The 69993-nt window shown below is 42.3% G+C and overlaps 6 protein-coding genes across 13 annotated transcripts in view; 2 read left to right on the plus strand and 4 right to left on the minus strand.

Annotated features, from left to right (window-relative positions):
* The window catches only part of shisal1b (shisa like 1b), a 23771-nt gene extending 18496 nt beyond the window's left edge, over positions 1 to 5275 (plus strand). Inside the window, exon 5 of the mRNA XM_012842419.2 lies at positions 4299 to 5275. Coding sequence (XP_012697873.2) covers position 4299 — 1 coding nt within the window. The 3' untranslated portion in view covers positions 4300 to 5275. The remainder of the gene's footprint in view (positions 1 to 4298) is intronic.
* Positions 5276 to 11852: 6577 nt separating this feature from the next.
* On the minus strand, positions 11853 to 18830 carry parvg (parvin, gamma). 2 transcript variants are annotated; one of them, XM_031564971.2, is made up of 13 exons: positions 18625 to 18830; positions 18184 to 18233; positions 17702 to 17766; positions 16927 to 17029; positions 16567 to 16707; positions 16193 to 16308; positions 15752 to 15810; positions 15606 to 15646; positions 15368 to 15429; positions 15182 to 15250; positions 14737 to 14838; positions 14398 to 14470; positions 11853 to 13026 (listed from the first exon to the last, which is right to left on the minus strand). In XM_031564971.2, the coding sequence occupies exons 2-13, from the start codon at positions 18224 to 18226 to the stop codon at positions 12953 to 12955; spliced, it is 948 nt and encodes a 315-aa protein (XP_031420831.1). In that variant the 5' UTR covers positions 18227 to 18233; positions 18625 to 18830; the 3' UTR covers positions 11853 to 12952. The 2 variants fall into 2 exon arrangements, with proteins under 2 accessions (XP_031420831.1, XP_031420832.1); XM_031564972.2 differs by having other exon boundaries at positions 18184 to 18261.
* Positions 18831 to 19627: 797 nt separating this feature from the next.
* parvb (parvin, beta) lies at positions 19628 to 31209 on the minus strand. 4 transcript variants are annotated; one of them, XM_031564968.2, is made up of 14 exons: positions 31153 to 31209; positions 30472 to 30622; positions 25183 to 25272; positions 24478 to 24548; positions 24219 to 24321; positions 23667 to 23807; positions 23216 to 23331; positions 22903 to 22961; positions 22706 to 22725; positions 22502 to 22563; positions 22258 to 22326; positions 21740 to 21841; positions 20905 to 20977; positions 19628 to 20546 (listed from the first exon to the last, which is right to left on the minus strand). In XM_031564968.2, exons 1-14 carry the CDS (start codon positions 31192 to 31194, stop codon positions 20470 to 20472), a joined length of 1176 nt encoding a protein of 391 aa, XP_031420828.1. In that variant the 5' UTR covers positions 31195 to 31209; the 3' UTR covers positions 19628 to 20469. The 4 variants fall into 4 exon arrangements, with proteins under 4 accessions (XP_031420828.1, XP_012669684.2, XP_031420830.1 ...); XM_012814230.3 differs by lacking the exon at positions 31153 to 31209 and adding an exon at positions 30811 to 30931; XM_031564970.2 differs by lacking the exons at positions 30472 to 30622; positions 31153 to 31209 and adding an exon at positions 29164 to 29278.
* Positions 31210 to 31365: 156 nt separating this feature from the next.
* Positions 31366 to 37168, minus strand: hdac10 (histone deacetylase 10). Of its 2 annotated transcripts, none has more exons than XM_031564967.2 (20): positions 36729 to 37168; positions 36485 to 36619; positions 36304 to 36400; positions 36113 to 36210; positions 35893 to 35997; positions 35730 to 35798; positions 35450 to 35576; positions 35228 to 35293; positions 35016 to 35075; positions 34835 to 34924; positions 34587 to 34693; positions 34412 to 34479; positions 34024 to 34288; positions 33844 to 33937; positions 33336 to 33418; positions 33085 to 33138; positions 32769 to 32850; positions 32190 to 32378; positions 31591 to 31750; positions 31366 to 31497 (listed from the first exon to the last, which is right to left on the minus strand). In XM_031564967.2, exons 1-20 carry the CDS (start codon positions 36791 to 36793, stop codon positions 31463 to 31465), a joined length of 2049 nt encoding a protein of 682 aa, XP_031420827.1. In that variant the 5' UTR covers positions 36794 to 37168; the 3' UTR covers positions 31366 to 31462. The 2 variants fall into 2 exon arrangements, with proteins under 2 accessions (XP_031420827.1, XP_031420826.1); XM_031564966.2 differs by having other exon boundaries at positions 34024 to 34291; positions 36729 to 37167.
* A 934-nt stretch (positions 37169 to 38102) lies between these two features.
* pus7 (pseudouridine synthase 7) lies at positions 38103 to 49107 on the minus strand. 2 transcript variants are annotated; one of them, XM_031564965.2, is made up of 18 exons: positions 48998 to 49107; positions 48449 to 48583; positions 48032 to 48343; positions 47851 to 47935; positions 47533 to 47646; positions 47279 to 47423; positions 45991 to 46008; positions 45197 to 45308; positions 44887 to 44964; positions 42526 to 42654; positions 41982 to 42107; positions 41750 to 41811; positions 41505 to 41665; positions 39580 to 39706; positions 39255 to 39356; positions 39044 to 39173; positions 38662 to 38753; positions 38103 to 38580 (listed from the first exon to the last, which is right to left on the minus strand). In XM_031564965.2, the coding sequence occupies exons 1-18, from the start codon at positions 49048 to 49050 to the stop codon at positions 38444 to 38446; spliced, it is 2118 nt and encodes a 705-aa protein (XP_031420825.1). In that variant the 5' UTR covers positions 49051 to 49107; the 3' UTR covers positions 38103 to 38443. The 2 variants fall into 2 exon arrangements, with proteins under 2 accessions (XP_031420825.1, XP_012697979.2); XM_012842525.3 differs by lacking the exon at positions 45991 to 46008.
* A 269-nt stretch (positions 49108 to 49376) lies between these two features.
* Positions 49377 to 58897, plus strand: gxylt1a (glucoside xylosyltransferase 1a). Of its 2 annotated transcripts, XM_012842447.3 has the most exons (8): positions 49377 to 49882; positions 50577 to 50672; positions 53030 to 53222; positions 53731 to 53862; positions 54430 to 54681; positions 55263 to 55386; positions 55665 to 55837; positions 58182 to 58897. In XM_012842447.3, the coding sequence occupies exons 1-8, from the start codon at positions 49668 to 49670 to the stop codon at positions 58341 to 58343; spliced, it is 1347 nt and encodes a 448-aa protein (XP_012697901.1). In that variant the 5' UTR covers positions 49377 to 49667; the 3' UTR covers positions 58344 to 58897. The 2 variants fall into 2 exon arrangements, with proteins under 2 accessions (XP_012697901.1, XP_012697902.1); XM_012842448.3 differs by lacking the exon at positions 50577 to 50672 and having other exon boundaries at positions 49381 to 49882.
* Positions 58898 to 69993: the final 11096 nt, after the last annotated feature.

The following is a 69993-nucleotide window of genomic DNA, read 5'->3' on the forward strand; positions in this document are numbered from 1 at the left end:
TCTCCTCACCTGTTCAACTCTGCTGCAAACGTGACACTGTTGCTAAGTTATAGTTGCCACAGAGCTACAACAGCCCAACGCCCACTGGCAAGATGAACAATCTTAGCATCATTAGCTTAGGCTTCAACCTTCATGTCTGCCCTTCTTATCAATAATGCCATTTGTTTAATTTGTGTCGTCATACAGAGACCTAATCTAAAAGACAGGGTGAGTTGTTGAAAACACATGCATACACACATCTTACATGTGCATATGAATATAAACATATACCATTCATAAACATGCACTCTGTGCCTCTCTATGCCTACACATACACGTTCTTTACTCTACTTCACTCTCACAGACACCTGCACCATTCACACATTCACAAAGAACAGTAGTGTTTGTCCACAAGTAGTAGCAATGAGCTGTCATTTCCTCAAATTCCACAATAATCATTAAATCTTTCCAGCCCGGACCAAAATCACCTAAAATTGCCACATAAAAAAAACATTTATTGGAAACATTCATAAAATGTTTATTATCATGAGCATGGCAACATATTCAATTTACAATTTAAAGGTTATCAACCATATTTTGTTCGCACATCCTAATTTTGTGCCCTACATCTTAATTTAATTACATACATTTGCATTACTTTGCATCTGATTAACAACTACAATAATAAAAAACTCTTCGCATATTTTATATTTTAGTAAAAATTAAATGTATATGATATGAAAACTCAGATCAATACAAGAGTGTACACCATTTGGAATCACAAGAATAGTCAGATTTGTATCTCTGGCATATAAAGAATATATCAGATATGCCTTCTGAATGCAAAGACAGTGTGTGACCGAACATCTGTCAGCCTTGTCAGTCTCCCACCATAATATGAGAGCCCTCAAGTGAGATATGCCAAAAAAGTATCATCATTTCAAGCATAATATACTTATTTCTGATTCTCTAACACGACACAGAGTGCTGTATATTTCCATCTCAGACACTCGCTCGGTAGGGGTTGCCCAGCTGGCCACTGTGGAGAACTACGGGCTGTTCCTTGCTGCCAGACAGCTCGACTGGAGGTCTATGATATATTAATGAGAATAGAGAGTTGACAAATGGGCCTGAGACCCTGGCTGGACAGAGGAAGTGGGGAGAGTCCCAGCGCGGATGAGAGGGCTCAGGTTGTACTGCTGACTCCTGAAGGCCTCCTCCCACTCACTGGATGTGCCTAATTAAGCTGGCCTGTGCCCTGCGGAGGAGCCTCGTTAGCTGTCCACAGAGTGCTGTCAGGCTTCCTGTCAATCCCCACAGGTCAAACAGCTGACGTAACAAAGGCACTTTCTTCCGCGAGGGTAGCAACATAGTGAGAGGCAACAATGTGACGTTGGCATCAAATGTATATTTAAAGATACGCAACCTTGATGGAAACCCAAACTGCCATAATCAGTAGTCGTTTGGGCAGACATGTCCGTAAGGTCAGCTAAAAAAGCGAGTTAGCTTAATACTATACCTCCGAGACAAATGCACATTTTATGGGCATCTGCCCTTAAGGAGAATCTGAGCTACTTCAGACAAACAATGCGTCACCAGATGGCCCTGTGTCAAATTGTCTGGTGAAAGTTATTTAAGAAGCACGGACGCCTGTCCCCTGAGAGCAGTGCACTGAGAATAGAGCTCACTCTCGGCGAGAAACATCTGCTTAAATGCAAAGAGATAGAAGCAGAGGCAGAGCCCATAAAGAAGGGGCAGTTTGTGAAAAAGCATTCAAGCTTAGGCTATTGTCCTTGGAGTGTTATCTGCAGAGAAGGGGACAGGATGGGAGGATAACTTTTTACAGATCTAATTTTTTGCATGGCCAGTGATATGTCAACTTTGCAATCATCCTACCTTAAATTCAGGTTCTCCGTTTTCTCATTTGTAGGGTGGACTTCAAACACATTTATCTAGCGCTGGGTTGAACTGCCATGAGGTTTGTCCTGGCATACTAAAAAGGAACATTTTTGGACTGAATTCAATTTGCTTTGGCCGCCCACATTTCACTTTGGAATCAGAGCTGTGTATTTCAATTGAGCCCCCATTTCAAGTAAGTGGGGATATACGCAGATAGGCATTTTTCTGTAAATCCACTGTCAGTGCGTGCTCTCTGAAGGCAGGTATTTTGACAACATGTGTTTAATTTCTAATACCCAATACATTTGAATGCATAGCTGAGAGGAGGGGGGGGGACTTTTTTTCTAGAAATTATCATACACAGGGGACTATTCAGCAGCCCTTTCCACAACAGTAAACACAGCTGTTCCTGGAATCCCACAACATATTGCTTTAAAGCATTTTCCTTTGAATTATTTAACAGTCTGTCCTTTCCAGAGACAGGCCCAGTCATAACTTGTGAGAGTGGGTGAGGGGGTGGGGGGGTTCGGGGATACAGGCTAACTCATGCCACATTCTCTTCTTCCTCTTACTAGCCCAGGGCTAAAACTTCCATCACTCCCATGGCAAGGGGTTGCACATGTCAGACAGACACTTGGGGGATGACCTGGATACAGCGCGGGCTTTGCTAGGGAACACTCCGCTATTCTTAGAGCGGCTCGCTGACCCACTGAGGGTTCCTGTTGAACTCTCCCCCACCAAAGCAGAGCAGTGTGAGAACAGAAGTACAACTCCAGTGAGGCATTGTTTTTGCAGAGAGGACGGGCCCATCACTTTGTTTTACAGTCTCCAAGTGAAGTGTGTTAAATAAAATGAATACCTCCCAAAGCAGTTTCAGCGTGGTGATGGACATGTTGATGGCGAGAGTTGCGAGTCGAATGCAATCTCGTTTGTAATTGGCAGAGGGCCCGGCCCACTTTGGACGCAAGCCCAGCCCAGTGCAGCATCACCCGTTGGGTGGCACTTCATCACAACTCAGCCAAGGACTCCTGTTAGCCGAGAGATTGCAGATGACACGGCATCTGTCACAATACTCATCTAGCCCTGTCGAGATGTGGCTAATGGTTTGGCCATTACCTGGTCAAACAGCAGTTTGTGTTCATCTGGCCACTCCAATGCTACGCTAGCCCTGTATGCCAGCATCACGCCAATGGGTCTGCTCTATCATTTAGGACACGCCACAAATGTCAGCGTCTCCTGACATTTACAGAGACCGCTGTTTGACTGCCCCTGATGAACTGCCATCCCCAGCTCTGCGTTGAATTGACCCCGTCACACTGTACGTCGTGTTTTTATTAAGAGATATAACATTTTACCTGTACACATCTGTGCTGGAAAAGCTAAGCTGCTCTCACAACAAAATGTTCCTGCTGTTAATTGACAGTAATTTGGCGGCTGAGAGCCCAGGTGGTCAGTGACTCAGTCGGGCATTGGCTAAAATGTGTGTGACCGGGTTTTGGAATGGGGTGACATTTATGATGTCCTTTACACCAGAGTGGCTGCCAGAATAACTCGGAGACGCAATCTAATGCTCTCAAAGGAAAGGTCAGAGCTCCAGGTGTCCACGCTGAAAAACCCTCTGGGCTCTTATTTCGTTGATGGGCAACTGGCAACGAGCAGAGCCATGAGCAGAGTCTGCTGTGCATGAATTAAAGTTAATTTAATAATTTGGCAAAGTCATTTTGCTTATTTAATACCATCGGCAAGATCCTAAGCGCAAACATGGGTCCTTCATTTCCCTCTAATCAAATTAGGGCCCTCTGTGTTACATGTCATAGGGGGAATAAAGGCTTGTTCCTGCGGCTATTATTTCTACCCTTGAACTTTACAAATAATTGCTCTGATTAGTGCATATTTTAAAGAATATTATGACAACACAGTCAAATTGTTGATCAGGTTTTCATCAGTTGAATTCTACTTGAGTGGAATTGTACTTGAGGCTAGTACATTATGTACATTAATATAATGTACTCATGTGCTCATTATTCATGCTAGTTATTTGTGCAAACTAATGTGTGCTTGTTATATCATACATAAGCCTATATGATGTAGATGTTCACGCTGAATCGGAGCTGCTGAAACCGTCACGGTTGACGGCATATCTTGTAGTAACCAAATTGTGAAATTAGTGTGGTCTATCTTGTCTGTGGCCAATTTAGGGAGTAACACAATCCACATTTTCAGCTCATTACGAGCAGTGATCTGCTAAAAGGTTGGTCAATGGAGGAAGAATACTGTGCCTGATCTGAATCTGCATTAAACGAGTGAAGAATGCCCAAAATATCTGTGAACATGATGTTGTCTGTTTGGTTTGTACCCTGTATCACTCAGTTCTTGCAGTACGCTCCTCCTCACCACCTTCATGTTCTATCTTATCACAGACTGAAGCCATGACGGGGTACCATCTATTGCTCAGCAACAGAGAGCAGTATGGGAAAAATAAAGGTCAGGTGGACCCTGGACTCCTTTTCTCCATTCCACAAGACCTCTGAAAATCAGAAGAAAGTACGAAGAGACGGTGGCAATATGGACATGAAGAAGGACAGCTCTCCGGTGGAAAAAAGAGGACAGTAAAAGCTGTCCCTCCCACCATCACAGGCCCACTGATCTACTTCTCATGTCTCACAACCCCTCGATGACTGCTGTTTGTGTCCCCAGAGATGGAGTTGGCCGGGTTCCTGAACCACTGACGATGTGTTTGTATTGTTTGCACTGCTGTATGACCTACTAAGGTTTAGAGTCAATAGCTATGTAGCTGTAGGGGTAACCATGGCTTCTTTGTATTATTGTCGACTAGTCAGGGAATTGTATGAAAGGCAAATACCTACGATGTGTGTGGAGTTTTGTTTAGTTTTGTTTAGTTTTGTTTTGAACCACTGTTGATAACCTTTTGAGACATGTAGTCTTTCTTGGGTAGAAGAACCATACTTTATTCATGGTGTACCCATGTGTTTGAGAGCACTTTTCGTTACTGAAATTAGGTCTGTTCTGCAATGCTGCAGCTTTGAGGGGAAACATAGTCATGAAACACACAGACAGGTCAGTTTCAGAATTGTCATAAAACACACGATCGTCAAAAAATACATTTTACTACTGAACATTTGTATCATGCATTGTTAAGTGTCAAGAAGTTTGTAGACATAATACTACTCCATGTCACACTGCCACCAAAGCAAGGAATTTAAGCACATTCACTTTAATCAGAACATAGGTAATTATACTGCTGAGAATGTGTATCCTTTGTTTGCACAGACAGAATTAGTTGATTTGGCAAAACGTGTTGGTAAACAACTGAGAGCACAACCAAGAAGTGTTTGTGACCTGTTGCTATGGAAATAAATTATTGAGTTAATCAGAACCATTTTGATTTGACATACTGAATGATTGCACTATTGCCTCACAAGTGTCTAGGTGTTGTTTAGTATTCACTTCTAACATTGAAACATGTATGGTACATTTCTCATCATTCCATCACCAGATCACAAGAGATTATCACCAGTGATTTGTCGCAGAGTTCACGGAAAGCAGGCTCATACAATTGTTTTAGTTCAATACGAACAGGAAATACAAAATAGTAAACACTGACAGATGATGTATCATTCAGGTGAAGAGGCCTGGGAAAATAAATGTAGCTTTGTTTTGATTTGACACAAACATCCAAAACTACAAATCATGTGGCCGAATAGGAAAATCTGTCAGAGCTATAATACTAATTCACCATGCAATCACTCCTGCTTACTCGCCATCTGTGTGCTTGTTACAGGCTTAGAGATAGCACTGAGTGTAAAGCTGAGCTCGAGAACAAAGACAGAGCATCTCTCGTCAGTGATGGCTTATGCAGGGGCAACTCTGCGAAAGAGAAGACTACTGTGGCATCAGAGAGCGCTCCTGGGTGATGGGGCTGAAGAGAGTGCTAGAGGGATCCTTCCATAGAGGGGGTCAAGAAGCATTTCACCACTGTTTTTGTGTGTGTGTGTGCGTGTGTTTGTGTGTGGTGTGTGTGTGTGTGTGTGTGTGTGTGTGTGTGTGTGTGGTGTGTGTGTGTGTGTGTATGTGTGGTGTGTGTGGTGGTGTGTGTGTGTGTGTGTGTGTGTGTGTGTGTGTGTGTGTGTGTGTGTGTGTGTGTGTTTGTGTGTGTGTGTAAGGACTAGATTCCGCTGCTCCTCGAAAGCAGAGCTTGAAGGCAGCATCCCCCAGCTGAGATGAGGTTTTCCCATCCTGGAAATAATTGGCCAGGAACAGTGTGGTGTGTGTGGTGGTGTGTGTGTGTGTGTGTGTGTGTGTGTGTGTGTGTGTGTGTGTGTGTGTGTGTGTGTGTGTGTGTGTGTGTTTGTGTGTGTGTGTGTAAGGACACCTGAGAAGAAGAGGAAGTGGCGGGTAGAAGACACAGGAAAAGGAAAGAAGAACATGTGATTTTAAGTCGATGCTTAAGAATTGTAGTTTTTAACATCTGAATGTAATGCAGGATTACCGCATACGTGTGTGCGTCTGTGTGTATTACGGTGAAGTAAACTGTTGTTGTGGTGGTGACGTGGATGTGGTGCCACTGCAATTATAACAAGGTGAAACCATGTCCAATATTTCCAATGTGCCCCAGTGAGTGTGTGTGTGTTTTCGTATGTGTTTGTGTTTTATCATGGGAAGTCGTTAGTAATTTTGTACAACCTGTAATTTGGGATGGCAAAAGAATAGTGTCTTATCATCTACCAGATTATGTGAAACAGGGCATTTCAGTGTTACGTTCACTCAGGCCTCAGGCTCGCAAGTGTGATGATTTGTAGTGATTAGAATTCTCCCATCAAAATTTGTGTCATGGTCCAACAGGACTAGCAATAACCTTCACCACAGCAAATTAAGTTAGATCCACTTACAATAGATAGGTTGTTAAAAAATACAGCTAGATTCCGCTGCTCCTCGAAAGCAGAGCTTGAAGGCAGCATCCCCCAGCTGAGATGAGGTTTTCCCATCCTGGAAATAATTGGCCAGGAACAGTGTGGTGTGTGTGTGGTGTGTGTGTGTGTGTGTGTGTGTGTGTGTGTGTGTGTGTGTGTGTGTGTGTGTGTGTGTGTGTGTGTGTGTGTGTGTGTGTGTGTGTGTGTGTGTGTTTGTGTGTGTGTGTGTAAGGACACCTGAGAAGAAGAGGAAGTGGCGGGTAGAAGACACAGGAAAAGGAAAGAAGGACATGTGATTTTAAGTCGATGCTTAAGAATTGTAGTTTTTAACATCTGAATGTAATGCAGGATTACCGCATACGTGTGTGCGTCTGTGTGTATTACGGTGAAGTAAACTGTTGTTGTGGTGGTGACGTGGATGTTTTGTAATCGTTTAGGAAGTTTCATAATTTCCCTATTCTCACTAGCAATACGATACAAACATTTTCTCTGGAGATTGACCAGTTGATTGATCGTTGAGTATAAATTAACAAATGGCAATTAGACGAGTAGTGTAAGTCAGGTCAGTGTCACATTGTAAGACATGGTCTGTGTCCTCACTGTCTCACACCATATGGCTGAAATGAGCACTGGCAAAATGTCAAATGCAAAGTGGATTGATATACACATAGTATATCGACCCATCCTCCCTCTGTGGCGGTGCAGAGACATGGTTAATGTTGCATTAGCTGCAGTGAGCAGGAGCACAGTGACATTGTTTGGTGCCACTGCAATTATAACAAGGTGAAACCATGTCCAATATTTCCAATGTGCCCCAGTGAGTGTGTGTGTGTTTTCGTATGTGTTTGTGTTTTATCATGGGAAGTCGTTAGTAATTTTGTACAACCTGTAATTTGGGATGGCAAAAGAATAGTGTCTTATCATCTACCAGATTATGTGAAACAGGGCATTTCAGTGTTACGTTCACTCAGGCCTCAGGCTCGCAAGTGTGATGATTTGTAGTGATTAGAATTCTCCCATCAAAATTTGTGTCATGGTCCAACAGGACTAGCAATAACCTTCACCACAGCAAATTAAGTTAGATCCACTTACAATAGATAGGTTGTTAAAAAATACAGCTAGATTCCGCTGCTCCTCGAAAGCAGAGCTTGAAGGCAGCATCCCCCAGCTGAGATGAGGTTTTCCCATCCTGGAAATAATTGGCCAGGAACAGGGGGAGAGGCGCTAAATAACCCTTTCTCCTCCTTGACCGTCGACAGAAATGGAAGATTTGTTTTAAGTGGCAGAGTAAAGGGGAGTTAATTGGAACCTTGGAACAAAACAGAGATGGGGCACGCTGCCCTCGGGGGGGTCGGCTGTGACGGACATCGGGGGAAATGACACAGTAATCTCTCAAGAGTGCACTCTGTGTGATTACTACCGGTAGGTTCCATTTTTACACAACAGAAAACACAAGGAGCTGGGTAGCTACCAGAGATGTCATTGACTGGCATATTCCCTTCCATCAAACGCTTCCATGACTCTTGAGGTAGTTATGAACACTGTATCAACTCTTCAGATTGACTTCACCAATTATATGAGTTTGATGTGTGTATGACTCACTGAATGAACGGCTATTGATTGAATGAGTCATGTGAGCTTTAAAAATCCATTAATTCACTACCCACTGTGATGAACACATTGCTTTGACCATATCTGCGTCAACGCCATCATAAAGTAACGTATACAGAGTCAGGTATAAGATTCAGAATGGCTTATTTAATGAATGAAAAGTCAGAAGCTTGATGAATTTGTACAATTTTACTGATGCTAATAAATTATAACATTTTTGTCAAGGTCACAATTACACTTCGCTCAAAAGATGGTTGTAGTTGCCTTACTATGTGAAACTATCTGCCAGTCTGAAGGCATGACGTTTGGTCGTTTGTACACTTGAAGGTACAGTGGTCAAACTGCAAAAGTGGCACACTTGCACACAAACATATTTGCATACACATACTAACACTGTAGCACAGTGTTAAAAATGATACAGTTTCAAATGTAACTGTCATTTCACATGTCAAGTGTGTATAATGAGGAGAAATAAAGACATACATTTCTCAGTTCTGTTCACAAGGTTGTGTGCTGTGATTTTTCCTCCTTGCTTACACACCCTTTGTGCTCACTGCAGCATTCTGAACAACAGATGAGTGATGATCCTCCATACGATCTGTTCTTTGCGTCTGGGCACCTCTAGGCTGCTGGGATAACACTGCAGACTGTCACTGGGCCCTTCAGATTATAATCAAAACAAAATATACATCCCTATGTGTTTCACTGCCTGCCAGAGAAATACAGCAGAGGATTCATGGTACACCTCAGTTGAGCCGACGTAGCCAAACAAGACACTATGCAAGCTGTTCACCCTGCTTTTTGTTGGCCGTTGAAATGGCCCAATCCTGAGGGGTTTGACTAGGCCTTTATTCCCACTGCTGTCGTGTTCACATCCCTGCCTCTTGCTCTTGAACTGGAAAGCCTTTGACTCACCACACTCAAGGAAGGGCTACAAAGCACAGGGCCGTCCTGATGTACGTTACCAGTTTTGCCATTTATTTCTCTGTGATTAATTGGAAATGAGTTAAGTTATCATACATTTCGTCTATTTTATCTGGTCTATTTGGCGCTTCCTCCAGTGATACGGAAACTCTAGGTACAAGGTATACAGTGCAATACACAAAGCTCCATAGACTATGCCCACTTGTAGTGCAACACAACTTACATGGCCACATATGAGCGTTTTTTCTTCTTCTTGTAAACAGATGGAAATATACTTGAAAAGTGTTTCCTTCACTTTATTTATTCTATATCGTAATTTTAGGTTTGCCTTAATCTTAACAAACCCACCAGTTTTGATGACTTAAAATAAAGGTACATTTAAAATGGCTTGCAAATTACAAATATTAACAAATCATACTCTCCCGGATTTGCTGATGAACCACAGTAACCAGCACTATGATAGTCTATGCCCAAGCAGCAACTTCTAAAATGGGTCACAGATCCTGTCCTGGGCTTTGTCACGGCGTCCCTTCATCAACAGCAGCAGATGAGACCCTGTTCTCTCTCTCCCGCCCAGCCTCAAAGGCAGACAGGTCGACAGAAGTTTCCCCTCAGATGTTTGTCTCGTCGGGCCGGAGCAGAGCAGAGCAGAGCAGAGCAGAGCAGAGCGTAGCAGCCTGATGCGTTGGTGCTCCGTGACTCACATCTCTCCGCCGACAGCCGGAGTCACCGGGGCTGCGATGCATCATTAAGGCTCGCGACTGACAAAGGAGCAGCCGGCCCAATCTCTGACGGCCCCCTGACAGGGTTAGCCATGTCACACCCAAGGTCCCGCTACCAAATTAGAAACAGACACTAACCAGGGTCTTGTCAGAGGCCCACAGGGTGCAGGATTTAGTTTGGACCTCCCCCCTCCCCCCATGACAACTTTGAACATTTTAATGACTTTTTTTTCTCCGAGGGGCCTGACACCCCCGTTCACCTCCAGCCATTTGCCAGCTTGTTTACCTGCCTTGTCTGTTCCTGGCTTTCATTGTGTTTATCTCAATGTAGGCATGCTTTTTGTGGAGAAGGTTTTCTAGTGCTCCCTCTCTGATGTTTTTGACCCTTTTGTGGCGGCTCAGCCTCTGTTGTCTCACACTTCTGTTGTCTCCCCGCCATCAGCCCACTGCTAACTCTCCATTATTCTCCTCAGTCTCTGATATCCTCTTGCCGACAACGGCGTGAACTGGAGTAGAGAGAGGAGGCGTGAGAGATGGGGAAAGATTTGCACAATCGCTTATACTCTAATTACACACATTCATCTTGACGGCAAAACCTAAGCCTATTTTCTGCCTCCTGGTATTCTTTTATGGGGACAGGATAGGAATAACCCATCCAGACTCTGTACAGCCATCGTCACCTCCATCATAATCTAAATATACATCTCTGCATGCGCATTCATGACAAGACATCCATTTTGGGGATGGATGTGAGTAAGTGATCCCCTCCAAAAAAGACAGAACTTTCTTTTTACTCTGCCCTAAGGTAGAGACAAATTGTTCTAGGCTATTTGCTGTGCCATAGCACCTTGGAATGTTTTTGGTTTGATTAAATGTCACAATTTCCAAAAACGACACAATGAATTATGCCCACTTCCATTCCATTTAATCATCCGAAGAATCACTCGAAAGGTTGTGCGCTATTCCTTAACAAAGCCGCAATCAAGGAATCTCCTGTAGATTTGTATCACATTAATGAAGCTCACATTAGCATAATGGTATTAGTAATTACTCTGCATCCTCTTTGCAGTGCTCTCAGGGATTTAGTTAATTGGCCTGCAAATTAATTCCTGTGCTGTGGGAGCATCTTTTTCACCGTTGAGAGCACAGTCTGTCACATCTACTCAAAGTTTAAGCTGCCTCCTAACGGTATGAGAATTACTTGTGTCTGGTGGAAATGGTGGTCATAGTCATTTTGGTCAGACGGTAATAATATACGGTGGACCTTTGAATTGCTGAATTCTGTTGTCTGACACCCGTTTGTAAATACCAGTTTTCTTTTTTGCCTAAAGCGATGTGCTTGTGTTGAAGGGCGTAGGGACCTCATATGCCCTTCCTGCTACAGACACTTCCTCCCTGTTCTGGTTTTTGACACTCAGTGCACATCAGCAGCAGTTTCTGTCACTTCCACACCTTCAGCTTGGCTTTTGTAACTCAAGCAATACTTTCCAGAGAGGCTAGCACTGACAAATGATTAGTTCAGACATATATCAGTACTGTGGTGATGGCATGTGATGTACAGTCTGAGGGTGACACAAGGTCACTCGAGTTTAATCTGTTGACTGACTGGTACACTGTGCCGGCGGGGACAAGCTACTATGGGAGATGCAACTGCCTGACCATTAAAAAATAAGCAACAGAGTCTCCCTCTCGAAGTGGGGAGTTGTGTCTACAGTGCATATAAAAGTGAAGCAGCCCATCTGAAAGTTGTCTGAAACAGGGATAACACAGGGTTTAGAACTGATGCTTCATTTGAAAAAAGACTGTATTTGAAACTCTATTTCATGTTTGAAAACCAGGTTAAACCCCAGGATAAAGCAGTACGTTGTGTAATATTTTAGGAATGAGTATCATAAACACACACACTGTTTCTGGTATTTTTTATTTAGCTGACTTTTAATATCTTGGTATTTTGCTCGTACTGGTTATGTGTTGAATCAGCCAAATGTAATTTACTTAAATACCCTACGTACAGACAAATCACCACACAGTAAGAAGTACAGACCATAAAGGTTTACAAATTACAAATAAGACAAGTGGCTATACACGTTTTCAAAGGGGGAAACCAAGATCCTTAAACACCCCACAGCCTTTAGAACTGTTGAAAGTGAATTCCATTCTGAAAAAAATAAGTGGTTGTGGTAGAGATGCAAAAACCACAGAAGGTCAAGCACATTTATTTCATCGTGACCTTTCCACTTATCAGTTCCACTCAGCAAAGCTCTGGGCTTTTCAAAGCCATCAAAGGCTGTTACAACTGTGCTCCATCCTCTATATGGACACATGGAAGGACAAAGGGAAAACATATTGTGTGGCACACATCTTACAGCCAGTTGCCAAAGGCACTCGCAATGGTTCAAAGGTAGCAAATAGGAGAATGAAGAGGGATGATCCAGATGAGTTACAACGAGGACAGTAATACTGTTATCCAGGAAAGTGTGATTCAGGCTGAGGCCGCCTGCTGTCTTGTTAATGTCAGAGTGAGTGACAGAGCCCCCTCTGAACAAGCCGCCTAGCTCTCCCTCGCTCTTCCCTCCACGGGCAGAGTAGATGTTATGCACGGAGCTCAAACTTGTTATTATTATCGAATCATACTGGTTACACCATGCTACGGATGTGCTTGTGTGTGACTGACGGTAATGATGATAGGATGAGAGATTGGTGTGTCAGATGGGCGTGAGGAAACAAAGAGCAAGGGAAAAACTAGCACATAATCCAAGTAAGTCACCCACACATGTTTGGTAATGCTGTTTTGACTTGGCACGACTGAACAGTCAGTGATCCAGCTGCAAGATGGAGTCCTGGTAGTTCCCTCTGCTGACCTTCGACCTCTGACCTCTTTCCAGTTCATTTGCTCTTGTGCTTCTTGAACAGGGCATAAAGGACCCTCAATGTTGCCTTGACATCATGGGAGACGATGTCTACCAAAATAGAAAGATAAACATCGTGTCATTCTGAGGCAGCTGGTTCACATAAGAATGAGAACAAAAAAGAACGTTACAACAACATCACAGCTTGGGGCCGTCTTCAGCTTCAGTGGGCTTCCCCTAAAATGGCAGAGTCCCTCACTGTTGCCCAATCACCATCAGCCCCTTCGACAAAACCACTGGTTAACTTAATTCCTGCCCATTGATTGTGCCCCACAAAACACAAGCAATAGTTTGGAAAGAAATTGCTCCTTTCTTGCCGTCCTACCAGCAGTAGGGGCTATCTCAATTTGAAACAGCTTAGACGAAGAGCCAAAGCACTTACTCAATGAAAGAAAGCTCAGGAAGAGGCTCTTTTTGTTATGTGTTAATTTAATGAGTCTGCTGTTAGGATTTATCATTCCCTGTGGCTGAACTAATTACTTCACCCCATGAAGGTCTCACCCAAATGTCCTGTTCACATTCAGTATTTTAGAGCATGAAGTTATTTGATAATTGAAGTATGCTTGATGGGGTAATTTAATTTATGGTTTGCTTGTGGGTGAGATTGCATAATTTTGCTAAAAGGCACAAATTAAGTTTCAACAGTAAACATTAACATTAAAAAGAAGGCAGGGAGCCACTGCAAGTGACGCAACATAAACAAAAACTAACATATACTGTATCACATATGCATACACACATCCATGCACAGATGCACGCGCACATGCCCACACACACACACACACACACACACACACACACACACACACACACACACACACACAAGGTATCCTTCCACATAGAGATAAGCGTTTCATTCCTTCATCCCTTAGATCAACTTGACCCCACACAGAGCCAAACCACACATTCTGCCAAATGTAATCTTTATTCATATTCATCATTTAGCCTGTCGGCTGTCCACAGAATGTCATCCTCCTTCCTCTGGGGGCTCTGTCTGACTGAGAAAACTCCCAGTGAATGATTATGACCTCTGCTGAGCGTGGCCATTTAGACCTGTCTGCTCTCAGATTCCCGCTACACATGGTGCTAACGCTAACGCTACTTTTTTCCCTCAGTACATTTGTATTCAGAGCCACTGATGGGCCTCGGCACAACCGGTGGGTGCAAATCAGTGCTGGCTTATGAGTGGGTTCACACAGTGGTTCCTCACAGCCTGTAGGCCTCGGCACGACAAACATGTTTACTGCTTAGCATAAGTTCACCTGAGAGGAATAACATTCAGGTGCCAGACTCACTGCGACTGCTGAAAGGATGGGATACTACTTGCTATTACTCGTGTGCTTGAAGCCCCTTGAGCTGCATGTGAGCTGGAACACGCAAACACAAATGTCAGAGCTTACATAGAGGAGGTGCTTGTCTCACCTTGGGGATCAACATCATCCACTTCTATATCTCTGTCACTGAGCATTTCCAAGGCCAGGGTGACATTGTGCAGCTGACAATCACAGAAGGTCGCATAAATCAAACTAATATATATATATATATATATACTCATTACAGTAAATGGAATCAGACATTAAATACAGACATTAAATGAATACATGATACAGTATTGTTAATTCCAGATGACAATGACATAGGTGGAAGAACATGGAATTAATGCTAAAGCATTTGGTCATCATCATCAAGAAAGGGGGGGACTGATTGAGATATGCTATAACATTGCGATATTGCAACGTTATGTTAAAAAAAAAAACTCACCATTTCAGGGTCACATGATGGACTGAGGGTGAACTCAGACAGGGGGAGGAAAAACCCCTCCAGCTGTCCAATCAGCAGAAGCAAGATGACACCATCTGCAAACTGAAGAAACAATGTTGACATGTAGTCTTAAGCCATGTAATGTCATTTCCCAAAACATGTGTTTTTGTTTGTTTGAATGTGTAGTTTGGCTCATCTCTGACAGATTGTGGTGCCAGGTTGATCTAAGGGATGAATTAAATGCTAATCTCATATGGGATAATATCTGTGTGTACATGTGTGAGTGAGTCTGTGTGTGTTTGCATGTGTATTTGTGCCTGTGTGTGTGTGTGTGTGTGTGTGTGTTTGTGTGTGTGTGTGTGTGTGTGTGTGTGTGTGTGTGTGTGTGTGTGTGTGTGTGTGTGTGTGTGTGTGCGTGTGCGTGTGCGTGTGTGTGTCTTAATACCTGTTTCTCCATCTCCGTTACTTGCAGACCCAGGGGTAACATATTCTTGTTAACAAAGTGGAGGATTGCCTTTTTCAGAGTGCGAGAAACATAGAGAGTTAACTAATATAATGTGTTTCTATGGGACGTTTGAATGTATAACAAAGTAGCAGAATTGCTAAAAAGATTACTAAAATTCCCCAGCACCTGTTTGAACGCAGAGATCTTATGTGGTTCAAGCAGCATGAGCTGATCAATGAGGTCTTCCTCTACAGAGACAGGGAGAGAGAGAGACCGAGACCGAGACAGAGAGACAGAGAGGGGAGAGAGAGAGAGAGGGGAGAGAAAAAAGACCTGATCTTATCACAGCAGCGTTAATGCTAACTCACATCCCCCGATATAACAGAACAAAGAGAAGCAGTCTGGATTTTTTTTTTTCACTCACTTTCAGAATCTTTTCCTCCCACTGAATCTTTATCTGAACCACTGTTGAGATGATGGGGAAGCAATGAGAGGTTTGGTTTCTTTGATACTGTGACCGACGCGACTGTGACCGAACCAAATTGAAATGTTGAAAATGAAATGGCCTACCTCTGACCCTCTGTGATGTGCTCAAAGAGTTTATCTGATTTGATTCCAGCTCTGTTGACCTGCAAACGTGAAGAGCATGTTTGTGTGATTATGATATATAAACGCAGTATTTGCACACATAATAGCACCTTCAGTGTGTACCATAAGTCCCTGAGTATATGGATCCTATCGCTCTGTGGGTAGACTATGCGAACAGAAAGTACAGAAAAGGTGCCTTTTGCAGATAGCACAAATGCTAATGGGAGTCATACTTCCCCTGTACTGGAGGTTGTTTGGGACATTGTTATAAGCTAAATGTGAATGTACATGTAAACATACTAACACACCGCTCATGATGTAAGGGAATATTCATTCATGGTTCATTCATTGTGGGACATCTGGGTGATTGTGGGGACACCCTGTAGCAGCAGACCTCACAGGTGTGGGGATGCGGAAACATACCTCAACGCTGATGACTTCCACACTGACATTTGGGGGCAGCGCCATGTCAGGCTGGAAGCACTTCACCATGGAAACCAGCAGATGAAGAGTGGCCAGTAGGTCCTTGCTGTGGATGACTGATGGAAAAGAGGCACTGAGTGAGCGCTGTTACCACCAACAACGTGTCTCTACAGACAAACAGTCCTCACAAAGAAGACATAGTCCCAAATAAATGGAGAACAGTTGGTAAAGAAAACATGGTCGCTGAATATCTTTTTTTTTTTTTGTATGGGTAATATAGTGGCTTTGAAGAGCCATTTACTATCAGTGTTAGCAAAATGCATCTTTTACAGCTAGTTCACAGCTATTATGACTGATTTGTAGACGTGACTCACGCGCAACACTCCATTTTGCAGTCTCGTCACTGACACCCAGCTTGCTGTTCAGGGCCACCAGAATGACCCCCAATTTCCGGATCTGAGCCACTGTCGTCACGGCAATCTCCTCCACTGGCAAAAACTCACTGGCCAAAGTGCCTAAGATTTGTAAACATTCTCATAAGCTGCACTGCTATATAGGAACACACAGGAATATTAAACACTCATACATATAAACACAAACACACACATACACACACATACACACACACAAGCAAAACAAATACACAGTACATATTTGGGACATAAACATAAACGGAGCATACACATAATATATATATAATACAAATATATTCACACAGACAGCCCCAGGTTTACCTAAGAGATGATGCAACACCAGCCCATCAAAGAGGTCCTCCTCTAGGCTCTTCACCACGATGTGTTCCGCCTTCAGAGTGGCATTAATCCAATCTAACAGCACCTGTAGCAGAGAGAAACGACTCTGTGATCCCCCTCCGGTGATCAGGCAAACACTCGCTAATTCTCCATAGGTGATGTTTTTAATCTTTTAAGCATGTTAGTCTGACCTTTATAATTCTACCTGAAGGGCTTCTGGCTGGTTTAAATATTGTATGGTATTGCACAAAACTGTGATACTATTCATATCTACCTGAAGAAAATGTCAAAGTGATTGTGTTGCTAAGCAGGTGAGGTTACTGATGATTAGCAACCATAAAATCTTCTCAGAGACTGACTAAAGATGGCAAAGTCTTTGTATAAATGAGTTAGAAATAATACAGTAAGTACTACGAGTGGTTGCCTTATAACAGCTGTCCATATGAAGGAACATATTGCCCACAGTTGATGAGGCAATGACAATAGCAATTAATTGTGTTTATTGTGGCACTTTGGCTCATTAGCAGCACTTTGTGATGGTCGAGGAGATATATGAGTATTTGTATTACTTCTCTGAAAATACTTTAATGAGAGGACAGGTGGAGACAAAGCTGCTCACTTTTATGCAAACATTGTTCTTTTTAAGGCAGAGGTAATAAAGTGAAAGACAGAACTTCCTTATTCCTTTTTTTTCGGCTTTGTAGAATCACCGTTGGGCTTTGTGGTGAATTTTCACCCCAAAAAAGGTTGGCCTTACCTCTTTGAGGTTGTTCAGTTTGGGGTCATTCAGGCACGTGGGTTGAATGATCTTTCTCTTATCACCTGTGTTCATAGATAATAAAGACCACCCACAGAGAAAGTTCATATTATAAGCTGTGTGTGTCAACAAACTAGTAAAGCTTCAAGCATCAATATCAGGAAGTATCCACAGCTAGTGTGTATCAACAACCACTACCGACCAATGTCTACCAACATCTACTAAAACAGAAAAACATGTTTCCAATGACATTTCTTTGCTTTCTTACAATTTTAGCTCTAGCAGTAAAGGACTGTAGACGATCTTTGTCAAAACATTTGTTTTTGCAGTTGCATTTAAAGCATTATAAATCAGTGGATGTTTCATTGGATAGATCTATCACTTACTGATCAAAAAGTACAAAAATAGGAAAAAAAGTAATTCTGAGGTGGATGATGACTTTCTGACTATCAAAGGAGCCAGTCAGCCAGTCACACACTCACCCGGCACAGCCTCATCAGCAGGAAGATCAAAGGCCTCTTCCATCTCTCCCCTACAGAGCCACAGAGAAGAGTCTGACACTATCACAGTCATACTGATATAAATGTGAGGCCTATACAAGAGGCCTATGTGGGTCAAATGTTTCTTTAAGCATGAATGTCTGGATATTGAAATGTTTTTTACGTAAACAACACATTTTCAGCACACTACCTAAGGGGTTAGTGCAACATCAGGGGTTACATGTCATTGTTAGTTGCCTCAATCTGTTGTCAAAATGTTTTTTTTTCATCTCCCAAAACTGCCTCGTTCGAAATTGCATTTTGCTTACTTGACGATCTATGTTGAACGTGTCTGTGTTCATATTTGCATGTTGTCAAAAATGTCAAGGGCATTCTGTTCGATTCAGCCCTATTTGCTGTAGCTGTCTAAACGAATGTGCCTACCTTCAGTGAAGCAAGGACATGCAGACAGTGTAGACGAAAGACTTCCCTCCTCAGTGTTTCTTCGGAATTGAACAAAATGTTTGTTCAGAAGAGTATAGACCCTGTTTTGACAGTAGACTACTCTGAAATGTACAGCGGAGTTGTACTCTTTGAAATCTACAGTCAAGAGCACCAAAAGTGTCTGTTAACATGTGATCATTTGACTACAAGAGGGGAAGTTGTGGTTGTGTAAAACACACTTCCTCTTTCAGTTTAGTCAGTCATCGTATTTAGCATGCTGGGATTCACCATTTATACATACAAATATGTAAGTCATTTTGACAGGCTACTATTCACCAGACCTTTGAATGTGCAGATAAATAGCACTTTTTCACAGACGGGTGGATGGACACATTAGAGCAGAGAAGGAAGAATTCTAGTAATTAGTTACAAAAGTAGAAATATGACAGAAAGGCTAACACATACTACTGGCTTTGTATGTTTCCTGAGTTTCAGTGCTTCCTGTTATACATACTGCATAGGTTGGCCCTTAATGGGGATCTGCCATGTTAAATGGTGATAAAGAAGACAATTGTAGAGAAAGCATCTCTGGTATTCACTAGGGTCTGTAATCATTCTAGTACATGGAAAGGTCTGGAATTTTTGTTATTAACATGTATGCTGTAATTATATCCACTTTAACCCCATGAGATCTTCTTTTAACCCTAAGACCCCATTATGGTTCCCCAAATCTCTCCTTTCCCTCTGTCTATAGGTGAGGTACTGCAGTGCCTTCACCCCCCCTCTCATCTCCTCCTCCAGTCATATGAAGGGATGGGGGTAACCATGGTAACTAGGGAAATAAGCATGCACTAATACAAAAGCAAGTGAAAGCCTGGAAATAACTGCAAGTTAAATCTTTAAATCTAAACTTAAGCCATGGGAATTACATTTGGCGAGCAGACTCAGACTATCTCAAAATAGGCTTCATTGTTCGGTGCAAATAAATCACAGTTGTTATGTGGCGGGTTGATGCGTTTTATTTCAGGACAAAAACCACTGTCAGAGCAGACTTTATCAGGAATTCAGCTCCCTTGCAAATCTCCGCTCCACAGAAACCAGACTGAATAATTAACACAGAGTTTGAAAAAGATTTCTTTTTTTGGTTGTTAACTGCAGTGGGGTGAGATCCTGCCTGTCCATTCTGCACAATCAATAATCATTCCAACCAGCCAGTCAACTGACACATCCTGAGGGAAAGGCAACATGGCAATTTGAAGCTTTTGGTTACTACATTGACAATGTAACGTCATGGCACTTGTTCGCTGCAAGGCAAAATGAGTGAATCATAAATAAAAAAACACACACACACAGACACATACAAACATTCATAGTAATGACAATGGTTGTGATTCTTCAGTGCATAAGAATTGCGTGTTCAGGTCAAAAAAATATTCAGGGCAGGCGGTGCATTCTCCAAGGCATCCTAAGCAGGGGGCTCATATGCATAACAGCATTAGTAGTAAATATATGTCCATATGGTCTGGCAGTCAGGTAGCAGTGGTGCCCCTCCAGCCTCCATACGACTCAGTTCAGCACATGTCGGAGAGGTGGACACGCTGCATATGATTTCCCACCCAAATGAAGAATAATAGATTGGCTCCCACAGTCAACTTGTCAGCACCACACAAAAATATCAGGCATCTGTGTGTGATGTGTGTGTAAGTGTGTGTGTGTGACATGTGTATTTGAGTGTGGGCAGAAATCCAGGAGCCCAGGCCACAGCATGAAGATCCATCTAAGCTCCATCTGGTGAAGGCACCAAGCAGCCTCCTGCCACCTCCCCCCCGTGCTGAGGGGCGGCCGTCACTCGGAGTTCTTGTAGTTGGTGAAGAGGTTGTAGAGGACCCTCAGGGTGGACTTCAGGTTCAAGTTCACAACATCTGGGACAGAAAAAAAAAGAGTAATGTGAGAAGTGGCATGAACTATAAATTTGGTCGAAGTCATATTATTGCCCCACCACACCTGGAAATATAAAAGACCACAAATTATACAGAAACTAAAGAAATCAGTAATTGTGGCCCACCAGTAAAGGACTATGTAGGGAACTATAGCTTTTGCTACTAATCTTAAGAAAAGAAAATATTATTTGGTTACTGTCATTTTGTCAAGCTCTGTTTGTTTCATAAATGAAAGGCTAGGGTTCCCCCTGCTGGGCAGCAATGGCATTACATTCAGAACAGCTGTGTCACACAAAGCGGCACAGTTGCGATACTACGTGAGAGAGTAAAGCTGTAATACCCTCTGGTCGGGCTTTGGGTTTCTTCAGACCTCCGTCCTGCATCAGCTCAAAGGAGAAGGCCACATTGTGTACCTGAGGATAACAGAAGTGAGGATGTATTCAGCCCATTGGCTTGGAATGAGCAGAGACAATCCGATCCTGTCTTAGTCTGTCCAGTATTTCTACTTTCCTCTTAGTTCAGTAAACACAGTAGAGTGAAAGAGTATCATGCTTGGAATTTCATACCAGCGGTTTGATTCAAGGGGTCAAAACTTCAACTATAAATGGCAACTTTCTGAAGTGAAGTGGGAATTGTGTTCATGCAACCCCCTCCCCCCAGATTTAGCTGCAAACACAGACTCAATTGAATGAGCGGTCGGTGTGATGCCAAACACAGACTCAATAGAATGAGCAGTCGGTGCGATGCCAAACGGGCGGGGGGAAGTGCGATGCCAAATGGGCAGGGGAAGACTCTCCTTCACCTCCATAAACAGAAACCAAAAAACTTCAGAACCCTTTAAAGATTGTAAATTCAAGTTTTTGCCCAGAAGCAAGTGTCTTTTAGTTTATATATATACTTCGTATACTAAACTTGGTGTACACATCTACACTGGGCACATGTGGTGAAGCGGACATCAATTCAATAACAGGATGCCACTAGATAACAATATCATAATTTAAAAATACATCAGAGTACATGCCACATCTTCACAAATACCAACAAGAATATATATAGAATATGCCATGCACTCAAATAAATAATGCATAAATGACTCCAGCATAGATAGCATGACAAGCAAAAACATAACAAAGAGGGAGCAAGCTCCTTGTCAGACGTCACACATTCACACTTACCTTCTGCTCAAAGCTCTCTGGTGTGAGGTAAAAGTTATACAGCGGAACAAAGTAGTCTTCCAGAAGCCCCATCAACAACACCAGGTAGACACCGTCTGCGAACTAGACACAAGGCGGACGTTAAACTGTGCAATTAGACACGGAAGTGAAAACTCTTATCCCAGTAGTCTAAAATCTAAAGCTGAGAAAAGTACTATGGGTATTATATTACTATTATTAAATTACATTTAACAGTAGTCAATGTTTGAGCAGCATAATTACATAATTACACATTGTGGTAGTACATCAGAGTCTACCAGCTGAGAATGGGTATAATAACAAGGCATAGTCCATTCAGAATCTTTAAAAAAGACTTTCCGTTTTCAGTATTTTCACAGAGCAGCTGGAAATGACTGGCAGCCAGAGAACAGTGGGATTTTGTACAGAGTAAATTGACTGTAACCTTTAGCGTGCAATTTCATACAAAACAAGAAGCAGTGTGCATTTGCCAAGCAGTGGGTTCACTGTTACAAATTTACCTGTGAATCAAGTTCTGTCACCTCCAGGTTCAGCTTGTTAAGGTGCTTATTCACAAAGGTAATAAGAGACTACAGAAGAGAGCAGAGCAGAGCACAGAGAGAGTGTTAAAGCACTGCAAGTCCACAGAATATATGATCCCTCCTTTCTTAATTTATGTGGCATTTAAGGGGGTTCATTGAGCTCCATAAAAAAAGTATATTTAAACATACTGTACATGTCACTGTGAAATCTAATGTACTTTACCGTCTTCACAACATTGAGCTTGTCAGGGGCATGATCCAACAATGTGTCAAAAGCATCCCTCTCTGAAATCATAAATAGACATTTCACAGAAGTATTAGGACTCAATCCTTCTGAGTGAAATTAACTAGAATTATCAAGGTGATTCTACTGGATGTCTCTATAGAAATAAAACTGTTAATAAGGCTGTTAAATTATAGGACTCACCAAATCGGCCCATCATCATCCTGCAAAATACAATTGAAAACTGATTATGTTTAGATTCATCCAAAAAATCAGTTGTTTTTTTTACTGGATAATACCGTGTTGACTGAGGCAGCACCAGGTTTAAGTTCACTGTCACTAGACAGCAATGTGAAGTACAAAGACTTCAGAAAGAATAGAAAACACCATAAATATCTTACTCTGTTGTTGTTGTGAGCTCCTTGGTCACATGAGAAGTGTGTAAGATGCCTTCTTTTTTCTGTAAAAAAATATTTAAATGAGTCAGTTTGTTGAAAAACCTGAAAAACTCGGGACAGATGGACAACTAAGGCAGGTGCAGCTACCACTAAGAAACAACAAAAAACAATAAGCTGAGTGAAATTAATGAAATGAGTGCGATCAATTTCGAATCAAATCAAGCCTAATTGGATTAGAATTAGAATTAGAATCAGAATCAGAATCAGAATCAGAATCAGAATCAGAATAAGAATTAGAATAATCTGTGCTCCTCACCTTGACCACCACCACCTGGACGGACACGTGTTCTGGGAGTCTGACGGGGCCCTGAAAGTGCATGGCCAATGCCACCAACAGATATACAATGGCAACCAGATTCTTGGAGTGGATTGCTGTGAAAACATAGAGCTGCATTAGAGAGTGAACAAGTGTGCATGATGAACAGAAATCAGGAATGAGTTGAATGCCCCTTGTTGTGGTTCCACTCATCCAGAAGTGGAACGCACAACACACAATGGTCAGCGTAACGGCAAACCTGAACATTCAGCCTTCCAAGACTTCTAAGAGTGTATGCATGAAAGAAGCTATATAAACAGTTTTGACCTCACTCCAGGATGAGAAAATGCTCAACAACAAAGCTAATGGCCTTTCTTTAGCCTCCAGATGTACAAGTGTGCCTGTGTGAGTGGTTTTGTGCGTGTGTGTGTATTTAAATATTCTCACTCACAGTCCACGCCCCACTCGACGGACCAGCCCTCAGGCCTGAGCACATCGTTGACCGCCTCCAGGACCGTCTGCAGCTTCTGTTTCTGGCCGATCTCAGACTGAGTCACCTCAGCCACGTTCAGCTTGCGCTGGGAAAGTTTCTCTGTGAATGGAACTCACAGTTAGGGTGCCACTCTCACACTTGACTTGTCACAATGTATCTCATTCGCTCGATCTCAGTTCTCTATATCAGACACACACTCACACACACGCACACACACATGCACACAAACACAAACACAGACACAAACACTCCCACACACACACACACACACACACACACACACACACACACACACACACACACACACACACACACACACACAAACGCAAACACCAACCCAAACACCAACACCAACACCAACACAAACACAAACACCAACACAAACACGCACACACACATATACACAAACACTCATCAGGTTTATTCACAGCCCAGTAGGGTGCCTCTTACTATGCCAAGAAAGCTTTCCACAGCGATCAGACCTGGAGCATTCCCCTTATGGGAACTTACCAAATAACTTCTGGAGCACCTGTCCATCATAGAGATCCTCCTCCAGGTCCTTCACAATGATCCTTTCCTCCACCAGCTCATTATTGATCCAGTCAATGAGGACCTGTGGTCAAAGCATGAACTGTATCATACAGCATTAATCACGGTGATGGTGAAGTTTTAAATGAACAGAACAATCAGTGACACAGGAAGGCACTAGTTGCGTGTTTCATACGTACACATGTAAGCAGTTATGAGATGAGATCTGGGTGCATCTTACTTTTTGAAGGTCTTTAAATTTGTGATTATCTCTTGAGCTGGGATCTAGAATGCTCCTTTCAGCATTCTCCTCTATAAGGGCCCAAAATAGATCAGAGCACATTAGAGTTAAATAGAGTGAAATACATTTGCTTCAATTCTACACATTTTGATACGGTGTTATGCTGCAATAGAAAACGTTATTGAGGTCAGGTCATACTTAACTGCTTTTGTCATATTTATTATGTCTTAATTTAAGTCATATGCGTCATAAACCACCTTAAATTCCCACCCTGTTATGACAATCCATTCATCACAGAGTGATTCAGGGATGACAAGGAGACTAGCTGAGCATAGAGTCCCACCCTAGAACTCTCACTTCCCCATGCACTGCAGGGTGTTCCTCCATATCAGTCATCAGAGATTCTGAAGAACTGGCAAGCATTTTCAAACAAGCTTCCATAAGACTCAAAAAAAGAATAATGTTGGCTATCCTGTTAAAACACTTTCTTTGAAGGTTTTGCATTTGTCCAGTAGTAGTTACCATTTTCTAGGGTGACATAAAATGATAATAAAACTGTTCAGATCATCTATCTGCAGTAAATATCAACCATTTGCACAGAATTCCTAACCCCTCATCACTGGCCATACGGCTGGTCCAGCTTAGGGTTGTACTGGAAAGGAGAGTAGCTGTTGGCTGATTGATTAATAGACAGGGGAGGGTTACCTAGCAACGTGTCCTCTGGGAGTAGCTCAGCACAGGAGGGCTGCATAGAGGAAATGATGGCATTCTTCCCCTCCTCCTGAAGGTCACTCACTGTTGACACACACACACAAACAGCAATATTTTAGGGCTTTCTGTGATGGTTTGGAGAAACAAAACAAAAACAGAACTCTAAACAAATAAAACACACAATGTGCAGGTAGCACTGTTCACAAACAAGCATAGTACTGTGCATATGTGTACAATAACCCTGACTGTCTGACCTCCTTGGTTTCCCAGAAATTACCTTGAGCAACCTTCTCTCAGTATGATTCACTGTATGTCACACAGAAAACTTGAATTTTTCATCTGATTTTCTTTGGGTCTGATTGAGCGCTGGTGTATAACAAACACCTGTTTCCCCTTGAGATGGAGATCATCCCACTGCTGTTCACCCAGGCCGGGATGCCCCTCCACAGCTCTGTGCCAAACGGATCGATCCATGCTCCACCCGCAGCTTTCTCAAGTGACAGCGTCATTACGGTCCATCCAGAAAAGCAGAGCTAAAAGCTAATCCATTTAGCCCTGCGCTTTCTGTAGTCATCAGAACTGCACTGAATTACCACTCAGCCCACGACCTCCAAGAGGAGAGGGGAGGCAGGGGTGGAGCTAACCTCCATGGATTCTATCATAGACGAGAGAATGTGAGAAAGCACCACACCCAGATAGCCATCACATATCACAATCAGAGCCACTTCCTGCTGCCGAGGCACTTTGATCCCACTCTTACTGGTGTCTGTGTTCTTGGCCCAAAGAGACACTAAGATACAGGTGCAAGTCACTCTAAATGACATTGTGCAAGTCACTCCAAATGACATTTATCAACAAACTCTCCAATTAAGATATTTAACGCTTACAATGTCACTTCTAAAAACAGCTGTGTAAATGAGTTTCAACCTTTTTAAAGAATAAATTATTCATTTCCTTCCTGTTATTCCAGATGTCTGCAGACATCAGTGATAGTCATCAAACTCATGGACCAAAACATCTCAGACTAGCATTTCCGCCATAATTGCTTTGCTTTAATTTGGCCTCCAACTGCCATGGTACTTCTGTTAACGGAGATGCATGGATTCTACAGGGAAAAATCTCAAATCTTACAGTAATTCAAGACTAAAAAGCCTACTAAAAGTGTGTACAAGTACACAAGTGTGAAGAATCACTGATGATCTGACAACTATGGTTGTTAAATATTAATACTGTCACAGTGGTCTACAGGGCAACTATACAAACGCAGTATTCTATTTACAGTTAGTGAACACATAGATTCATAACATTCTATAGTAAAACCTCTGAAGACCCCTGCACCACATAGCAGACCTGGCTGGAGAGAAAACACACACACACACACACACACAAACTGCCACACTACCTTCTTTCTTGCGCTTTGCCCGACAAAGAAAGCCCGCCATGTCCCCAAAATCGCTCCCTGCGTTTGCAGAGACGGAGTGGGTGTGTGTGGGTGTGTATGTATGTGTGGTGCAGGGTAGAGTGGGGTGGGGCGGGGGTGTCCTGGCAGTAAGGGGGGCATGGCACTGGTGGAAGCGTCATCGCGTGGTATTTCTGTCCCTTTCACAACCCCCACCCACCGTGCTCCTGTTACAGTGGGGAAGTGAGGTGGTGGTGGTGGTGGTGGTGGTGGTGGAGGGGAGTGAGCTACGGAGCAGGGAAGGGACAGAGGATACCTGCAGCCCTGGATGCCCCACAAAAAAATCCCGGCACCAGAGAGGGAAGAGGCTGCCTACAGGTACTGTACCTTTCCAAAATCATGATGCTAATCCAGACATAACCTCTTGTGTTGACCTGTGGAAGGGCTGTGGCTGTTGTGATAGATGCATGAGGTGACCTGTGCATTGCCATGCTTTTGCAAATGATCGTTACGTGAATTGAACAGAAACTCTGCAAATGAGAAAAGGGAACAAAAAGCAGCGTGGCTTTTCCCTGCTGCGAGATAGACAATGGGACAATATTGATTGCACCAGTAGAATGAAAATGTAGAGACTATCAGATAGCAAATAGAGATTTGAGTGTTTTGATTCAAACCAAGATGAAAACACAGATCCTGGGCACACACAGTACAATTTCAAATCAGTCTTGCCGCAATAGCTAATCAATCCTGCTTAATGCCTTAGCCAGTCTCAGTTTAGACCCTCTATCCCACCGTGCTCTGCAGTCATAATGCAAAAACCCTTTTCATGTTCAAGTCCATTAGCAGAACAGGGTGACTTATTGACTACAGTGCCTCTCAAGACACACAGACTATGCCACCAACAAGCACAAACACACACAATGCCACCAACAAACACTTGCACGTACACACAGACACACACACACTATGCCACCAACAAACACTTGCACATACGTATATACACACACACACACACACACACACACACTATGCCACCAACAAACACTTGCACATACGTATATACACACACACACACACACACACACTATGCCACTTACAAACACTTGCACGTACACACGGACACAAACACCCACAGACTTTACAACTTAACAGCACCATTTCCCTTTCCTTGGGGGGCATGTTTCACTGTGGCAAAGATATAAATACTCTCAGTGCTGGAGAGGTGTGTGTGACCTTAAATTTAGCACTGACTATTTCAGATGGTGTGGATGTGTGCTGCAGGTGACTAACAGACACACAATATTGGTAGACACATAAGTCTGGGATAAATATCTAAACTCATGACACACAGGTCAAATTTGAGACAACCAGCATAAGCCATTACGTGTGTTTCCTGTAGGCAATCCATGCATTTTATCATAGCCTGAATAAAGTAGTAAGGTTTAAAATGAATTGGCATATTCTACAAAAGCAGTTAAATGTTTTTTTTTTATTATTATTAACATCTACCAGAGTTACCTTTTTTATACATTCCGATTGTTAACTGTTACCGCACAAGTGTAAATTAGCTATACATACCACAGAGAACATTTAATTCATCCAAATACTTTCTCCAAATAGAGTAGCTACTCTAGCATGCTGTTTGAATGTTGTAATGTCAGGTTCTACTGTTTTTCCAGTTAATTTCCTTTCTATTTCTATGTAATTCTCTGAAAATGGGAAAGTTAGAGCCACGGGTTCAACGTTAGAAGCAGATGGGACGCATGGTGGCCCATAATGAGGATAATGAGAAGTGTGCTGTCAACATAGACTTCTGAATAAACCATTTGGTTTCACCAAAAATAAGGCAAGGCTGCTCCATACCCTTCTCTTCCAAGGTGACTTTCATTTACTGATTTCGTCCCTAAGAACATCTAGTCTATAACATGTTTATTCCCTTTAAGCCAATAAGGCCATGGAATGTTTACATGTCAACACTACATAGCAAAAACATACAGTATGCTGCTCCTGTGATTCTGCTCTTGGCCCCAATAGGCAGAACACTGAATCAAGCTTTACTTCCCTTGTCACGCTTGGCAACAGGCGGGCCTATGAATACACAACAGTAAACAATTGAGAAACGGAGAAGTGTGATATTTCCCTCTGCTGCTCTTGTTATATGAAAGCAGTAAGCTGAGGTAGGCGTTCCCCACATTACAGGAGGTATACAGATCACATCACTATCAACAAATCTGATGCATCGTTTCATATAGCAGAGCAAAGCTTAAATATGCAAAAATAATAAAATAATAAAAATTCTTATGGAACTAATTTTTAATAGCTTGCCACCATTTGATAAATGTATAATATAATAGCATAATGTTACATAAGGAAACAGATTGAGGTTGATGAGATCATAAGGAGTAAGAATGAGAATAATAATGATGAGAAATAATAATGCGAAAATGCCCACCAATTGAATATGTACTCCAATGGTTTAGTTTAATATCATAACTTAGACTTACTGAAATAATGAGTACAGTTATTTTAACAAGGCATCTGCTACATTCCAACAAAAACAAAGTAAATCAACTTACTTTTGAGAAATATAGGGCGCTGTATAGCCTTAACTGAGACACTTCAGTTGACTGGAAGCTCCTATCAGGATGCTTTTTGGAGTGTGTTTGACCAAGGCAATGACTTGAATATTGCTTATCACTTTTGTGCACTGTGCTGTGCAACCATTGCCTTATATCCTGTCAGAAGCACACAGACACACTTCCTTTAAACTATCAAATTCAGTCAAAGGTGTACTCCCTTCTGTTGAAGCTATACGTCAAGAGTCAGGACACCATGTCATTAGTTTGGTGGGGGAAAAAATAGCTTTGTTACTTTTTTATGCTCAATATTGACTGAATAGTGTGGTATGTATATATGCATCTTATTTATATATATATATGATATAATTTACATTGTATCTGTGTGTAACAGTAGGCAGTATTAAAGTATTTCCTCTCATACTGATCAACACACCTTTCGCGCAAAGGCTAACGACTACGTTAACGTTGTGAGGATCTACATGGAGACATGAAGACATCCCAAGAGCTGACAATCAGAATTTACTGGGATTCTTCAACAATTAGCACTTCATCTGTGCCTCTAACTCCTCCTCCAGAACTCTTTATATGGGGTATAACAAACAAACGAGTGGAGAAGCACACACACACACACACAATATTGCAGCTGTTCACATAGTAGTCGGTGTGGGGAAGGGGATGTCAGAGAGTTTAAAATAGCTACGTAAAGAAATGGCTGGAATCAATGAAGTAGGTCAATAGAGGGATCCGGCGGAAGAGTTCTAGTCTACTACCTTTTTGAAAGTTTGAAAATAAAACTCATCAAGCCGGGGCGGTATAATCCTCTTACACTTTATCTAAATAACCTTGCATTCCTGGCACGGGTGACCTATCTATTTCTGTTTATTATATCATGTGGAATGCAGGTCTGTTTTCTTTAAGACGCAGTTTCAGCTTTCACTGACAGACGAATATTTAACAGCCTTAAAGACCTAAGGTATATGTAGGGCTATATGCTTACTTTAAGTTCATCAAATCTATGCCACTCGTGTTCGCTTTCACACAAAGAAAATAGGCAGAATTCGACTACTTTGTCTTGTCGATTTGTGGCAACATTCGGCACTGACTGACCAAATTATTTTCTTCTATCCAAACTGCTAGTCATTTATTCTGTGACCTGAATCGGACTCTTGCTGTAAGGAATACAGTGTTCAATTTACCTGTTTACAGTAGGCTACCATGGACAGAAGCCCGCAAAGACAATCTAATGAAAATGAAAGATGGCCTGTCGCATGGCTTGAATGATCGATCCGACAAATAGGCTATTACCTTCTTTTGACTTTTTCTTTCTGGCCAACGTGCCTCCCAGCTTCCCAAGGAATGATTCGTCCTTTTTCATCTTAGCAGACTGCATCGCGGATTTGGTCGGAGCTGTAGACATTCTATTGTGGCGACTCCAGCCAAATGCTGACAAGATGAGCTGACAAGCAAAGGCAGGGGTTCAATTGTTTTGTTATAACACCTGGAGCCCCTGGACCGGATAAAGGACGGAACGGACGACGGACACTCAAAACACACCGTTAGCGCAAACAATGGACCAAAGGGATGGGACCAAATTAGAATCAATGGGCTGTGAGTCAGTTAGTAGGGGAGGTGACGGGTACCTACCCCACAGCGCCCGTCTATGGTGGGATGTCTGAGTCTGATAAAACGCAACATGTCCCAGGGACAGATAACACAACCCATGTAACACTCAAGATAATAAGCGAGTAGATTCATTATTTTCCGATGACAAACACTTTTCATTCAGGACTGTAGCATAAAGCAACAGGACCGTCATCCAATCAATTGCGAGGGATTCTCCGGGCAATGACACATATTGGGCGATTAATGATACATATATAAGACTACTGCACATTTATATAGGTTAGCGGCAGTAAGGCTTTTACTCTTTGTAACTATTATTTCATACAATGCACACAATTTGAATGAATAAAATATCTTTCTTACCAAACTTTCTATAGCCTTCACAGTGGCATAAAACTGACTCATGTGGGAAATGTGTCTGTTTAATGCAAGACCAAAGGAAGTATTTCACAATCATGACAAATTCAAAATGGGTTAGGCATTTTTGAAAGTCATACTTGTGTGTGGAAACAGTCAAAAACCTAACTTCTTGAGTACAATCACCACAACATATAGATACAACACAGACACAACAACTGTAATGAATGTCTCTTTAATACAAAAACTGACAAAATGATCAAAATAGAGATGGTTTTTAGTATCTAAGTGCATTACAAATAATTCAACGATGACCTCATTTGTTTTGCTCCTGAGATTTCTTGGCAGGAACTGTTAAAGAATACAGACACAGACAAACATCAGTAAATTATGTAGAAAACGAAATATGAATAAACCATGAGGAAAGGCAGTGAGTGGCTTTACCTGATGTGTGCAGCATTCCCCACTTCATCTCCAGTCTCTTCTGCTCTCTCTCTATGGCCTGGACACTCTCAGGGGAGAGGGCCTCCAGAGTCCCTAGGTCAGGGGCAGGGTCCCCCATCAGAGAGGCTGCAGTGGCCCTCACAGGGGCCTCCTGAGATTCCTACAGGAGATCATCAGACAATGTGCTCACTCAGATTCAGGGGTTCAAAAAGAGCCTTTCAAAACACAAGACACCCTACCATGGTTTAATCTTTCCACTCATTAGTCCTACTTACGGGATGGAACAGTGTGCATTATTCAAACGTAGATAACTGACAAGAAATACTTGTGACAATTAACATTTCCATAACTTCAAGGCAATCACCTGGACCTTTTGCTGTGGTGATATGTTGTGGTGATATTCTGATTTTAAAAAGCGCTCATATTTAAGTATCCTAATTACAAAGGCCACATATCAGTGACTACTTTTGCAATCACATAATGGATTCAAAATACACAGCGTTTGACATCTGTCACAAGGAAAGGAAGGATGCTGTCCTTAAAGGCAAACATTACATACACATACACATACACATACACACACACACACACACACACACCTGTAGCAGGGCCAGTGTGTGCCCCAGCGCGAGGCCCTGGAGCAGGCTGGTGAGCTGTGCCCACGCTGCCTCCTTCACCCCGCTGCCCTGTGCCAGGACCTCGAGGACCAGGCCTGGGTTGTGCTGGTATGCCATGGGCAGCAGTAGGCCCAGCACAGCCTGCAGAAACCCGGCCACGTCACCAGGACCCTGAGGGGCAACATTACAAAGTGTTTATCAAGCACAGCCACCAAGGACAGTGGTATCTCCTCATCAGCTGAAGCAATTGGCTCAAGGTTTCACATATTTGCATTGTCCACTTTGTATGAATGTTCCTATTGTACCAATTGATATACTATGTATCTAGCGTGTAGTGTATCTAGTGCATCACAGCTGATTTTTAGTATGAATTCTCCTCTTGTAGAAATTGATATACTGTTTCTGTTGGGTACCATGGCTCCAATCATGGCACCAATCCTTTATATACAGAAAAGTCAAAGTATATTGTGAAAGTCGATCTGTAATAGCAGATTAGAGACTTGAGTTACTAATAGCAAGGGTGGGTGTGAAACCGTGTAGGGACTTAAAACAGGCACTTACTTGCTTCAAGCATACTGGAACATAGTACTGGGATTTATGGGATTTAGGCTTTTTACTGCAGATCTGAACCAGGAGGATTCTCCTACATTTTAGAGACAAAAATGATTAGACAATGAACACACCCTTTGACATGCACATGACACTCCTTAAAATTATTGAAACATTATTAGACTATCCATTTCTACATTAACCTTACTACATGCATTTCATTACAACATTTTTGTATCAATTACATCTGAAACGTTTGTAAATCAGTGAGGTGAAAACGATTCCTGAGGGGGTAACACTATGATCCATGCTTAATTGTAAAACTCACTCATCATCTGAATCCACTGGCAGCTCCTCATCTCCAACAAATACCACCAGGACCCTGAGCAGAGGCCGTAAGGAGAAATACATCACTGCAGTCATCAGCACAAAATGTAGCGCTCCATGTCGTTTAATATGTTGCTAACAAAATGGCCGTGCTGAATTCTTCCACATAATGCACACAAGCACAGTCAAAGCATACACACAGCACACATGGACAACAAAGACTTAAGTGATGCAAATCAAACTGGTGCATACCGGTCAACGGAGGTTAGTGCATGCTGAACAGCAAATTTCACAGCCAGGGATATATCTGGCACCACTGCCAAACCATTGCGGATCTAAAAGAAAGCGACCAGAAGCTTTGACAGGTAAGTCACATACTGGTCATATTCTTCTGAAGTCCCTTCAAGCATTAGTTATGTTTGAAAGTAACACTAATATTTCATACATCAAACATAATTAAAAAGCACTTATGAGACTGTTCCAATGGATTTCATGGGTTTGTCAAAAGTCACTTTTTTTGTCTCAGAAAATGAATACATATGGTTTGCATCACATGACTAAACAAAACAAATGCATTGCAAGGAATGTTAGACATACATAGAGTTCATGGTGGAAGTCAAACAGTGTGTAAAGTTCTACCACATTGTACAACGTATAATAAAAGACAGCTAAAATTAAAACCAACTTGACATGAACTGATTTGTTCACACTTTGGCGTGCTATGAGTGGTGATTTACAGATGAAAGAATGAACAGCTTACCTCTTTCTTATCCACTTTGTCCAAAAGTGAGATCACTTGTCTGAGGGCCATCAACTCCCTTTCACCTTTCACCTCTCCTACATTAAGCTCATCTCTGGAAACCATGAAAATATCACATTGAAACTTTGAAAAACACCCTCAGGCCTTTACTGCAGCACATTCATCAACATAATTACCAACCTAATCTTCTCTACTGCTCCAACAGTAGTTTGTGATGCCTCCATTAAGCACTGACAGCCCTCTGGCAGCAGGGAGTCCTCCACACCAGGGGGGAGCGCTACAGCCGTGCGCAGAGGAGGGCTTGTCCTAGGTAGAGGCTCAGGCCAGACCACTTCCTCCTCGGTCTTATCTCCTGCTTCTCCAGTCACCTGATCCTGCTGGGCTTCTTCACCCCCATCTTCCCCTATCCTGCAGCGTTTAGTGCTGGGCTCTAAGACTGCAGCCACTGCTGCAGCATGGGGAACAAGGACAGGACATTCCTGTAGCTCCTAAATGGATTCAGTCCATCTTTGACAGACAACATAGTTAACTTAGAACAAAAGAGATGTATTTAAATGGGACAGCGTACCAGAGTGTTTAAAGCAAGTCCAGTACTGTTGATGTGCAGATCTCACATTCTGAAGAGACTCCAGTGCACTTGGAGGAAAGGGAAAAGTACATCAGACATGCTTACTAGCAAAAACAAACAGCATTTGTGCTTAAACTATTAACTCTGTGACTATTTGACTGGAGCGGACATTTACCTCTCACAAGGGGAGTTCAAGTTGGTCAACAGAGGAGCAGGATCTCCGAGAAGGGTCTGCACGGTTTGGCACACTGACTGGGCAAGCGACGTCAAGTGGTACCCACCCTTGCAAACAAACAAACAAACACACACACAAACAAACAAACAAACAAACAAACAGGCACAACATTAGTCACTGAGTTTCGGTGACCTGCTATACTGGCATCATAGAAAACCTACTCTGAAGTGGTCACAACGTGAGATCACCTCAAGGACTGCGCACAACTTGCCACCTGCCAGGGACATCAGTAGGTGGGTGAGATGACCAAAGATCTCTGGAGTGGCACACATGTGACCCTGGAAATCAGAGGCAACATTTGTTTATCACAGATTATATATCAGCCCATCAACAAATCACATGGAAAAATAGCAATAGAATGCTTCTGACCTCTGGATCCCCTATTGCAGAGTCAAAGCCTGCTGAAACCAGAACTAGCTCAGGGTTGAACTAGCAAGGAGAAGAAAGATGAAATTTATGAAAAAAGATGAAAAAGATTAGTCATGTAATATCATTACAAATTTCGAATAGTCATTACTGGTATCTTTAATACAACCACCCAAACAGTGCTGGGAGTGCTTGTGTAAAAGTCTAAGGCCTACCTCATATGCAACTGGCAGTAGCACATGGAAGAAGACAGAGAGGTAGTCACTGTTGTTCATTCCCACCTGCACAATGGATTGGTGAGTTCAGGGCAGGTACCAACATGGCATACATCAGTCAAATAAAAAAAGTCCCAAAAACCTCCTAGAAACAAACCCCTGTGATAGTGCAATATGCAGTATGGAGTATCGGTGCTTTGGTATGTGCGGTGAGAACCTTGCCTTATTCCACGGCACATTGATATTGAATCCTGCTCCTTTTCCCTTTCCCACGTTGCCATAATCTGATTCTTGAAGATTGGGCCAAAATTTCTGGTGCTCATAGCGGTGCCAAGAGAAGTAGAGTACACTGAAAAATAGGTAAAAGCACTCATGGGTACACCTGTAGACGGCCAGAATAAGGGTACTTCTCCTTGATCTAACTAGTTCTGTATGGAAGGTTTCAATATATGATATGCATCTGATGATATCTCTAAATCTCTAGTATGCAAGTACATCAGACCTTGGGTCCTCCTCAAAACAGTACTGAACACCTTGCCCATGATGCACGTCCCAGTCAACAATCAGCACCCTTGAAAAGAGAAAAATAAAAACCCATTTCATTCAGTCAATACCCAGTACATGCAAACAGACAAATGTATTGGTCCTCAACTCTGTATGCCAACCTTTTAACATTGTAGTGTTTCTTGGCATAGAGCGCAGCAATAGCCACGTTATTGAAAACACAGAAGCCGTTGGCAGCACTCCTTTGGCTGTGATGACCAGGGGGTCTGAAGAAAAACATATTTGCAAAGAGAAAAAAAATAATACATAAGTAAACATGTTAGATGCTCATTAATCAACCTGAATCATTTGGGTCCTGGCTACCGTGTTCTATGGCCTCACCTGACTAATGCTATTCCATTCCTCACTTTTCCCATCATCACACTGTCCACTAACTGCAGGGTGGCCCCTATTGCCAGTTTGGCACAGTGGAAGATGTTCTGTCACCAACAGAAAACAGTGTTGTATTACCCTCTGAGGCTTAGCAGACACTCTGTCTAGACATATTTAATAGGTGTGTCAATGCATCTCACCGGATGGAAATAGACATCTCCATACTGCTGGGTGAATGTCATCAGGTCCTCCAGTGTCATGTGGGGAGTCTGTTTGACAGCCTCTAGATACTCCTCACTGTTCAAACAAATGGAGCCATTGAGAGAAATGTGTTTCTAGTGTTGTGTTGGTGATAACAAATAAGACCAAGGTAACACTTGCCTGTGCACCAATAGGATCTCTTCCTCAGTTGCTTGACGAACCGGTATGGAAAGACAGCGCTTCGGCAGGCCCTTAGAAAGCAGTGCCTCGTAACTGGCAGTAAGACGTTCTGGTACCTCAATTTTACAAGCAGGGCTGAACAAAATATGCCAGGGAAAAAGCAGGAGGAAAGAGTTTGTTGGGTTTCGTATGAACAAATACAGCGGTTTATTTGCATTAAATAGGACTATTATATGAAACTCACTCAACCCAGAGGAGTTTGTAGCGGGTCATCTCCTCATCATAAATTACAGCCGTCTTTGATGCCATACCTAGTTTTTCTTGGAAGACTAGTTTATCGAAAATATTGTATACAGTATTTAATAATGGTTATCAGAATAGCTACTAAATACAAGTTTCGTGCACAGAAATAGTTGGTCCCTCCATGCAGACGTTTAACACATTTCCTGTCAAAAGAAATAAAGTCATCGATCAAAAGACTCGGTTACTGCAGTAGGGCAAATGAGCTAAATGTTTCCTTTAACACATTTTCAACAGCAAAAGTGCGGACAGATTCCGGATTGCAACCCCCTGTTCTCAAACAACCAAGCAAGACTAAAGTACACATCAGTTTGATCAGTGGGCAGACATATTGTTTTGTCACGTGACTTTTTGCAAGCCTTAGATTGGTTGTCTAACTACGGCGTCACTCAAAACACTATGCCCTGTTCATTTGTGAGTGCAGACCCATATTAATGTAATACGCCATCGGTTCCCAAACTGGGGTACGCGAAGTGGTTCAGGGGGTACGCGGGGAGAAAATTTCCGCGATAACAGAAAACGGACGGAATTCGCAGAATGTACCGTTTGAAACAGAATTGCAACTTTCAGACGGAAACATCATTTAGTGCATCAAAATCGCCCAAATTCCCCTGTATTTTTTCCTGCAAGGCTGTATTTCTTTCTTATAAACACAACAACGATCGCAACGATGAACAAGCATTAATTAGAAAACAAAACCACTGAGAAAATGTCACGTCTGTGCTGAACTCCGCTCCGGCCACTCCCCCTCCCCCCTTCAACACAGACCTCCGTAGCCTGTCAAATGAATTCGCTCATCTTCCCAATCGCCTGCAAATAATGTTTTGTTAGTCTTCTGTTCTGTTGATGGCTGGCAAACAACAACCTTAGAAGGTTTGGGTCACTTATGGCACATATTATTCACTAATTTTAAGCCATCAATCAACCTCTGGGTGAACAAAATAAACCGAAACGGATTAAAACGGAATTAAAGTAATAGGTGAAAAGGAAAACTTTTTTTTTTTCAACGGGGAGGGGGGGTACGCAGCTGGAGATTAAATGTCTGAAGGGGTACGGGACTGTACAAAGTTTGGGAACCACTGTAATACGCTATTGAGTTCAGTGGTTCACATCCAAACATAGTGCTCTGGCTGTCATTTGTCTTACAATACTCTGGCAGTAAAGAAAATCTGTTTTAATTAAACCAAGGGAGTAACCGCTTCTACAGAGAAATGGCCTTGTTCTTATTAAGTGCATTTTCCCTCCTGTCCATGTATGATGATCTCTTCTCTGGATATTTAGTACTCTTGGCAACACAAACACGAGTCAGAACAGTTTATTGAATTCCTTGGGCACGTAATTTAATCAGGGGCGTATTTTACAGTTCACATCTGTCTGTACAATCACGCAACAGTTAAGACTTAAAAAAAAAAGAAAAACTTTCTTCTGCAAACCTCTTCAGGAAGTCAGTCATAAGAAATAATACAGACCAAAGCTAGCTCACAATAGAGCATGTCCAAATCTTCTACATAATACTTTCCTGCTTTAAACCAAGAAAGTTACAATTGCAATTTAAAAAAAACATCCTCTTACAAGGACACTAACAAAGCGATGGAGGAGTGAAATGAGAAATAAAATGGTATTCCACTTTGTACTGGGCCATGACATGTCCATGTGCAATCAGTTCAGCCATCTTGTGTTCAGCTGTGTCTGGTTCTTGATGCTGGTGTCCATTTTCAGCACCTCTCTGATGGCCATGGTGGCATAGGTCGAGGGAGGAAGAGAGAACTCCATCCTCAAGGCCCTGTACTTCCCCTCTGAGAAATAAAAGTTTTTAGTTAGTATCCATTACATCTTTTCACCTTTGGGCTTAAAAAGCTGTGCTCTATGTAACTGACCTGTGAGGTAGACCGGGGCTGGTTTGCTCTCTAGTTTCTCAACATCAGTGTGAACCAGTGGGACGCATGCATCATCATAGTGTATAATTTCCCTTAAGAGTAGAAAATTGAACATGCAGACACATCATTAATATCATGAGATACAGACATGTCCATATTTTATTATTTCTCTCTCTCTCCCTTGTATGTCGCTTTGAACAAAAGCGTCTGCTAAATGACTAAATGTAAATGTATTTTTAACTCATATCTGAAGACACATGCACATATACTGAAAGAGGATTTGACAATATAGCTTCCTTGGTAAAAGAACAACATGCAAGTCTTTAGGACACATTTCAAAATGGGTGGAATGAGACAAAGCAATATGGTCACTGGTACTGACCAGCTGACATGTTGTGGGCGAATGAGAATGAGGCGATAGGCCCCCGCAAGTGAATAGTCCCGAATCCTGTGCCTCATGTTGTCAATGTCCAAGTCATCTGCGGTCATAATCTCTCTGTAGCCCTTCCCAACTGTTCCAGAGTAAGAATACAACCTTATTAGTAGCCCATTTACGGCAAACAACACAGGCACAAACAAAACAACTAACTAACCATGGTGTGTTGGGTAAATGACATCAAAGCCTGGAAGGGGCATCACAATATCATGAATGGAGTGCTTCTCCACTTCCTCTGCTGTGAGAACATGAGCAGTCCCTGGTGGACAGAGAAGAGAATTGCATCAAGATCCTAGTTTTGTTAGAAAAAAATAGATATGCTTTGAGACCTACAATAAAGACACAGTTCCCAGCCTTTTTCATTGCCTGAAAAATGTTAACATATGGGGATAAAACACCTGACACAGGAACGAGATTCGTCATAAACGTTGGCAGAAAAATGATCAGAAATTTGAACTAAAACATTTGTGAGATACACTTACCCCCTCTGAGCACCAGGTCCCCCTCCACAGCCTTAAACCCAAAGGCCTCCACCCGCCTGCTCACCAGGGTGTTCCACAGAAAGCTCTGATAGCTGTGGATATACATCAGCCGATTGTTACGGGGAATCTGTACCAAAGGAAAAAAGGAAAAGAAAGAATATTTGGGTTCACTGTATGGTATGGCTATATATGGTGTATATCAAAGTCAAAGTGTTTATTATCGCATACACCAAATTGCTTCAGCGCAGCGAAATTCTTACGACTTGGCAGCCAACATCTACGCAGTAGACGGCATACAACAGGTAACAAAAATAACTAGGGCTGTGAAATGATTACAATTTTTTATCAAATTAATCACAGGTTTTTGTGGATTAATCATGATTAATCACATATTACCGATTTTCTCGGTATATTTTTGTGAGAACAAAAAGATTTGACAAAAGACGGATATATACATTTAACATGTTTTCTTTTTTTATTCATAAAAAAAAATAATGGTACTGCAACTCAGCAGTTCTTTAGCAGCTCTCTTTGCTATTCCATATGGAACATTAATATAATCTTCACCCTAAACAGAATGTAGGCTTCTTAGCCATTGTATGGTTTAATAAAAAAAAAAAAATTCTTTTTAAATCAAACAGAAATTATTTGGGCTTCTTAGCCATTGTTTTTATAGGATGGTTGAACATTTTTCTCTTTTTTGTCAAACAACCATTAACCACACCATGACACATTCTAATGCCTCTAAATGCCCTTTTACAGTATTCTAGCCGCGGCTATCATATTACGTGCACTGTCTGTCCCTATAGTGGTCGTTTTGTCTTCAATTGCCCAGTTGCTTGCAACAGTTTGGAACTGTTGTGCACATGCCTCTGCAAAGTGGTGCTCTTCTGTTTTCATGCACGTTAATGTAAACGACTTTAACTTCCATTCGTCGGTGATTAGATGTGCAGTTACACCCAGGTAGTTATTGTTACTCACAGAAGTCCAGCGATCCCCTGTCAGCGCCTGGTGTTTCGTAGCAGCCAAGTCATTTTTCTTTTTTTTCTTTTCAGCTTCATACAGCTCGTGGATTTTTGTCATTATTGTGCATCTTTCTGGTGTTTTGATGCTCGAGTCCCCCGTTGCCACTCGCAAAACTTTGGTGAACCCCTCGTCCTCAACAATATTAATCGGTCTAAAGCTTTTTGCAATCCATTTGGCAACTGTGCTAGTCAACTTGTCACAGGCAGGCTTAATGAGGGGCCTACGTTGTTCAGTGAGGGTGGTTTGGCGCATTCCACTTTAACTCCCCTCGCCGACCAACGCATGCATCGCGTTGAGGTGGTACTTAAGGCTGGTATTGCTACGGTGAAACGATAACGTCTTCCCGCAGAGTGTGCATATCACTTTGGTTTTATTGAATGTTCCATCTTTGTTTTTTTTAAACACGAACTTCCCATTACAGCGGCGACTAATGCAGATTGGGCGGAATTGTGCGTATATTGGAAGCTCATTTTGCGCATGCGTTAAATGCGTTAAAAAAATTAACTAATTAATCCTGTAAATTAATCATAACGCGTTAACACGTTACCAAAAATAACATATAACACTATAAATAACATATAACACTATATATATATATATATATATATATATATTAATCCTGTAAATTAATCATAACGCGTTAACACGTTACCAAAAATAACATATAACACTATAAATAACATATAACACTATATATATATATATATATATATATATATACTGTGATGTAAATATGATTGGATTTACAATGTATTTTTGGATGACACAAAACTGTAAAGTAAACATTGGATTGGAACATTTATTATATCTTAATCATTAATGTATTTTGAGAGTGTTGAGTGTGGGAGTGGGAGTGTGAGTGAGTGTGTGTGTGTGCGCTAGAGAGACACGAGACTCACCATTCCAAAAGCATGGACAATGTTTTTCATGCCGTACTTGGACAGCCCTCGCAGCAGTTGTCCCTCCACGCAGCGTTTGACAGGCAGCTTCTTCAGAGCAGCCTCTGGGTCCTGGGACTTGGCCCACTCCTCACGGCACCGCACCAGGTAACTCTTCTCCGCTGACATAGTGATAAGGGAAGGTCAAGACCGAATACAAGTAGCTAAGGACTAAGGTGTGTTGTTGTGGGATAACGCTGGCCTACCTCCTGGCCGTGGTTTAAGAATGAGGTCCACGACTTCAGTCCAGTTGTTCTGTAGAATGGCTCTAATAGTTGGAATACAATCTCTCATCATAATCGGCATCTCAAAACCCACTGACACCAATACAGACAAATAAAATGCTTTACACATGCACTGCGTGTGTATACCAAAACCAACAAGGGCCAATGGAAGTTGGAATCAGACACAATCAGCGACCTTGGAAACCTTACTTACTTGCCAATCTGGTGTGTGGGAACCGCCGTCGTGCCGAAGCGCTGCATGCCATAGTAGTTGATGAAGCCGGTTTCCCCGAGCGAGGACATGGCCTGCTGGACCTGCTCCACTGAACCATTGATGTTCCTGTGCAAGGATCCAACGAAGGAAACGGGCATCAGTCAGCTCATACAAAGCTAACCATAGCACAGTACATCTCCACACCTTCTTATCCTTCCATCACTTCTTACATCATCTTATTTCTGACAACATTTACCTTTAGTCATTTAGCAGACGCCTTTATCCAAAGCGACGTACAAAGGAGAAAACAATCAATCTACCAGCAATAGAGACCTAGTGTAACAATAAATACTACTTTACATAAGGAATAAAAAGTGCAGGAATGTAACTACTTTAAGTTAAGTACTAGTTAGAGGAGATAGCATTAGAGGAAAGATAAGGAGAGGTAGAGGAAGGGAGAGTAAGTGGAAGTTTAGGAAAGGAGGTGCTCTCTGAAGAGCTGGGTCTTCAAGAGCTTCTTAAAGGTGAACAATCAACCACTGACCTGAGGACCACGGTGAAGTGGTTGCCCCGAAGTTCTCCCAGCTTGAGAGGATGCTTCTTGTATGTAAAATTCCCCAGCTTCAAGTTCATGAGGCACTTGTTGAGATGAATTATTCTCTCTGCTGTGATCCTGCAGGTGCAGAAATGTTCATCTTAATAAAATCTACAATGATTATCAGGCATGAAAACGGGTCAGGGGTGAAAAAGGTGAGAAGGATATTACCCCTCTAGGGGGGTCCGGGGGCATGCTCCCCCGTAAGAAAATGTTTAATATTCCATATTTTAAAGCATCAATCTGATGCATTTCGAGATGCTTTTTTTGCCAACCTGGGGAGAGCTGGAGAAACTTAACTTCAGCCATGAGTCCAAAATGATTATGGCCTTCTCACTAAGTATTATGCACTGATGTCACTGGGTCTAACATACAGTATAAGAGGCACAATGTGGTAAGGGCACCACAAATGGCTTAATGCATAGCCCCCACAAGAGATGGTGGACATGCTGCTTAACTTGTCTACTCTTCCATCATGATTGACAGCCAATACAATGTAATGTAATTCAGATTTTAATTAGGGCTGTCAATAGATACAAAAAAAATAACTAATTAATCTCACATTTTGAAATTCATTAATCTAAATTAATCGCGATTAAAAGTTTGTTTGACTTCTAAAGACTAAATCTTATAAATTAACGAGTAATCACTTTCAGACAGCGTGTATTTTAGACACTGTTTTTTTATTGTATTTTTTTTTTAACACAAAACTACACGCAGAACTGTGTTTTCAAAGAGGCTCAGGCCTATAACTCTTACCTAGCCTATAAAGTGCCAGCCAGGTACAGACTGTGTGCCGCGCAGAGTAGATGTTTAAAAGGAAGTAGCCTAGCAGCTGCCAACATAATACGGGCACTCTCAGTGCCTAAAGTGGTCAGTTTGCCACTTATCTCCCATCTGTTTGAGATGTCGATGAATTCCTCTGCGCAGTCCTCCGCTGTATGTCGCGAATGTTTTTTTATTTTTTTTACTTCCAATGCAAAATATCTCAATTTCCATACATTGTCAATAAAATGAGCTGTGACACCCAGGTAATTGTCATTTCTGACTGACGTCCAGTTGTCACCAGTAAGGGCGACGCTGGCAGCTTGTTCGAGGAGCTGCATTTTTCGTGCTCTCTCGCCGTCATACAAGGAATGTATGCGACGGTAAATCGTAAGAATTGTCCCCTGAAGCAATTCGAATCACCTCAGACAGCCCACCGTCCTCAAATATGTTGATGGGCCGACAGTCACCGGCAACCTAAACTGCGTAAGCGTTGGTAACCTTTTCACGGACTGGTCTAGTTATTTTCCTAGTGAAGTCGTGGAGTGTGGGTTGGCGACCATCTAACCTGGGACTGCTTTCTGTCGGGTGCTTTGCATTAAGGTGATAACTTAAAGACGAGCTGCTTCTGTGACTTCTGTGGCTAAATTCAGCTTGACAAATGCTACATACAACTTTAGTTTTGTCGGGTGTTCCGTCATTTTTACTCTTAAACAGAAACTTTCCGCCCAACAATCCCTCTGCTCTCTCCATCTTCAACTACCGTCTTGGTCTCCCCTATTCCTGACTGCAGGCACGCGGCGGTTTCGTGTCATGTGTCAATGCACATCGGAAGTAAACAACGTTGCGTTAACTGCCTTAAAATATTTTATCGCATTAATCTCGGCCACAATAATCTCATAGATTAACGCGTTAACTTTGAGAGCCCTAATTTTAATACATTTTATTGGCAAAGATAACAATTTACAGTTCGTAATACACCAGATCATTTTTTTCTTCTTTGCCTGAACCACCAGTGTCTTCATGGCCCGCTTTCGCTGTTTTGCCACGTCTCAGCCTCGCCCCTTTCTCTTCTTCAGCAGGCGTGCTTTCAGCTTCTGATGGTGGTCTGCACTGGTGACGCAAGGCAACTTCGCGTTAATATTTCCATGCGCTCCCTTCTGGCACGCGCACCTGTTCGCAATTCACTGAATCTCGCGCTCCCTTCTGGCACGCGCACCTGTTCGCAGTTCACTGAATATGAATACCTACACCCATGAATACCCCCCCCCCCCCCAAAAAAACATTTCTCATCGAATCTACACGATTCACGTAGGTCACCTATTTTGGTTTCAAAACGGCGAATTTCGCCGAAAGGTGAGGGATTTTCATGCCTGGATTATAGACTCAATCATGCCTCTGAAAATGGCACAGCGTAAACTCTTTAAACAGTGGATACAACACAATGCATGAAAAGGCACTATGCACATGGACACCCAAGGTGAAATCAGCTCCTGATGTCAGCCAGTATGAACTCACACAAGCCAGATGACACACATCACTCACTTTAAAACGGCTATCTCCTGTACCGTGATGGCTCTCTTGTCCTTAGTGCCCATGTATGAGAACACATTAGGCCTCATCCTGAAAACAACAAATCACAAGCATGTAGTCTGATGACTGGATTATTATGGGATATGCCCATATGTCACAGTTTTGTCTTACTTATGCCCCATCCTTGTAACTGAAAAGTCTTATTTGCACAGCAGGTACATTATCGTCTTACTGAGACTGCTAAAGTGAAAACGTGTGCTAGTGTGTGCATGCGCGCGTGTGTCTGTGTGGACAACATACACGCGAGTGTAAGGAAACGTACCTGAGAAACTTGGAGAGGACATTAATAGCATCCATGGTGTCTTTGTTCTCCTTGTATAGCACAAAGTGGCAGAAGGCGCCTCTGTTCTTGGGCCATGAGTGTTTTCTGGGTGCTTCCATAGAGACAAACAGTTAAACATGAGATATGACAGAAGAGAAGAGAAGAGAGGAAAGACAAAAACACAAAGATCCTGCACTGGCCTAAAGTTGATCATGTTTGGCAACATTTCCATTTATTAATGTAGCAAATGCTTTTATCTACTGTAACTTACAGTGCAGATGCACTACACATCTCTATCAACATGCATATTCCCCAAGATCCAACCCCCTGAGCAGAGCCACATAAACAGGATGAACAGCAACCATCTTATCATCCAGGGTCATTTGCTTCAAAACTCTTTGATCCCAAAGTAAAGCACTACCACCATGTATCATTCTTTGAAGGCTACAGATCAAATCAAACCATTCATGCATTGCAGAGGTCACCTGTTGCTCATCCAGCAGTGGAATCCACCAAATAAACTATTCACCAACAGGAGCCCGAAAAACCAACCACTTAGACCACCGATGTATAGGTACGGAACTGGTGAGCTGCTACCTCAGCTATTCAAGATCCTCATCTTTCAGGTTTAAATGTTGAATCTAAATCTAATACCAGAATGTCCTCTCAGAAAAAATATAAATCTGGATCTATATGTCAAGAGAGCCCTGCCCAAGTCAGCGGTGCCCCTGCACCTGCAGCCTCTGCAGTCCCTCAACCCCTCTCCTGGAGCTGAGTGGGAGAAGCCATCTTACCTGGAGCGGCTCGAACCACTGTCCACCCAGAGAGGAGCAGGAGGAGGACAAAAGAACATTACTAAAGACCATCAATAACACCACAAGCCTGGGGTGAGGCATGTATCTGCATGCAAGGGAAAATGGTGGTGGGGTTGTGGGTCGCTAACTTTTCTGTGCAGCAAGTCCTTGATGTTGCCATGACAAGCACTTGTAAGACTCTGGTAATCACGCATCCATGTGTCTAACCAAGAAACCTACCATAGCTCAACTGCACCACATGGAGAAACACTTGTAAACGTAGAGGATCATACCACTGTAAAAAGCATAAATACACCACCAAACCGCTTCTCATAACTCAGCTGATTCAAAAAAAAACTTCAATCACTAAGCACACAAGCTGGACACACATGGCAGCTCATATGCCGAAGAAGTTTCAAAGGAGCAACTGAAATTCAAATGATAGGTTAGTGTTCAAACGGCTGCTTGTAGTCCAATTACCAATTGAATGTATTTTTTGGTACACGACTGTTATTTAGGCAAGCTTTGGCACTGATTGTAACTTTACTAGATGTAAAAACAGCCCACCAGGCTGTCTGTGCGCGAGTGGAAGCGTTTTTGTTACAGTACAAGTAGCTTGAAAGATAAGGTGAGGGCTATCTTGTAAACATGACTTACTTCTATTAGGTTATAAGCGACATAAGCTACACTACCTTCTGTACATTAAAAAAAAAAAAAAAAGGTGTTTAACTTGTTCCCCTGGCTCCCAATACACATCACTCCTGGTTTACAGACAAGTCATTTGGAAAATGGGCCTGAATTTGATTCTGCAACTTTACATTAAAGTCTATTAGTTATTTAACCAGCATAGATAATAAGTCAAAAATAGCTCATACTTTGAACTTAGACACAAGTTCCTCAGACACACAGAAAGGTTAAGATCCAAATAAGTGGCTTCAGGATTAAGTGAAATACTACTCAGTCAGTGGGTCTATTTCTGAACTTGTCAAAAGCATGCACGACTACTAATACTGCTCATGCATGTTAACATGCGAGCCTGCGCATCAAAACTGTGGCATGTAGTACTGGGTAGATGGTCACATGCTGTATGTCAACTTCAGGGAAGGAAGAAAAGGAGCATGCAAGAAATCACCGCATACAGGGGTGAGTGAATGAATAATGTCTAGCCTCACTGCAAATATGAAACAACATATGCAACAATGCAAATAAACTTTTCATTTCAATTAATAAAGAAAGTGAGTGTGGAGTGGCTTAATGTTGCAGGGATTTAGTGACTTATCTCAGGTACCTGCAAGGGCTTTCTTTCCCGCTGCGTGGTAAGCCACAATGAACTTCCGTCCCTCCCTCTCCTCAGTTTTGGTTTCGAGGCCAGGGTAGAAATTCTTCACCGCTCTGTGGACCTGAGTGCGCTTCTCTTTGGTGTCATCAACTACCTGTGTGTACATGAAAACAAGCCAGAGCAAGTTGTCAGGATTGCCTGCCCAGTCAACACTTACTCACTAATTCAGTTGCTTTTGTTATGTGGGCATATGCTGTCTGTACCTCTATAGACACACTGCCTTCTTTATTCTTGAAAAGCTGGAGCTCCTCCAGTTCCTTTTTCTGTTCTTCAGTCAGCACCTTGGCTTCGACTGGCAGCTCCTCCGGTGTAACTTCCTGCAAGACAGCACTCAGTATGAACGCCTAGCAAGGCGGATGCTCTAACAAGTCCGATTTGGAGAATTTAACTCCAGGTAATAATACATGAACTCTCAGTCATTATCTGACACATATGAACTGAATGGGGGAGGATTCTTTGTTTTAGCTAGATATGCTACTATATAGGTAATGGGAAAGCCTGTGAGTTTTTGTCTCACTCACCTCAGGTTCCACTGGAAGAGATAAGTCATCTAGCTGAACAGTCTTCCCCTCTTTGTTGATTTCATGCACCACAAAGTCAGAGTATCTGTACACAAAGCAGAGGACAGGATTTGCTCATTCCGATCTGTATAGCTCTCCCCTTTACATACACACACTGATAACGATGTACAAAGAAACAAACCGTTCTTTCAGAATCCCTGAGAAGCCCTTATGGTCGCTGACAAACTTCAGGATGCCCACATCAAGCTCTGTAAGTCCATGCTTCATCATGTCAGCAAAGGTCTCGCCACTTCCATCCACCTCCTCCTCTTCTTCAGGCAATTCGTCTTCATTGCCTTCATCCTCACACTCCTCTACTTCCTCTTTTGCCAGCTCTGAAGCGGGGGCTCCATTCTTGTCGTTCACTCTGGGCCTCTTGCTGGTATGGATAGGCTCTTCACTAGGGCAAGCCCTCTTCAGTAGCGTGGGCTCGGAGTCCTCCATGAAGAGTGAACTGAGTAGAAGAAGAAAAAAAAGGAAAGAGAGAGAAAGAGAGTCTGAAAACACTGAAGAGTCTAATTGGTTATAGAAGTACATAACACGTGAATATGTAACTTACCAGTAGGTTTTTAACTTTGACACCTGTGGAATACTACAAGGTGACTGGTTCCAGGTAACTAGTCTTTGGATGGCACCAACGAAAGGCCAGACAGTGCGCGACTTCGATCCAACACAGATGTAAAAACGAACTGCCCTGTGGAACGAGATATGACAGACGTTTCATGATTTGCGTCTGATAGGTTTAATGCGTTAAATTGACATCGAAGATAGACTCATAATAAATCCTGTATTTAACCGAAGAAGTGGTGTCACACTATCTAAAAACCATGCTGATTATAGGATGCTTTTACCACCAATATCAGTGACAAGTTATGGCATGGGACAAGAGCATAGGATTTTCACTTGTAGCTAGCAAGCAATGTATCTGTTCAAAACAAACACTGCGGAGCTAAGATAACGTTATATATTCCGCTAGCTAGCTAACTCACTTGCAAAACATTTCCTAAACAGTTAACCTCGCAACACAAGTGATTTTAAAATATTAGTAACATCTGCCGTGGCCCGTTGCTTATGATATTTTAACATAAGCAGTATATCAGTCCTTTACCTAATTCCACGATATGTTGTCAGGAGATGCTGAGTGAGACGGAATGGTAACATGTGATGCTACCATATGCTACCTCCCAAGTAACAGAAACATGAGGGTGACTGAATAGTTTTGTTTCCGGGTCAAGATCTCACCATAATAAAAGTAATGAATGTCTGTATTTTAAAAATGTTGAGGATTCATTCTTTATGTCTATGGGGGTGTTCGGTACCCATCAACACGTACTTATTCATGGTTTAAAATACATTTAGTACTAAACAAAAACCAATATGAATAGAATCAGTCGTCCACTTCGATAACATAAGATAGGCTAATGCTCTATAGTGGACATCATGGGACACTTGATGCAGAAGAATATTTGACTTAAGGTGGTGACAGGTCTTTTCATATTTTTTATCGGGTATATGGCAACTAAGTAAATGCATTGAGAAGTCTCTGCATTCGGCCCTGGTACATGTCTTTTACCTTGAAAACTTGTTGTATGTTGGATGAATACAGAGGACTCCTGGGGGCGGGGTAACGTTAATGTCAAATGTGCATATGCTAAACCCAGAGAGGCACAAGTACAGCGAAGTTACCTGTCACGAGTAATTGACACGAATGCATCATGACGTGACCTATTGTCGGTTAATTAGCTCGCTACCTAGCTAAGGTTAATTTGGTTACTACAATGCGACGCTACTTTCGTATACTTTTATGTTGCACTCTACTGGTATTTTTCTCTGCATTGTACGTATTCAGCCAATTTGCTTCCTCCCTTGAGACAGAAGGTGGATTCTCCGAGAGGCACGCTCATCGAGCTAGCTCTCGAGGAGATTACAGCGGTCATGAAGTCAAGAAAGTGCCTGGGAAAGAAGGCCCGGCTGATCCGGGACAGTATGAAAGGTACGTATTTAGCAGGCTGTAACTGAGCTAATTTGTTTGGGCTAATTAAGACCGATAAAGTTGAATTACAAATGCACCACGAATGCATTTCTTAGGCTAACATTTGACAGCAGGTGACTTTCTTGTAGGCTAACGTTAACTTGGTAGCTAACTAGTTTTGTAAGAAATTGGTCAGCCTTTTGCCCCATACGTTATTGTTTATCGTACTGATAGCAGTCTATCTTGGCTAAGTTAACGCTACAATGTTTATCTTCCTACGATTAAACAAAACGTTGTGTAATATCCTGGAGAGAAGAGATTGTGCACAAAAATCTAATGTTACGTGGTATAACTCCCTGGCTACTTGAAAGGTTTTCATTTGCATAGTTACTGATACCAATATGAGATCTATAATAATTTGTTGCCTTTGATTGTTAATATAGGTAGCCAATCGATTACTCAGGTTAACATTGTTTTCTCTTTGGTCAATGTGTGCTATGTTCTAGCATATGTTTCTATTGGGCACGCTTACTTTACCCTGAACTCTTCACCGGTTCAGGTCGAGTTTGTTTGTCTGTTTTGATGACTGTTTGCTGTCACTTGTGTTTGAAGCTGGTCAGTGTGTGTGGTTGAGTAATTTGTGGCTTCATAGTGTCACCGCAGCACTTTTTCCAGGAAGGTGTGTTCATGGAGCATGTTTTTCTTGTCCTGTCAGGTGTAAGAGTTCAGTGTCTGTGTCATACTGGAATCCCAATTGGCGAGACTCCCCTGGGGGTTGTGGAATGAACTGCTTAATGGAATCAGCGTGTAGGTAGGATCAGTTGACCAAAACTTCATGTGGTCTGAATAGATCCAGTGGACAGCTTAACCCCTCACTCATGGGTTTTCAATCCAGCTCCCAGGCCCCAGTGGCACTCCATCTTTCTCTGTCTTTCCCTGCTGTGTCTTACTAAACTGTTCAGTGGCAGTCCTGATTAGCTGAATGATTTACATAAAATGTACTTCTTACACAATCAAGACCATTTAATGGCACAGTTCTTGGAGTGAGGATTGATGAAAGATAGTGTGTGTCTGTGTCTGGGGTGGGTGGGGGGGGGGGGGGGGGGGGGGGGGGGTCAGGAGCTGTGTTGAGAACCACTGTCCTAACCATTCATAAACACCACCATCCATTTGACTAATTGGTTTTGTTTCAAGCAATTGCTAGCATATGATCCTAATCATAGTTTACTGTAAGTTTTAGAGGAAATACAGTGCTGTGCAAAAGTTTTAGGCAGGTGTGAATAAATGCTGTAAACTAAGAATGCTTTGAAAAATATAAACAATAAATGTTCATTTTTATCAATTTACAAAATGCAAAGTGAGTGAACGAAAGAACTAGCCTTCAAACTAGCATCAATTCTTATTGGTACACTTGCACAAAGACAGGGATTTTATATGATTATAGTGCGGTGTAGGATCAACCAATTATACCAAGCAGGTGCTAATGATCATCAATTTCACATGTAGGTTAAAACACAGTCAGTAACTGAGACAGAAACAGCTGTGTAGGAGGCTTAAAACTGGGTGAGGAACAGCCAAACTCTGCTACCAAGGTGAGGTTGTGGAAGACAGTTTCATGTCAAAGGTCATACATGGCAAGACTGAGCACAGCAACAAGACACTATGTAGTTATACTGCATAAGCAAGGTCTCTCCCAGACAAAGATTTCAAAGCAGACAGGGGTTTCCAGATGTGCTGTTCAAGCTCTTTTGAAGAAGCACAAAGACACGGACAACGTTGAGGATCGTAGACGCAGTGGTCGGCCAAGGAAACTTAATGCAGCTGATGAAAAACACATCAAGCTTATTTCCCTTCGAAATCGGAAGATGTCAAGCAGTGTCATCAGCTCAGAACTGGCAGAAACCAGTGGTACCCAGGTACACACATCTACTGTCCGGAGAAGTCTGGCCAGAAGTGGTCTTCATGGAAGAGTTGCAGCCAAAAAGCTCTACCCCGACATGGAAACAAGGCCAAGTGACTCAACTAAGCACGAAAACATAGAAACGGGTACAGAAACATGGCAGCAGGTGCTCTGGACTGATGAGTCAACATTAGAAATATTTGGCTGTAGAAGAAGGCAGTTTGTTCGCCGAAGGGCTGGAGAGCGGTACAATAATGAGTGTCTGCAGGCAACAGTAAGGCATGATGGAGGTTCCTTGCAAGTTTGGGGCTGCATTTCTGCAAGTGGAGTTGGAGATTTGGTCAGGATTAATGGTGTCCTCAATGCTGAGAAATACAGGCAGATACTTATCCATCATGCAATACCATCAGGGAGGCGTATGATTGGCACCAAATGTATTCTGCAGCAGTACAACAACCCCAAACATACAGCCAATGTCATTAAGAACTATCTTCAGCGTAAAGAAGAACAGAAAGTCCTGGAAGTGATGGTATGGCCCCCACAGAGCCCTGATCTCAACATCATCGAGTCTGTCTGGGATTACATGAAGAGACAGAAGGATTTGAGGAAGCCTACATCCACAGAAGATCTGTGGTTAGTTCTCCAAGATATTTGGAACAACTTACCAGCCGAGTTCCTTCAAAAACTAGTGCAAGTGTATCTGGAAGAATTGATGCTATTTTGAAGTCAAAGGGTGGTCACACCAAATATTGAGTTAATTTAGATTTCTCTTCTGTTCATTCACTGCATTTTGTTAATTGATGAAGACCTGATGAAAATAAACTGTTAACACTTCCATTTTTGAAAGCATTCTTAGTTTAGAGCATTTTTTCACACCTGCCTAAAACTTTTGCACAGTAGTGTATATGTTCATGTTGTTTGTCGTTTGAATTCCATTAAGCATTGTAAAAACCCAGATCAAACTAAATATTACCAGCAGTTGATGGTTTCAGAAGTTTGTGGGTAGCTGTGACCCTTTGTGACCCTTAAGTCATTGACATTAATATACCCCTGAAGTTGTCTGCTAAGGCAAGAGAAGTGAAATTGATCGCAGTTTACTACCTAAATACTGTACTGACACCGAAGCTTCAATATGCAATCTCTCTCTCTCTGTCTGTGATGCTATCTGTCTGTAACACACCCTTTTCTGTTCAGATTTCTGAACTATTCAGTATTTGTGCATTGCATATTTTGTATTTTTATAGATTTTTGTTTGATTGAATGTGCAGACACACAGCAGACAAGCCAGGGTCTGTCCAAGACGTCGCTCGAGTGGAGCCCATGCACCTCGCCGTCGTGGCCTGTGGCTCTCGGCTCGTGGAGACTCTGGCCATGCTGAAGTCTGCAGTCCTCTTCAGCAGCAAGCCTCTGCAGTTCCACGTGTTTGCAGAGGACGAGCTGCACAGTGGCTTCAAAGAGGCTGTAAGCACCACATCCCATGCTGCCGTTTCAGGGTAGCCGAACGGGGCCAGCCGTGACTGGCACTCTGTTACAAGAGTACGCACACTGGAGACAACTTGTTGAGCTTCTGGTATTGAATGCCATCATGAGTCGATAGAAGCAGGGCTGGATTTCTTCCTAAAACCTGACCTCCTCACCGAAGCACCACCTTCACTGGCATCAGATTGGTTCAGCACATTTGGACCAGATTCATTCATGGGTGTTTCCAGATGCTTAACGTAACACATGGCTGGCTCCGTGAGACTAGTTTAGGTGCAATCTAGCCTAGCTGTTTGATTTGTGTAGTAGTAGGAAAGTGGTATTTAGTTGTTTACCTTTGCCTTAGAACTATTCAACATGCCACAGAACAATTCAAACTAATTAAGCAGCGGAAATCCTTGAAACCCGCACCATTCAGCATCATATCATCATGCCGTGCCTAAATCATCTTCAGGTATTGCTCCGCTCTTCTGTTGTCTTTTCTGTTTAGCTTGACTCCTGGCCAGCAGCCTTCCAGGCCAAGTTCAACTACTCGTTGTATCCCATCACCTTTCCAAGTGAGAATGCAAGAGAGTGGAAGAAGCTGTTCAAGCCTTGTGCATCTCAGCGGCTCTTCTTGCCTGTGAGTTCTCTTCGGATCAGTTTGGACGTCCAGATTAGGACAGAGCGAGACACGTAGAGCCTTTGTGTTTTGTATCAAAATTGTAATATTGTGAAAAGGAAAGTTACACAATTCGTTAGGTGTAATGTTTTTCAGTTGTTTAAATAGCGTCAAAGTAGGAGAAGAATACAAAACTTTGGAAAGGGAACATAATCTATTTAGACAGTTCTTGGTGTTGAGGGTCATAAAGTAGAAATATTTTTCTAGCATTTTGTGTCTATGTGAATTCGCTAATTAGCACCAGCCTCAACCGCCAAAAGAAAATCCACTGACATTGTGCATGACCACGGCAAAGGACTTTTTACTTTCTAACCCTGTGCTACCGCTGAATTCTGAGCTTGCTTGACAAAGAAACTAGTAGATAAGTGCATAAGTTCACTTATGTCTAGGAAAGTAATGGGTGAAGACAAAAATAAACTCTTTTTAACAAGTACATTATGTCTGTGATGTCAGGGAAAGCTTCTTATAGCAGTCGTGCCTGTTCCATGGACTGACTGTTCTGTCATGACCACCATAATTGCTCCTCAGCTCCTGCTCAAAGACGTAGACTCGCTGCTATATGTGGACACAGACATCCTGTTCCTGCAGCCAGTGGAAGAGATCTGGAACTTTCTCTCGCAATTTAACTCTAGCCAGTTGGCAGGCATGGCGCCTGAGCACGAGGAACCTCGTATTGGCTGGTACAACCGCTTTGCCCGCCACCCATACTACGGCAAAACAGGCGTAAACTCTGGAGTTATGCTCATGAACATGACCCGTATCAGGGCCACACACTTCAAGGTATGACGTGCGTCAGCTCACTTAATGTACAAGTTTGTGTTATTTGCGAGCGAGGGTTGAAATTAAGAGATACAATTGTGTAGATTTGTTGCCAATAATGTTACTAGATTTGTTTATATTAAGGAAATATTGGTTGCAACCGTCTTTTTTTTAATTTATTTTTTAAACACACACACACAATGTTTGGATAAATATTAAGTCCTTTTGATTTTTTTTAGAAAGGTAAAACATCAGCAGGGAAAAATGATACTGCAGAGGCTTAAATCACACGGGAGTTAAATACGCATTGGTTGCAATACCAGCTTCTGCCAGAGGGGTTCAGTGTTGTCCCACTGATATTTAACCTGAATGGATTTTTTCAGTGGTTGGAAATGTTTCATCATGTATTCATCCCAATGAGGGTGGTAAAAACGATGTTTATTTTATACTTGCTTGCACACTGACGTCAAATGGGGCTCCACCTGAATGCAAATGAATGTATGGCAAATCCATTTAGCTGTGATGCCCTCCAGTCCAGATTATGCAGTGAAACCAAGAAGCATCTATACTGAACAATACCCTTCCTTTTCCCCCCTCAACAGAATGATATGACCTCAGTTCCACTCCTATGGAGGGAACTTCTGATGCCACTCCTGCAGAAGTATAAGCTGAACATCACATGGGGCGACCAAGACCTCCTAAACATAATATTCCACCACAATCCAGGTACTACCCACTTCCTTTTGCAAGTGAGCTGTTCCCTGTTCTATTGTAAAATTCAAAATTAATCAAAATTTGTCAAATTGGGATTGGGGTAGCTCTTGCCAACAGCCTACTTCAAAATCATCCAAACATAAAGGCACCCAGGGAGCAAGTCTCTTCGCCGTGTTTCTCTGGCATCGTGCGTTATATTAGTGGGATATTTTGGCTCTGGGTTCCTAATCCTTTGATAGAGGGTTCATCTGTTCCATCTCTGCCTCGCCTCGCCTCTCCTCTCCCTGCAGAGGGGCTGTTTGTGTTCCCATGCCAGTGGAATTACCGTCCCGACCACTGCATCTACGGCAGCAACTGTGCCGCCGCGGAGCAGCACGGAGTCTTCATCCTCCACGGCAACCGAGGCGTCTACCATAACGACAAGCAGCCCGCTTTCCGAGCCATCTATGAAGCCATTCAGCAGGTGAGAATGTCCTACCTTCTGCCTGTTGTGTTAGTGTGAGTGTGTAATGTTACTTGCTGTATGGTCCATGGAAAACAAAACAGGGAAAAGACATGGAAGAAAAGGCAAATGGTGACTACTGTCAAAGGGTGAGTGTTCTGGCAGGAATCCAGATGCGATCTTGCCCTAAGGCTTACACTCAAGTCATTAGAAAAAATTGATCAGTTCAAGGCCTCCTGAGAATGAAAAATACATTTTATTGACATACATTTAGTCATACAGCTTTTAGGAAAGTTCAGCCTGAAACATAATTCCATTTCAGAGGATGACTGATGGACAAACAGCTAAATATAACCAGGTTCATTTAAAGTGTAACACTTAAAGAAAAGCAAAAAAGGAGTCTTTAATGTGTATTCCATAATTCTTGCACAGAGCTGTGCTTCCTTGAATGATGGACCCGTATGGCATATGACAACTGGCATATCTGGCCATCAGTTTATTTCGTGGTCTTGAAACCTTTGGCGTGTTGCAGCCCGGGTCTATCGTTCTATCTTAAGCTCTAGCACCCTCGAATACGGCATTCCGATTGCTGTCACCTTAATGAAATTGCCTTGCTCAGCTAACATTTGCTGAATGACATCATCAGCGTGCTGCGGGCCATTGCTTTTTCTATCAGACCGAAAGTTTGCATCTGTCCGACTGAAATGGCTGAATCGATAGCCCTGTTTGCTTTGCCGTCAGCGTGCCATCGCTTATCATGTATCTGCCGGTAATCCCTGCCGCTCTCGGCTGCTGTGCTGATTGCTCTTCCGGCTTGAATCTTCACGCTCCAATTTCGGCCTCCTCTGTCATTGTTTCACCAGTCTGAATGTGTATAGTCCATCACCAGAGAGCGAGAGCGAGAGAGGGAACGAGACCGGGAACAAGAGACAGAGAGGAAAGAAGAGGTATTTTGTCTGACCATTATGGTTGGTCCATCGGCGTGGGTGGTGAGCTTGGCCATTAGCTAAATGAGTGGGGTCATTACGAAGAGACCCGTTTAGTTTTTGACTTGCAATATCAGGCTAGCGATCCTCACCCCGACAGGATGCCAGACAGACAGGTGGGAGGAACTGCATCTCCAGCTCCTGTTAATGAATGAGCAGTGTGGAACTCAATGTTGACAGAAATGAATATTTTCTCTCCCATCTTTTGGCCATTATCAGTGTGCCAGACTGAACTTTCAGAAGGAGCCACATAGGGTAATGGGGAACATTTTGGTGCCTTCGCTCGCCTGTGTGTTACCTTGACGCAGTCTCCATGACAGCCCTCACTTCAACCCATCCCATCCCGGGAGCAGCCAAGCAGCCCTCCATTTGTGGCGGTTTCTGCCATCCCACAGGGCTTTGTGCTCCCTGAAGACACACTAGCAGAGTTCTGCAGGTTTGGCACGCTCGTAAAAATGCCCGGCCATTACGGAGGCCCCCCGTCCCACAGAAGAGCAGTAAAATCTTTAGTGCTTAGGCCACGTCGAGGCTCCAGGAAGCGGCAGGCCCGATGCACAGTCCTCCACATTAAAATCAATAGGAGACAGTAAATGGTGCTTTATCGCCAGCCCTGATGTGTATGTGTATCGCATGCACAGTCATAAAAGGAATGCACTGAGTGACCTAATGTTCGGCCCAAACAAGAAGTCAAACGAGGCTCCATAAAAGAGTAATTTCTCCTTATTTACAGTGCGGACAGTAAAAGCAGATGCATCCTGCCGGAATGCAAAGAAGTTCGGTACATGGAGCAGGATTATGATGGCTGGTAGTTCGACTGAGCGCAGAGATTTAGGGCTGTTGACTGCTTTATGCCAGTCGTTTGAGGGTGCTGCCTCTTCTTCTTTTTTTGCGACTGTCCTCAGGAAACTGATGGAGGTTGTAAAATATGTTATGTTGCCACTAAGCAAAGGTTTGGAACATTTTTTACTTCATGTATGACAACATTTCTCCATCCTCCTGCTGCTGTCAAGAGACCTTTAATTTCATAAGTTTGGCAAAAGTGGTATCGGGGAAAGAAGGTGATCTTCCGAGATCCTGAACATGCCTAACACTCTCGCACTTAGTGTGTACTTCTTCCATCTGCTCTTTTCGCATTTGGTGAGATTGACTACAATTACTACTTTCTGCCTACTCTTGAAAGGTCTCCTAACTTACTGAAACTTGATTGTTGTTCCTCAATTGTATGTGCGCTTTGGTTAAAAGCGCCTGCCAAATGAATAAATATGAAAGTGGTAAGGTTCTCCTGGAGCCTAGATGTTTAGAGGACCAGTGAGAGCTCGGCTGGGCTTTAATGTGTCTGATCAGTTTAATCAGCGTTTTCTCTGTACCTGTCTCCACAGTTCCCGTTTGGAGGCGACCCAGTCGGCGCTCTGCTGCAGCCCCTTGAGGAGTCGCTCCGGGACGCCTCGCACACCTACTGCGGAAGAGTCGGCCACCTGTTCACCAAGCGGCTCCGGCACAGCATTGAAGCTCTCCGCACAGCCCCTCTGAGGAAAGCCTGACCTCCATTCCGTCCAAGTGTACTTACCCCAGTTTTTTGTTGTTGTTGTTGTTTTTGTGTGTTTTGTTTTCTAAGAAGATCTACATCGCACTGAGGCGGCTGTCTTTGTTGGACAGGTAGCTTCGTGGAGCCAATTGAATGACTGGAGTAGAGGGGTTGTGGGAACACTCTTTGTACTGATCTCACTTTGCTGAGTTGTTATCCCCACGAGTAGAAAGGCCAAACGTATCGAGATGTGACAATCACATTCCATACCGTTCAGGTAGTGAGCTGCAGTCCCCCATTCAGATTTATCGATGATGGCCAACAATTCCTGGATTTAAACTGGCACCAAGTTCTCTATTTTGACTATTACATGCAAGAGAGATTGCACTATAGAGTATGAGATATATAAATATATATATATATTAGTCCTTGACCTACTGGACTAATAGTCAGACTAGTACTTTCACATGAATCCATGTGTTTTTTTGTGAAACCTGTGAGTATTGAATATCAGCTAGGACAAAGATGATGACAAAAGAAAAAAAAACATTGATATAGATATAGATATAAGATAAAGAAATGGAGATGGCAGGTTCTGCTGGAACATATGTCGTAATTCACTGGCAATCCAATTTCATTGGCTTTAGCTTTCTTTAGCCAATTATGGCTAATTATACATTATATTATTATATATTATTACACGATCTTCCACATCTTCTCTAAATGATACAACAGTGTTAAGGTTGTGTGTGAGGTGTTTGTTTTTTTGTTTGTTTGTTTTTCTTCATTTTGCTGTTTGTATTGTTCTACAGTAAGCCGATGAGTCATTATAACATAATAACATAAGTGTGATTGGGTGGTAGTCTACAAGTCCAAAACTACTGCATGAACGTGTTGAAAATCTTGATTGCAGCAAGAACAATGGTATTATCTATCAGGTTACATACAGTTTGCAAATAGCCTTAAGAACTGTGTTGTTATTATTTATGAACTGGTATTGTTATGTACTAGTAACTAGTTAGTTTGTAACAAGCTGTACTAGTTATTAACTAGTATAAATTGTTACAATTTTTTAACAGTACGTCCAAACAGATGCTGCGTCTGACCATGACAATGTCTGTCTACAATTGTACATGCAGTAATCAGAACAGAAATGTCTTATGAAAGCCTGTGGACATTTTTGGAATCATTAATGAATTACTTATGCGGTCGTGTCAGTCTGTATTGTAAGGACCGCACAGGCCATCTCCTTGCACCGAGCAGATCAGGGAGACCCATGTAAAGGTACTGTTTTATTTAAGCACTTTCACCAATGATTTATTTGCAGAATTTTACCCTCTAAAATGCTTTCTTCATGCTGTGAATTTAGTGAGATCAGATGAAAATCTGTGTTGATGTCTGCTGGTAGCCTAAATGTTTTTTTTTTCTTGAATAGAGAAGTGTACAGAATGAAGAATCAGTCCATCCTATTGTCCACTCTTATGTTTCTTGTCTGGTACTTGGCTCATACCAAAACAGGCTTTTTGCACTACCAAATGCATATCAGGGTTGATATTGCCATGTGACATTCACAAAGCCATTGGTAGAACAGTCAGTACTTTTCAAGCATCAAGAAATGCAGTATATATATTTTTCTAATAAATGTTTTGATCCAGTCTTATTTGTTATGCCTGTCCCTTTCTTTTTTTATTTAATGAAAACTGTGCAAAGCTATAAATATGAGTTTTGTCATTTCTCCAGTAGTGAATAATGCAGTTGGTGGTAGTGGCGGGGGGGAGCTGCTTGTCTTTCAGAGCAAGTCCTGTGCCTTGTGGCCATCTTGCATCTTAGACTAAGATCAATGTGCTGAAGGTAAATTGTGATGAATCGTTTTCCTGATGAGACACAAATGGCCACTAATGTGGTTTGTGTGCCCGTATTAATGGAGAATAATCAAACAGGATTGGGAGGCAGTGGCAGTGTTAAGTGAATAGATCCACCAGGTGGTTGTTGGCTAAGGGAGAGCCAGGTCATGAATAATTGAAACCCCCTACCTGTTGTTTGGTCTGAAGGACTGGCATGTTGGAGAGGAAAGTACTTGCATGGCCAAACTGAACTAGGTGCCTGTGCAGTGCCAACTGGCTGGAAAGCACACATGGGATTACAAAGACATTCATCCAAAGCAGTGGTTTGCAAGTTTTCATGGCAGGCCCAACTTCAACAATGAAAATGAAAAAAATGTAAAACACATGTCTATCGTTTACATAGTTTTTCTTTAACAGTGTTTCTACATTTGAAAGTTTCACATTTTCAATTTCATTTAATCTGTTGTGTAAATATTGGTTACTTGTTATTTTATTAATTAAAGATTATTTTTGTTTGTTGAAATACAGTTTTATGATTGGTTATGATATGTTCCATTATTTGGATCGGTTCATGATAGGTGCATGTTCATTGTATATATGATTAGCCTTGCTATCCCTTCTAACAAATAGACTAATCGGGTAGGCCTGACCATATAAGTACAGATAAGTCTATGAACTCCTCACCAATTAAGTTAGTTACAGGCTACTATGCTGTAAGAGCACTGCCATACTTTGACCAGTTTTTGCCCTCACCCCGAGCACCCCTTGCTGTAAGTCTGAGCCCCCCCCCCCCCCCCCAACACACACACACTTTGGGAAAGCAAAAGAACTGGTGATTTTTGGGTTTGAGGGACTTAACTAATATAACGATTGTGGATTGCTATCGTTATTGTTTTAACCTTTATGCAAGGTCTCAAAGCAATCTTAATTCATGAAATATCCATTTGTTAATCATTGACTAAGGTGTTATTTACAACAATGCGACTGCACTTTGTTGTTAGTCTACGATACAAGTATTAATTGTTTTGTTTGCTTCTACTGTGCTGAGAAGCAAACTGTAGAAGTGCTGAATATCAAATACACCCCACTGACTCCAACATGGTAATCTTCCATTCACTGACTTTGATATTAATACACCACAAATCTGTAGACGTAGATTGTCTGTGATCTCTGGTGTTTCATCTTGTCAGCCTGATTTATTTTGGGGTATTATCTGATATAAAAAAAAAAAAAACTTGTTCAGACATTGAATTGGGTTGTGTGAAATCCCAAGATGGCGACAAAAATCCAAGTTCTCCCAATCCACCAGAAGGAATATTTTATAAATTTGACTCGTTCTAACGATTCATCTGAGGCTCCCCTCGTGGCACTAAGCTGTGGTGAAATGACTGGGTTTGCATCCCCTCAGTAACTACATAGCTTTCAAGGGGCAGGAAAAAACAAGCGCTTATGTGCCTGGAGCTTTCCCGGTACCAAAAAAAAAAAAAGGAGCGAGGTCAACTCATTTTTCCTGCGAGGCGATTATGCATATGCAGGAGGGTTAAACTGCCATCAGCTGCAACTGCCTCAGAGCGCTAAGCCCAACGAATGCTCTCCATGCATCGTGCTCAAAACATATTCTATTTTTGAGGTCGGTGGGGGTGGACTCTCTCGGCTGATGCTGAGGTCTCATTCAGGCTCATTTGGAGACGCTGCACATGGGTTATTCATGTTATAGCCTCATTTCCTGCCTGGCGCTTGATGGTACTTTAAGAGTCGAGACATAAATTAAATCAATGGGTGGTAAATGGCTCAACCTAGCGACAGCGAAGGAGGTGAGTAAGTAATGGATAGGTGTGCGCCGTGGCAAGGCAGTGCCCGAAAAAAGGCTTTGGAATGTGTTTTATGTGGTGTTATGCCTCACATGTCGTCTCCACTGAGAAAGAAAATTCCCCTTTGTTCATTTGTGCAGTGAGGTAATGGTTTGAGGGCTTTTTACAGAATGGATTGGTCCACGCAGCTTGTTCCACTGTGTGCTTCTAAACAGGTGATCCATTCAGCTTTTGACAGCTGCTGTGCACCTCTTCCACCAAGCTACAAACTTCACTTTGCTGTTCACGTCATCGCCCTTTTATGGCCTCAGTGTTTACAGAGCCGTTTGATAAAAACAACTTTGCTTGAGCCATTCTTTTGAGTTAGGAAGTCAAATTCTGTCCTATTGGCACATTCGGGGAGGGGGATATTTTCTTCTGTATGTGTTGATGAGTTTTGGAAAGTCACATCTTCTATCCCAGATTGCACCTTTGTCAGCCTCTAAGGGATGATTTCAGCCCAAACATAACTGGAGGCATGTAGCATTCAGCGTCATGAGGACACACACACAGACAGCCATCAGACGGAGGAGAATTTAGTTTTTTTCTGAAGCAGATCTCTCTCTCCTCTCTTCCTCTCTCGTTTCCTCTCTTTCTCTCTCTACCCCCCCCCCTCTCTCTCTCATGCACACTCTCTCTCTCTCTCTCATACACACTCTCTCTCTCTTCATCTGTTTTCTACTCACTGCAGGGGAGGAAGGACTTTGAAGCGAGAACAGTTTGATCAATAATACATTTGCTCATGCTGCTGAGACAGGTGTAATTGTGCTGATATGTCTGGACTTAAACAATTAATGTAATTTATCTGTGCACATTATCCATGCACGGCTCCTCCCGTTCCGTGTACCGCCTTGAATCTGCAATAGTAAGCAGCTGGGGAAATGAAACAGGGCAAGCAGATGAAATAAAAAAATCAAGAGGATCAACGTGAGACTGCGTGCGCTCCACTCTTCCACTGGAAAACAGGAGCGAGCAGCAGGGTAGCGGCGTGTTTTTTTTGCCACACAAGTCAGATTTGACTGACTTGTTTACTCTTGTGCTGAGGCAGGGACAGACTGTGTCAGTCTTGCACCGGCAGCTGTCAGAACTCAAGTGTCAAGTTGCCAAAAAGGATGCACGCATCACAGTATCCCACAAGTCTTAAGGTGAAATGTCCAATCAGAATAGTGTTCAAATCTGTTACTGATATACGAGCGTGAATACCAAAACGACAGACAATCACACTTGTTATGTAGAACAGGGCATGTTAATTCATTTAGGGACATTTCACTGATGGCTCTGACTGGATGTGTTCTTTCCATCAGTGACTAGTCCCTCCTCGCTGAGCTATGGCTAGGTAGATTAATGCCACATTGTCCACAGACATTCTGTGCGGATCAATGTCAGGACGAATAATCCATCTTCAGGTCCCCAGGAGAACACACGGCTCTGTGGGGTTTCATTGTTGGCCCAAACCCCCCCAGCCTTTATTTGCTGTTTGCCGAGTAACTGAGAATATTTCAACTGCTGCATGGATTTCAACAACATGACCACGAGAGACCAGGCCGTGTGGTTTCACGGCCCAGTTGTAGCTAATACCAAGCTGATTCTTCATCTAAGAAGTTAGTGTCGTGGACATTTCTCTGAGTCTAAAACTCATCTCCTTCAGAAGACACAAGAGCACAGCAGGAAAAGGATTTTCTGATATTTATTCCACGTGCAAGTGGGGTGTCGGCTCTCTTGTGGAGAGTGAAAACTGACACCCGGAACTGAAGACAAACAAAGCTTATTCTATTCAGTGATAACACTCATTTTTCAGTGGCAAGTTACTATTGGGTGGTGATGCCTGTTTGTACAATACAGCGCCTATGTAGCAAAGTTGTTCAAGGACATACGTGACATTACTTGTTTTCCAAAGCCCAAAGGAAGTAGGTTTTGACCCGGATAAGACGAATAGGGAATAAAGCACCTGGGTCACAGTGGCGAGAGCGCCGAATCCTAATCACCTTATCCCTCATCCGCGGAATATTTCAGTACAGAAAAACACACTCTCTAACTTCTATATATGCAGGGTTTTGTATGAACATAAAGAATTAAAACATTAATTTCCATCACTGCTTGCATAATGAGAGCTCACAAGAAATGCTGTACATATAGCCCCACTTAAAGGAGATAATCAATCATTTCAATTGACCTCTGTTTAGTTATGAGGTACCAGCTCCGTACACCACCATAATGCCCCAGGCATTCAAACCATTTACTGGAATCAACCACCAACAGCCATTGGCTGAAATCAATGTTATGCTCAAATGTTGCCAGAAAACAATAGAAACAGCGCAAAGCATTCGCCTCCTTATTGAATTTACTTTACTGGGAATTGACTTGTAAATAAACCAAAACCCATTACCAAGCCTTTGGTTTTAAATTATGGTTCATGAAAGTGCCTTGTTGATAAACAGATATCCTTTGTAGCTGTAGCCAAGTGTGAGTTGAATAACAGAACTGTTTATCAGGGAAAATATAAGACTGTACTCTTGGTCTGTGTTTATAGTTAACGAAACGTGTATGTGTATTGCTTCACAAAAATCCTTTAAAAGTTTTTATGGAGTCATATATGGCTCCATAAAGAGCATTTAGTGAATAACCATCATTCACATAAGGCAGGAGATGGCATTAGTGTCATTATAGTATTATATGCATTCTGATACTTCAAGCTGTAGGTAAAAAGAAAGAAAAATAGTGTTAAAACTGTGGAAGCCACCACTCTTAAAGGGAAACTTCGGGAGTCGATTAGTCCACGGTGTGGTACTGGAGTGGGCACTCAAAGGAGAGTGCCTCCCTTCGGTAATCGACTACAGGCACTGAGTGGGGTGCTACCGAGAAACGACAGAGTTAAAAGAGATCAGAAAAAGACAGAGGTACTGACTGTTATTGCGGTAAACAGATTGTCTTTGTCCCTAGCAAACATTTGGGATGAATGATGGCAAAGATGGGAAAATAGGGCCTAGGTGAAGATACACTGGAGTTCAACTTTAATGTGTTACCCAAACTGTGTCTTGGCCTGTGTGACTGTTCAGAGGGTTATTGCCAGAGATGGACAGCTGGCTGGCTTGGCACACAGGGGGATTGAGCGTGTGTGTGTGTTTGTGTGTGTGTGTGTGTGTGTGTGTGTGTGTGTGTGTGTGTGTGTGTGTGTGTGTGTGTGTGTGTGTGTGTCAGTGTGACGGTGTGACGGTGTGTGTGTCGGTGTGTGTGTGTGTGTGTGTGTGTGTGTGTGTGTGTGTGTGTGTGTGAAAGAGAGAGATACTCATGGCACACTGACCATGGCAATATCTTCAAATCGAGTCTCCGTGTGATGCTATGAAATTGATTATGCTCTCAAAACATTACACAATATTATCACCCAAACAATTGATCAGGAGCACTGCCCAAAGCTGGTACAATTAACCTTTACAATCTGTAAGGTTGTCCATAAAGTGTGCTTATGCAATGTACTTCCTTTGCCATGCATTCCATGAAAGTCTAACATTCATGTCAATCTTCCCTTGAAACACATGTCTGCTATTCCTTCACTGACAGCTCTGAGGCTTTTTGGAGCCCAACACTCTGACACAAAGTAGTTCATTAGTATGCCTTATCAGACATCTTTTGTTAAATCCAGAGGGACATAAAACTAAATGTATCAACAACAATGGGTAGGAGGTGTTATTACTTGTTGCTTGATTTCAAACATCCCTGTCCTTGAGGCAAAACTACAGCTTGAACAACAATGTAATAAACTTGGAACTCAAAGTGGAATTGCTTTATTCACATGGGTGGTTAGCAGCAATAGTCATTTTTTGCGAGCTCACTCTTCAGGTAAGCTCACTCTTCAGGTGAGCTCTACTTTAGAGCTATAGCATCACTTTCAGAAGACAAATCAGTAAATCCCTCTTATCATAACAGAAATCCATCTAGAATCGTCTGAAACCTGACAGCCTGATATTGATATTATACAGCTCGTCTCATCTGCATGCATACTGTTAGTACTCTTAGTACTAGCTTTTGTTTTTAGCGTTTCCAAGAAATGGGAGAAATGGTGTTTCTTATTTACCCTTATTCCGTATTTACATTAGAAAAAAACAGTATCTTGTCATCATCATAGAGCAAGTCATTACTTCACTGTTGTGTACATCATATTGTCGTTGTCATTTCATCAGTCTTCTGTCTTGGCTGCCTGCTTTCTGGCTTCATTCATTCATTCAGTCATTCATTCATTCAGTCATTCAGTCATTCAGTCATTCATTAATTTAGTCATTCGTTTTGGATTGGTTGCATGCTGTCTAGGTAGACAAAACTTGGTGGTAGTAGCATCATAAAAAAAGCTTCTTCCCCCAAATGTGTCAAAGCTGTTTATGTATGAAAACATGGTGAGCAGAGGGCATGACATCATATGCCTGCTACGACTTCAGAGTTTCCATCTGAAGGTCTAATGGGATTTTCCTCATTGCTAAAGGCACTTTTCTCCTGAACGATTTCCCCCTCTGACATTTCTGAGTCTCTCATCCTGTGGCGTTCCTTGAAATCCCTCCCATCCTCAGACGGTGTAGCTGTTCTGGGTCGCTCACCCCCTCTCCTCCGAGCACCACTTAATTAATCATTCACAGGACAGCACGCTAAAGCTACTCCATTGACTATCCATTTGGCTGGAGATGTTTTTAATTGTCCTCCACTGGGTCTGACAGCTGTCGGCCACATGATGGATTGAGTTGAGCGTTTTCTTCCGTGCTCGAGCAAGAGGACGGCCCACACAACACCTTGAGAAGTTGTCACGGCCAATTGAGAAGTTCCTGCATGCATGCGAGAGAGTGGTGGTGTTGATAGGATTATCAATAAAGCTTCCTCAAAGGCAGCTTTGCAGGCTTGTGTGCTATTTTGCTTTGTATATGTGTGTTGAACATATTATCATGCATGAAATTACTGAAGGTCAATCTGTGGGTAAGGGTGTGCTCTTTCACTGGAAAGACCTATCTATATGGCGGTCATAGAAATGAGATGGGCCTGAGAAAAAAATACTAAGGATTTCTGGGTAACAAATAGATCTGAAGAAAAGAAAAGAAAAAAGAAGACTTTGGACTGTTATAAAAGAAGGGAAGTTTATCTGTCTATATTATGAATACTTAAAAAGTTAATGTGCATGTTGATGTATTTAATGAATATTTTACTGTTAATGCAGTGAAACATAATTACCTGTAACTAAACAGAACATGAATTGCATGAAGAAGATATTTTCCACGTCCTTTTAATTTCAAGGGCACACCACACCTAATTTCATGGCAGAGCACATCACTAGATCCTCCTTAATTGTGTTTTCTCGTGGCGCTGTCATCATTTCTGCATGCTTGAAGGAGTGAGAACGTTGTTATTTAGCTGGAAGCTGGAAAATGTAATGAATAGGAAGGTAAGATCATGTACGCTGCCATGCTGATTCTTTACTGTGTCTCCCTGTAAGACAGCAGTCAGTCCCAGTCTAGTGAGCTGTCACTTGATCCCAAACTGATCCCAAAGAAAGTAAAAATGTGCATTTTTTTTATGGCAGCCACAGTGGAGGCCACACTAGCCATTTCATGTGAACTCCAGTGTCCCGTCACTGACCTTTTGAACCAATGGAGAATCTCTGCAAGTGTGTGGGCAGGGCAGCATCCTCTCTTGGTGGACAGACACGGCGGGGTAATCTGAGGCGCCCCTCCAAGCTCTGGGCGAACTCTACACAGCCCCTCTGGTGGGGGAGGGTGGCATAGACTCAAAACAGACAATCTACAGCCTCCCCCCACCCCCACACACACCCCTTCCCCACCCAAAAGTCCTGCCTGGCCAACTCATTGTGAGGCCCATCCAATGTCCCTCTGCTCCGTGCCAGCCTGGCACAGCCGTGAGGTGGAGACTCATGGTGTGGATTATCCTGCCCATAGCGCATGCCAGGCTGATAGGCCCATTTGCACAAACAACACCAACTCCCCAAACACATTTCGGCTTATTTATCCCATCAGTTATTTTGAAAGAAAGTTTTGTGTTATTGCCTTTGCTTATGGTCCAGCACCAGTCAGTTTGCATTGCTCTAGCAAGTGTCTTCAAGACTGAGAGTGGTTCTGTTTCAAGTGAGTTGTCTTCCATGCCAGAAATATTCTTCTCGTCAAGTTATGATGTGTATATTGGTGAAGCCTGGTTTATGTACCGTGGAAACTAAGGCATCTGTGTGCAAATGATAGAAACAGCTGTGGTCCTCAGTTTGATTGTGGTCTTTCACTCTCTGTTTTAATGTACTCATTTTTTTTCCATAGTGCTGTGACAACGTTTCTCTGTTTTACTCTATTTCTAAATGTTCTTCAGTGAACAGGGATCTTGCTAATACATTTTTTTTTTAAATAAATATAAAAACTCTGCTGCTGCTTGGGACTGATTACTTCAAGGGATTAGTTAAATTAGTTAAATACTTAAAGGTTCAAGGGGAAAGTCTTGAGTTGAACTGATCTTTTGCAATCCAGGGAAATCACCAGCAGGTGAATCAGAAGCATTGTTATCTTCATTTTGTTTCACATTTTTATTTTTGGGATGCTTCGTTTCATTGATTTATTAATGTATTGATCGATTGATTAATCAGTCTCATAACTGGACTTTTACTCCTCAATGTAGAATTCCATGAAGGTTTGTTGAGCTTAAACCTTAAACTTAAATTCCTATATACTCTGACAGGAATGACATAGAAGGATAAAATCTATTAAGAAGAAGCCAGGCTAAACATTCCACCCAATGGTGTATCCATCTAATCTCGATCTCACTTTATAGGCCCACATCGATTTTTGTCATTCCTGGAGCGTACTCGTATACGGCAGGTAGGCAATCGAGTGTATGGAATGCAGAGCTGCCTGCGAGGGACAGCTAGAGAGAAAACTCAGGCATTCCAGGCAAACGTAATCAAATGAGGAGTCAAGTTAGACCCTCAGGGCATTAAAGCATTGACTTGCTGTTCCCATGGTGATAAAGATCTCCTCAGTTAATTGAAATCTGGTCGATTGTGATGGGCAGCATTTAAAGCACCTCCTGAGCTGATGTAAGATCAATGCAACAGGAGCAGAATGGGCACCCGCTGTGTAATCCTGAATATCAGTTTGTGGCAGTTTCAGTGTAGGAAGCCTTTTATCAATAATTGCATGGCTGTAAAGTGGTTGTGTGCGGTGTGGTGCCATTATTGGTGCAGAAGCGCAGATGTGAACACTTGGCTTTTTAAGTGGGCGCATATAAAGGAAGTCACACAGCGTCTGTGATGAAAGACCCTTCAGCGACGCAGATCTTTGATCTGTCAGGAGAGATTTTTGTGTCTTGACAGACCGTGTGGATGGTCGAGGGCTCTATTTTACAAACACATGTCTATAAAACTTTTAAAATTAAGTTCCGAGATGTGGCGTCTCTGAAGAGAAACGTCAAGATAGGGACAAACTGTCATCTTTTTTACAAAGAAGCTAAACTGAATTTAATAGAATTGAGTTTAGCAACACCATGCAATGCATTTAGAGCGAACAATATGCAACACATGTATCAATACACCTCTGAGTGGTAAGACCACACAATGGGAAAGGATTGGGTAGGATTGTTATGACTACATATATTAGACAGTTATGGGCCACATAAAACTACTCTATTCAGTGTTCACAATATTAATGCCATATAAAACTCATGAAATGTGTTGGGCATTAACCTATCTGTGGCATTTAGATAATAGATTGGAAATAGAACTTTAAATTAGATTTCAGCCTTTGCCATTCCTGCTCCCTCATTCTGCAGGCTGTTCTCAGATACTGGAATTGTTCCTCACAAGTTAACTCCCATTACTAATTTAATTAACATGAGGGATAGAAGGCCAGGCTCACTTCCTAAATATCACACGTGGTATTTATGACGGTGTGATGGTTAGAAAGTTCAGCAGACATGTTAATCACCGGTGAATGGATATGGA

Source organism: Clupea harengus, chromosome 3 (genome assembly GCF_900700415.2).
Source record: "Clupea harengus chromosome 3, Ch_v2.0.2, whole genome shotgun sequence".
Taxonomy (NCBI): Eukaryota; Metazoa; Chordata; class Actinopteri; order Clupeiformes; family Clupeidae; genus Clupea; species Clupea harengus.

Bases quoted from the DNA above. Each gene is read 5' to 3' on its own strand.
- parvg (XM_031564971.2), bottom strand. From the start codon at position 18,226: ATGGAAGAGGCCTTTGATCTTCCTGCTGATGAGGCTGTGCCGG. The intron at 17,030-17,701 runs GTAAGGCCAACC...TCTCTGCTACAG, and splicing joins AACTGAACAACCTCAAAGAG to GTGCTGTTAGATTGGATTAA. The intron at 14,839-15,181 runs GTATTAAGACAC...TTGTTTCTTCAG, and splicing joins TAACGGAGATGGAGAAACAG to TTTGCAGATGGTGTCATCTT.
- parvb (XM_012814230.3), bottom strand. From the start codon at position 30,921: ATGAATCTACTCGCTTATTATCTTGAGTGTTACATGGGTTGTGTTATC. The intron at 22,726-22,902 runs GTAAGATATTTA...TGTATTTTGCAG, and splicing joins GAGCTCACAACAACAACAGA to GATGATGATGGGCCGATTTG. The intron at 20,547-20,904 runs GTATTACAGCTT...TTTCTGTCCCAG, and splicing joins ACCCAAAGCCCGACCAGAGG to ATGTTGTGAACTTGAACCTG.
- hdac10 (XM_031564966.2), bottom strand. From the start codon at position 36,793: ATGGCATCAAAGACGGCTGTAATTTATGATGAGGAGATGACCCGCTAC. The intron at 33,419-33,843 runs GTAAGCTGTTCA...GCTTTCTTTTAG, and splicing joins ACAAAGTGGATAAGAAAGAG to ATCCGCAATGGTTTGGCAGT. The intron at 32,379-32,768 runs GTAAGTGCCTGT...GTTGCCCCTCAG, and splicing joins TTCCAGTATGCTTGAAGCAA to GGTCCTGGTGACGTGGCCGG.
- pus7 (XM_031564965.2), bottom strand. From the start codon at position 49,050: ATGTTACCATTCCGTCTCACTCAGCATCTCCTGACAACATATCGTGGA. The intron at 39,357-39,579 runs GTAAGTGTATCT...TCTGTCCACCAG, and splicing joins GGACCTGGTGCTCAGAGGGG to GGACTGCTCATGTTCTCACA. The intron at 39,174-39,254 runs GTTAGTTAGTTG...ACTCTGGAACAG, and splicing joins CATTTACCCAACACACCATG to TTGGGAAGGGCTACAGAGAG.
- gxylt1a (XM_012842447.3), top strand. From the start codon at position 49,668: ATGCGACGCTACTTTCGTATACTTTTATGTTGCACTCTACTGGTATTT. The intron at 49,883-50,576 runs GTACGTATTTAG...TTGTCCTGTCAG, and splicing joins GATCCGGGACAGTATGAAAG to GTGTAAGAGTTCAGTGTCTG. The intron at 54,682-55,262 runs GTATGACGTGCG...CCCCCTCAACAG, and splicing joins TCAGGGCCACACACTTCAAG to AATGATATGACCTCAGTTCC.